This window comes from Balaenoptera musculus, chromosome 3, assembly GCF_009873245.2.
Source record: "Balaenoptera musculus isolate JJ_BM4_2016_0621 chromosome 3, mBalMus1.pri.v3, whole genome shotgun sequence".
NCBI lineage: Eukaryota > Metazoa > Chordata > Mammalia > Artiodactyla > Balaenopteridae > Balaenoptera > Balaenoptera musculus.
In genome coordinates, this window is record NC_045787.1 from 93,501,827 (window position 1) to 93,573,915 (window position 72,089).

The 72,089-nt window shown below is 39.4% G+C and overlaps 3 protein-coding genes and 1 long non-coding RNA gene across 6 annotated transcripts in view; 1 reads left to right on the plus strand and 3 right to left on the minus strand.

Annotated features, from left to right (window-relative positions):
- Positions 1-4,826: 4,826 nt before the first annotated feature.
- On the minus strand, positions 4,827-26,982 carry FEM1C (fem-1 homolog C). Of its 2 annotated transcripts, XM_036846557.1 has the most exons (4): positions 26,824-26,982; positions 25,259-25,976; positions 10,948-11,034; positions 4,827-9,493 (listed from the first exon to the last, which is right to left on the minus strand). In XM_036846557.1, exons 2-4 carry the CDS (start codon positions 25,800-25,802, stop codon positions 8,184-8,186), a joined length of 1,941 nt encoding a protein of 646 aa, XP_036702452.1. In that variant the 5' UTR covers positions 25,803-25,976; positions 26,824-26,982; the 3' UTR covers positions 4,827-8,183. The 2 variants fall into 2 exon arrangements, with proteins under 2 accessions (XP_036702452.1, XP_036702453.1); XM_036846558.1 differs by lacking the exon at positions 10,948-11,034 and having other exon boundaries at positions 6,449-9,493.
- Positions 26,596-33,003, minus strand: LOC118892220 (60S ribosomal protein L39-like). Its single transcript, XM_036846559.1, has 2 exons — positions 32,735-33,003; positions 26,596-26,606 (listed from the first exon to the last, which is right to left on the minus strand). Exon 1 carries the CDS (start codon positions 32,925-32,927, stop codon positions 32,772-32,774), a length of 156 nt encoding a protein of 51 aa, XP_036702454.1. The 5' UTR covers positions 32,928-33,003; the 3' UTR covers positions 26,596-26,606; positions 32,735-32,771.
- LOC118892221 lies at positions 27,267-45,208 on the plus strand. The gene is made up of 3 exons (XR_005019260.1): positions 27,267-27,646; positions 41,971-42,084; positions 44,483-45,208. It is a non-coding gene; the product is annotated as an uncharacterized LOC118892221 (long non-coding RNA).
- Positions 45,209-67,936: 22,728 nt separating this feature from the next.
- The window catches only part of TICAM2 (toll like receptor adaptor molecule 2), a 15,928-nt gene continuing 11,775 nt past the window's right edge, over positions 67,937-72,089 (minus strand). For both annotated transcript variants that reach the window (XM_036846304.1, XM_036846305.1), the window contains exon 2: positions 67,937-70,789. In XM_036846304.1, the coding sequence (XP_036702199.1) occupies positions 70,027-70,734 (708 nt within the window). In that variant the 5' untranslated portion in view covers positions 70,735-70,789 and the 3' untranslated portion in view covers positions 67,937-70,026. The remainder of the gene's footprint in view (positions 70,790-72,089) is intronic.

Consider the following 72,089-nt stretch of genomic DNA (forward strand, 5'->3'; position numbering starts at 1 on the left):
ATATACATAAGCACTGTACTTGTAGGTAAACTTCTCACAAGGATACCGGGTTTAGCAATTCTAAAACTACTTTATGTAATAGGGTTGAAAAAATAAGTAAATAAATTGTAGATAATGGGAGTTAGGTTTGTCACTGGCAGCAAAAGAAGTTACAAATAAACAAAGGGAGAAGGCTGTAATGAATCCTGTAGTGCTAGATTGGGAGTAGGAGATGTCAGCATGAACTCAGATTTATTTTAAATTTATACGGATACAGAAATAATTATAGGTATGTGTATTTACATGTGTTAATATACGTTCAACAAGTACATCCAAAATCAAATCTTGGATTCTAAATACCATTCTCCAACTAAAGCAACAGGGCTCTAGGGACTTCCCTGGTGGCGCAGTGGTTAAGAATCCGCCTGCCAATGCAGGGGACACAGGTTTGAGCCCTGGTCTGGGAAGATCCCACATGCCACAGAGCAACTAAGCCCATGTGCCACAACTACTGAGCCTGCGCTCTAGAGCCCGTGAGCCACAACTACTGAGCCCGCTTGCCGCAACTACTGAAGCCCACGTACCTAGAGCCCGTGCTCCACAACGAGAGAAGTCACCGCAATGAGAAGCTTGCGTACCGCAGAGTAGCTCCCGCTCGCCGCAACTAGAGAAAGCCTGTGTGTAGCAACGAAGACCCAATGCAGCCAAATAAATAAATAAATAAATTTATTTTTTTTTTTAAAAAAGCATGTTTAAAACTAAAAAAGCAACAGGGCTCTAGAGAAATGTATGATTCTAGGGCTGGGGCAGAGAAAATACAAGATGAGCCTAGAGTATATTTATTGAAAGTAAGGAAGGCTAAGGAGGAAAAGTGGGGTCATGTCAAAATACCATGGCTCCCAATGGCCAAAGCTGAAACAACCCGAGCAAGAAAACAAACAATTATAGTATTTAATTATAATACACAAAAGTAAAATATATATCCATGATCCTATACTGAAAAATGATTGAATGAGGGAGACGGGACAAATCTCCCTTCCATTAGAATTCCACGTGTATACCCCTGCCTAGGAAGAGGAGCTTAATTCCTCTCCTCTTTGAACAAGGGCTGGACTTAGCAACTCACTTGCAAAGAATAGCCTATGGAACAGAAAAATATAACTCTCGAATAGAGAAAGAAACCCACCAGATACCATCTCAACCAAGTGATCAAGGTTATTATCATCAGTGTTGTCCTGTTGGTATCATGTACCCCTGATGTGATGTAAGGAGAAGGGCACCTCACCTCTGGTGGTATTCCTCCCCAGAAACTCACAATCCCAATAAAATCACGAGAAGATATCAGATAGACCCGAACAGAGGAACATTCTACAAAATATCTGACCAGCACTCTTCAAAAACGTCAAGGTCTAGGAAAACAAGACTGAGAAACTGTTAACAGACTAAGGAAACACAATGACTATATGCAATGTGGTGGCTTAGATTTCAGGCAGGAACAGAAAAAGGACATTAGTGGAAAACTGTGAACTCCAAATAAAATCTATAGTTCGGTTAATTGTATTATACCAATGTTAATTTCTTGGTTTTGACAAACTAAGTTTTGATAAACAGGTACCGTGTATGTAAGACGTTAATATTAGGGGAAGCTAGATGAAGGGTATACAGGAACTCTCTGCACTATCTTTGCAACTTTTCTGTAAATCTAAAATTACTCCAAAATTTTTTAAAGTTTTGGAGTATTCATAGAAATAAAAATATTCTACAACTCTTACTAATTTGTATAATTCATCTGTAAAATAAAATTTTCATAATTCAAATATATCAAGACTTGTTCAAAGTCAGTGATGTAGAAAAAGAACTAAATATGAGAAATATCAGCTTATTTTTAAGATTATAGAAAAATCAGAAAGGTTTAAATGTATTTTATAAGCTCTTTATGTGTAACTAAAGCTTCCATAATTTCTTTAATAAGTTGTATTTAGAGGAATAGAAGCTATCCTAACATCAGCTATTTCAGAGATAAACAGGAAGGAATTGTTACCTACTGACAATGAATGTGGACTTAATTTGCTAACTGATTTTTTCGTGAAGATTACCCTGAAAGAGCATGGAGAATATGCCTAATTTTCCCTTAACACTCCATTATAAACAGGTCACACTCATCTAAATTCATTCTTGACCTAATTCTATTTTTCGAATTTTAGCTACCACCCATTGCTTTAAGAATGTGTCTTGAAAGGACTTAAGGTTTAAAACAGAACAAAAAAAAAGAAAACATACCTAAGCATTAACCGTGTATAACTGGGAGGTATGAGATAGGTGGTTTTCTTTTATTTTCGAAAATCTTCTACAGTGAATAGAATAATCATTTGACACAGTGTCTGTTACTGCAGGAATTCAATATTATTGACTGAATACTGAACTGGTATTACTCCTGCTATTAAAGAATCAAGGTGATCGATCGGAGCCGCCCTTAAAGGAGTGGGACGGACCCCAGCTGGGGCGCCGACAGCCTGTGGGCAAGAGGCTCCAGTAGGAGCTGGTGACCCCCAGGAAGTCTAGGGACAAGGGAATTTCTACCTACCCTGAGTCAGTCCTTTCCAAACGGGTGGGGAACATCCACGGAGCAGCGGGAACAGTCTGCGAAGACCCGAGGTCTCTGTCTCCGCGGTTCCGGGTGGCTTCCATCGCAGCGCGTGCGCAGTGAAGCTCCTCAGCCCTGTACCAGCGCCACGTGGAAGCCAGGCTCACGTCGGCCTGGACATCTCCGAGAACAAGTGGACCCACCTGTGTGACATCAGGACCACCTGTTCTCCGTGCAGAACCGACTAGAACCCAACCTCAACAGCTCTCTGAACACACATGTTCCTAAGTTCTAGAAATACCCACAACCTGTAAGTACCTGCAAGAAAGTCTAGTTAAAGCAGGTCTCCCTGTGAGAACCCTGACTCCAGCTGTCCAGCCTTTCACTGTTGCCTTGGTTTTTCCTTAGATGGTCTGTCCTTTCTTTGTTATCTTAAGCTGTGGTGTCATTTTAGCTTTGTTTTTCAATTGTCTTTAGTTAATCCCTTGTAATGAATATGTTAACTACATTTTGTTTAAAAAAAAAAGAATCAGGTGCCAAGTTTTAGAACTAGGTATTATCACAAGTATCCTTTATAACTTTATAATCTACAAACCCATTCGTTTATACGGATGAAAGGATTTTAGAAATAACTATCAATCCTAGGATCAATTAGTACTATTATGTAAACAAGAGGGGAACCTGCTATTAACACAATTTTCTTTTGGAAAAGGAAAAAATTAAATTAATAAATAAGGCTCAAATATGTCTAAAATAAATCAAGTATACCTCACTTTAGAAGAGACATTACTGGGAAGTTTTGTTAATGTTTTTATTATAGACTATCTTTTTTTATTCATCTTTGGCAATGTGAAATACTTTAAACCTCTCCACTCCCTGACTTACACCAAAGTATAGTTATTAATAAGCACCCAGTTGTTTTAGTGGGACTACTAATCAAATCCCTCTTTAATGGGAACGTATGTGTCTGAAGTGTATCCCTTTTTAAAGTTTAAATTTTCAATTATTTAAGGCATGGAACTGTATTGTTTTATTTTTTAAATCAGACATTCTATATTAGGAAACTAAACTAAATTGAGATAATTATTAAAAGCTGAGTTAATTTAGGGAGAGAAAATCTTATTTAAAAGAGCCTTATAATAAAATGTAACATGGCACACAGGAACCAATTCACAATTCCCACAACCCCATATTACTCAAGAAAGAACATTCTAAAAGTGCAGAGATGGAGGGGAAAAAAGGATATAATAACTTTTTTTTGGTTCAAATCCTTAAAAATATTCTTAGCCTTATACATTTGCTAAGATTTCCTTTTAAATATTGGTGGTGGTAGTTGGGAACAACCATAGCACCGAGGGTAAATTAGACTAACACTTAAAAGGGTCCTGTGAAAACTATGACAAAGCCTGTATTTGTTATGGATAAGTTAATGATTCAAAAGGGGAAAGCCCATACAAATGAATATTTCAATTTATGCCTGGAGTTTAGAAATTATGCATCTTCTGGATCTCTTAAAACTTTTTTTTTTTTTTAATTTATTTTTGTATGTGTTGGGTCTTCGTTTCTGTGCGAGGGCTTTCTCCAGTTGCGGCAAGCGGGGGCCACTCTTCATCGCGGTGCGCGGGTCTCCCACTATCGCGGCCTCTCTCGCTGCGGAGCACAGGCTCCAGATGCGCAGGCTCAGTAGCTGTGGCTCACAGGCCCAGTTGCTCCGCGGCATGTGGGATCTTCCCAGACCAGGGCTCGAACCCGTGTCCCCTGCACTAGCAGGCAGGCTCTCAACCACTGCGCCACCAGGGAAGCCCTAAAACGTCTTATATTAGGAAACTTACATATAAGGAAAAGACAAGGACTACTTACATTTTATAATTTAAAAGTGATGAAAATAAATTTATAAAACTTACCTTCATAGTAATATATTTATGATATACTTCTGATACTTAATATCAAACTCAGTTAAAAAACTGAGTTAAACCAGTTAAAAAACAAGAGTTAAAAGCAGTCCCTCTCCCATGCATCTCACAACAAAAATCCTCCTGTATCTTTAGTTTCTGTGCTCTTTACTGGAAAAAAACCCATTAGAATAAACTACATAAATCATCTTTGTTTTTTACATACTAGTATAATAATAAATGCTAACTCGTGAGTTCTAACTGACTATAAATTACCAGTAGGTGTTTTTGAGAAAGGAGTCCACTATCATATGCCTTAAGATAACATCAATCAAGTATTGAGTTAATAAGAATACACTAGTATTTGGCGCAAATTTAATTTTATTAAACCTTACAATGAATGTTGTGGCATATCATTTTCCATTGTGTGACAGTTTATTGGCTGGCATCTGAATACAGTACTTTTTGGAAAAATACACAATGGGAACTGACAAAAGGGAGAGAAACTAGTTGTTTAGTGATGTATGAGGGCAAAAAGAAAAAGATGACAACCAATTAATTTTAGTTTCTTTAGTACCTAACTCTAAAATGGTTAAAGTTCCAAGCAATAATGCTGCTGTTACAGTGCACAAGAATATGGTTATTATCTCATCCGGCCCCCACAATTCTGGGGAAATTACAAGGGTTATTACACCTGTAAAATTCAACCTAAGGCTTCTGCTGGGCAATATTATTTTAAAGAGCTACTTTTTCAAATATAACCTCAACAGTTTTCTCAAGTCACAGGAGATGGGGGTCTCGAAAACATTATACATTAAGTCACTTTACAAGTGAGCAATCACTTAACTGCAAAATCACAACGGGCACCAAATTACCTTTGGCTGATTTGGGCTAATGTCCCTGTCAGATTTATGGATAAGAAAATGACTATTTTTAAAATCTGTAATCCACTTGTCTTTATAATGTAGACTGGCATCTAATCTGAGTAAAATGACCATTTCTTTTACAGAAATGATCAAGAGTGGAACATCTAAAACTCAGCAGGCCTTAACAGGGGATTTTTATGGAAACGTAACCAAAACTTATACATTAGCTCCAGCCAACATTACCATGCTACAGTGTACAGCTGAGAGTACAATTAGCTCATTATTAAATTACTCATCTGTTGGTTAAAAAAATAACACAAACTTAAGTTTTTTTTAAAATTCATTCTCACAATTTTGTGAATACTTTCTGACAAAGGCCTTAAACAGTGTCTGAGGGCACATTTATGAAACAACCTCCTCTAAAATAAAATGGACAATTTTGAGCTTTTAAACTAACTGATTTTTCAAGAGCTCCTAACATCATTTGGGGAGATGGCAAACAGAGAACTGTATCTTAATTGAAATAAGGCATTTCAGTTATCAAGACTGAGGAATAGTTCTAAGTTATCTATATTCAGTGGTGGGAAAATGCTATGTAAAGAAATCCTTATTTTATACTAGAGTTGCACAATTCAAATTCACCTATAAAATAGTGTGAGATGTGCCTTACTATAAGAGCATGTAAGCCCTCCTACCCCCTCCCAAAAAAAGGAATATTAAATCACTTAAAATCCAATTGCTCACCGTTCACCCCAAAATTACTGAGATCAACTAATGTAGATTTGCTGTACTTGCAAAGTTTTCCTTTCCTTAAAAAAAAAAAGGTTGTTCACGCATATAATTCTTATACCAGAAGGTTAGAGGCAAATGATTTCAAAAATTGATGTCTGATATTTCTAGAATAATTATCTAAATCACAAACTATTCTTAATTTATGTGGCAGTTCAAATATTCCATCAAATTTTCCCATAGTAAACAAGATATTAAAATCTCTTCATCAAAAGGTTGCAGAGCAACCATTTATATCCAAATCACCTTTTTCAATGGTAAAATTAAATATACAACCTAGTAAAATGAGTAAGGATATCTTTTAAAAAATTAAACTTCAATTATTTAACCAGAAAGTAAGTCTAATGCTTTTTTGTTTATTTACCATTCTTCGTTAGAAGTTTTTTACTGAGTAAAGATGAAATAAACCTAATGTGACTGTTCGCAATGATGACTCCTTAAATACCCCTACATCAACCCTCAGAATAAAATGTCAACACAAAAATACAAGTGATCAGGCTCATTAAACTCACAGGTAAACTGAGTTTTTCTCAAACCAATAAGGAGCTTTTTATTCAGAACAATTTCATTAAGACATTTGCAGGGCAAATATGCCATCATAAATTTTATTCTGAATAACAATAAAGTGCTGAATGATAATTACCTGAATCTTTTTTAGTACTTTTCACTTATTTTTTCTTAAGTTAAAAGAGCCCTTTCTGTGGCATTAGCAAAGCTGTGAAAAAAAAAAATCCAAAAAAAAAACAAAGAAAGAAGGGAGGGAGGCAAGAAAGAAAAGAAAGGAAGAGAGAAAGAAAAAGAAAGAAAGAAAAGAAAAGCTAATTTTCAGTAAGGGAAGAGGAAGCACTGCAACCTTTTGTGTTTAATTAGGGTGACAAATAATTGAGACCAAAGTAATTCATGCAAGTTATCTTCAAAGGTATACTTAAGCTTGAAGAAAGAAGGAACACTGTTACTGACCTTTGATACTATGGCAGTAAATTGCATACTAAAAATACCTTAATTATCCTAGATGCCTAGATCTGGCTTGGCAAGCATCATGCCACTGACATGCTTCAGCTCTTTTTTGTAAATAAAAGTGATTTGCAGTTCCATTACTGAATATTTCAGTGTGACTCATTAAGCTGTGTGATAAACTTTGAGGTTAAATTTAAGCAAATTCTCTACACCTAATCACATCATCAGCACAAGCAGGACAATGCTGGCGCAGCATGAAAGGTGGGTCACTTTATAAAGATTCTTCCTTTTACCGCATGATATATTAAGACGACAGACCTAAATTTCAACTGGGTTAATGAGTTAGAATAGCTTTGTTTCCCAAATTTAGCACACAATAATTTCAGTGGATTAGAGAAAGAAACCTCAGATGTAAAGAAAAAAACAACAAAAAAGCTTGAGCTCTGGTAGCTAACCTGTAGCTCTAAAAATTGTCATGCTACAAGAGTACTTTCATAAAATGAACTTTGTAACATACTTAACAGTGTTTCAGAGTTGAAGTTGACCAACTGCTGCATAGAAAATATGCTAACATACAACAGTCAAGTTGAAGCCAGTGCATAGAGAAGATAAAGCACTTATGGTAACTGCAAATGGTAACAAGTCCATAGTTTGTACAACCTAACATGGATCCATAAGGGGAAAGAAATTGATAAGTAGAAATGGTTAAGTTAAAAATGAGGTGGGAACGGGAAAAGCTTGGAGAAGAGAAGGAAGAAGCACAAAAAGACCTTCAATTGTATAAAATTCACAAACCAGAAAAGTATAAAGACACCACTGAAAAATGGTTAACTCTGTCCCAAACACCCAACAGCAAACAAAACCAGAATGGATAAGCCTTTGGCAGACAATTTTAGAAATCTGAATATGAGATTACATTTCTCAATAATTCACAAACAATATATTATATGGTATATTTATATTAAATACTGGGAAACCAATCCTGTAAATTTGATGCTTACAATGCTTTAGCCAATGAGAGCACGATGAAATCAAGCTAAATGAATGCTGGTGTTACCACAACAGTGCTCATTTATGAAACAACTGTTACCAATTCGTGCTTCAACAGTCAAATTATCATCTATGAAGTGAAACGAAGGTCTCTAGCTTTTCTGGGATATGCCCTTTATAGTATATTCTATGATTCACTATGACACGAGCAGCAAGACACTGCAATGTGGTATGATTTATAGGCTGGATCAAATTTTTAGCTATTTCCTTCTCGTCCAGCAAGTCACTAGCAGTTTGTTTGTGCAAGTTTGTGGCATCAAAATGTGCACCTGATTTAATAAGGAGATTCATGATGTCTGGATGGTTGTTCAGAGCAGCAATATGGAGGGGACTGTTGTCATCTGAGTCTCTGACGTTCACATCAGCACCACATTCTATCAGTATCGCAGTAACTTGCAGAGATGGAAATTTACAAACAGGGTACCGCCCTACACAGGTAGTATTCTTGTCCACAGCCAGATGAAGAGGGCTGAAGTTATTCTTTCCCCTTGGATGCAGCTTAAGAAACCTGTATATGGTTTTCTTTTTGAAATGATCCTGTTCTAGAGTACAAGGAACTTTTTCTAATAAGCAAATCAAGTGCAAAATAATGGAAAGAGCCTTATTTAACTGTAATGGGTCTGCTGGACACTGAGTTTGTTTGATCGCTCGCTCTATTTCAAGGACACTTTTGCACAGTATGCCCATAAGATCATCAAATGTAACAGTGGTGCCCAGCAGACCTTTAGCCCTATCCTGTAGCATAAAAGAGAACAGTTCTGCAAAAGATAATAAGCTGCTGGCAGTCATCGGGCTTAGAGGGTCCAAATTGTTCTGCTGCATATCCAAAGCATACTTCCATAGGTTGATGCATCGTTTGAAATTTCCAGAGTCTGCATAGACAGCGCCTCTATATCTAATATAGTAAGAGGTGTCAGGATGAGAAGGACCGAGAATACGTTCTCTAATTAATAGTGCCTGCATTCTCATCTCATCAGGATCAGCAATAAGACCTTCTAGCTCTTCTGCACTGTTTACCTCCTTGGCATAATCATAAGCCATTATTAGTGTCTGTGGTACTGGTTTGCTAATTATATTAGTCCTATCACTGTACCTCATGTTCATTGCCTTTTTCCAGTATTTCAAAGCCCCAAGGAGATCTCTTTTTTTGTCTACAAATGTAGCTCCCAGAAGCTCTAGAGCATTGATCCTTTCTGTCTTGCTGGTCTGTGCATGGTGAGTCAGGAAATCCACAATATTTGTGTGACCAGTCACACTTGCTGAGAGAAGGGGAGTCATTCCATAACCATCCTTTTCCATCTTGGCACAATACATAAGAAGCATCTTCATGATGTCCAAACTTCCAGATTCTGCGCAATCATGCAATGCAGTATTACCTTAAGGAGGAGGAAAAAAAGAGATAACATATTTGAGGGACCAGGATACAATGTAATACATATGTATACTTTAGAATCTAAAGAAAAGCAGGCAGCTCCAAGCTGCCCTCAATGGGACATACTTTAATTTGATTACAAATAAGAAAAAATGATCCCCAGCACCTAAAACTAATGTCTGACACACAGCAGGGGGAAAAAAAATATTGGTTAAATTCTTTGAATAAACGAAATGACAAAATTAGGCATGAAAAGATATTCAAAGTCACTAAATGAAATTCAAAATTAATCCACGACCTCTTGATATTTTTCAATAATGTTTTCAAGTGTATATTCTACAACTAAAAACTGATGAAATGAAATTAACCAGCTATTTATAGTTTTGCTGACAGTCACTTAACTTTCTGGGTCAGACTCCACATTTATAAATAAGAAATCTAGTCTGTAATACCTAAGAGTCTCCAATTTGATTCTAAGAGTCAGAAATTATTTTTTCAGTATTTCTGATTGCCAAGTGAACCTCAGCTGTTTTAGTCAAAAATCTTGGTAACAAAGTACAATACTTTCTTCAAAAAACTCACATAAGAAAAACAAGTCCACTGAAACCTAAAAAACATGTGGGTGGTTCAACATGAACTTTAAAAGGAGACATCTGAGGTGTCCTTTCATAATGGATTATTTCCCACTGTAATTTAATTTTCTTAAACATTCTTTTTAGATGTACTAAATGTTCTAACACCGTCCGATTCTTCCCACACATGGATTAAAACTGACAATAGACACTGGCACATTAGTAAAAGCCTGTATGGATGGAACATACTAAGACATAGCCACTCAAGTTATTTTAGCTACCTAAATTTAATATAAACATTCTACTAATGATCAAAACAGAAATTATCATGCAGACCTTTGATATTTACATACAATGTTTACAGAAAATTTCAACAGTCTTTTTAGGCATGTGTGTGAAAAATAACTAATATAGCTGGCTGAGACAGCTATCTTTAGAAAGACCTGCTTGCAAGGATGGCCCTGGGCTGGCATCTGGAATGTTGTTGGGTAAACAGTTTCAAGATATAAAACTTTCCCTAAATGATAAGGGTGGCTTTTATGCTGACTACCTGCTTTCCTTCTGGGACTCTGGAATTTTGCATATGTGCTCAGCAGAGGGTGCCTATGTGACCAGTGCCCAATAAAAACCTGGACATTGAGTCTCTAACCATTCTCTAATCAACCAAAATGGGTTTCCCTGGGCAGGAATATTGCACACATGCATTTATGTTGCTAGGGGAAGACTGCTCTTTGCGACCTCTCACAGGAAGGAGAGAGCATAAAAAAGCCTGCACAAAGATTCCTCTAGACCCCAACTGTGCCTTTCCTCTCATGATCCAGGTACATGTCCTTATTATATCACTGTAATAAATCTTAGCCATGAGTACAACTGTATGCTAAGTTACCTGCAAACATGGGGGTGGCCTTGAGGACCCCTGACACAGGATGTGTACTAGAAAGTTGTTTAAACCTGAATACTTCACGTAACAGATCTACAGATAAAATTCAAAAAAGCACAAGTTGTAATACATTAGGACTTTAAATCTCTTCACAAGTTTATCCTGTTTATTAGTCTTCCATGATATCTATAGGGATTATATTAAAACATCTGGATATGTTAATTGTGACCCAGAATTCCAATGGTCTACAATGGAAGGGTGTCTGATAGAATGTTTTAGCAATGTGTATGGTAACCAACCACTAAGAGAGCCCAGAACTTCTGACTACTAATGTTCATTTGCTCAAAATAATTTCAATTAAACATGACTACTACTAAGTATATTTTTAAAACTCTTTTGAATTAAGGATCCCTAATATTCCCATTTTCTCTAAGAAATAGACAATATAATAGAAATATAAAGAGAAGGCTTAGATGGCATTCTTCTCTATTCAGAATAATAAATTAAGAAAAAGAATGCAGCAAAAGCCAGTCTTTTAAGTAACCGAATTGACGTATTGGAAAAATGCAGAATATATATATTTTGAATACATCATATACTGAAAAAATGTTCTGTTTTGTTTTTTAAAGGAATAAGAGACTCTCACATCTAGTATTGGCAGAGGTAACATGATCACCCTCCCACTAAGAACCAGAAAAGCTGAAAAATGCATTTTTAAAAAATCTGTATGACCACCTGTAAGAGCTCACAGGGAGACAACATCCAGGAGAATAAAGAAAATTAGTTAAGTAAAGTCCAGAATTTGGGGAAGCTTTCCCCAACAACCTCTACTGATTCTGGAATAGGCAGCTAAAAAACTGGGCAGAGCTTTTGACCTTTCAGGGCTAGAGGAGAAAACTGGAGTCCAAAGCCCATTAAGAAATCCCTATACACTTTAGGTTATAGCTCTGAAGGGCTGCTCTCTAGGAGTTAAGGTGAAGTGCAAAGAAACCAGCGTACACAGGCACTGAAATGCAAGTTAAAATCATCTTGATATTGAATTAAAGTAATCCAGAACTGCTAGTATATATGTAATCAAAAGCCAGAAGCAAATACAAATACTATTTAGATGAAGATATTATCATACTAGAGCTCAAATTATTTTTATATATTCTTCATATATAATGTTTGGTATCCAATCAAAAATAATGGACAGAAGAGAAAACAAGGAACCGCAACACAAAAACCAAGGATAAGAGCTAAGAGAAAAGCCCAATAGAAGATCTAGATAATACAGTTATCAGACACAGACTTTAAAGTAATAATTATGCTTAGAGTATTCAGATATTTAAAAAAAAATTTGAGAATTAGACAGAAAACTGTAAACTACAAAGAAGAACCAAACGGACATTCTAGAACTGAAAAGCTCAATGGGTGGCTTTAAAAGTAGACTACACACAGCTGAATAGAGAATTAGTGAACTAGAAAATTAAGTCAGATGAAAATACATAGAAAGAAGCATGAAAGTGAAAGGATGGAAAAACAGGAGACTGTAAGAGACAGAGGAAACGATGTCAGAAGGGATAACATGCTTAAAACCAGAATTATAGACTAAGAAAATAGGCCCAAAGCAATATTTAAAGAGATAAAGTTTGAGAATTTTCTGAAGCTGATGAAAGATTAACCATAAATTTAATAAGTTTTATAAACAACAAGGATAGACAAAAAGAAAGCCACACTGAGGCACTCTACAGCAGAACCGTTAAAAACTAAGGACAAAGAGAAAAATCTTAAAACGAAAGAATAGGTGGAAATGACCTGCAAAAGAACAACAATTAGACTGACAGCAAAGTTCTAATCAGAAACAAGAGAAGCCTTAAAGCACTAAAGGAAAATAAATGCCAGCTTAGAATTCTGTGAAGTAAAGGACCGTTTCAGGTGAGAAAGAAAAGATGAGCCGCATGGAAGCCTGTAAAGGACAGCATCAACATTGACAGAAAGGGTAAATTTGTGAGATATCTAAATAAATATTGATGTTAAAAATAATATCTTGTAACAGGGTTTGAAACACATATAGAAGAAAAATGCTTGACAGCAATAGCATAAAAGTAAGGAGGGTTAATTGGAGTTGAAGTATTCTAAGATTTCTGCCTTGCTTGGAAAGAGCTAAAATTAGAAATTTATGTTAGCCTTTGATAAGTCAAAGTAGTACTATCTAGAGTAACCACTAAAATAGAAGAGGGTATGCATGCATATAATTACTATATATTCTCTAATAAAGAGAAAAAATGAAAAATAATCCAAACAAAGACAGAAACAAAGCAAAACAGGTAGACAAATAAAAATCAGTAAATAGCTAAGAGATTAAAGCCCAAATATATAAGTAGTTACATTAAATACAAGCAAACTAAATGTTCCATTAAAAGACAAAAACTGTCAGACTGAAAATACAAACACATAGAACTCAACTACATGCTGCTTACAAGAGAAATACCTTAAATGTAAGGATAAAAAAAGGTTGAAGTGAAAAGATGAAAAAGTATATATACTTTATGCAAAAATTAACCATAAGAAAGCTGTCTGATATTAAAATATCAGATTAAGTAGACTTTAAAACAAAATGCATGATTACAGATAAACATTTTATAATGACATAAAATTCAAAACAGAAAGATATAATTCTAAATTTGTTTTCACCTAAAAACAGCAAAATAAAGCAAAAATCAACAGAACTACAAGGAAAATCAGATAAATCCACTCATAATACATTTGAACACACCTTTTTCAGTTTAGAAGACCAAAACCAATAAGGATATTGAAAATTAAATGAACACTATAGAATTTAACTTTTTTCTAAGGACACACGGAGCATATACAAATGCTGACTACATTCTGGGCCATAAAATGAGACTCACACAAATAAATGTCAAGGGACTGAAATCACTGAATATGTTCTAAGTCCACAATACAAGTTAGATTAAAAACAAGCGAAAAAAAAAAAAAAAAAAAACCCTAGAAAAATCTCCACATATTTGAAATTTGAAAATATACTTCTAAAATAGCCCACGGGTCAAAGAAGGAATTCCAATAGAAAGTAGAAAATATTTTTAGCTGGATGATAATAAAAACGTTAAATAAAAAATCTTGTGGGATATGGCTAAAACTATGCTTAAATGTACATTAGAAAAGAATGGCTTCTTGAAAAAACAGCTAAGTTTCCATCTCAAGAACTTATAGGGGAAAAACAATATATTAAACCTAGAGAGACTAGAAGCAAATAATAAAAAGCAGAAATAAATGAAGAAAAAAGGTACCAGTATGCTAGCACGGCATTTTTTCCCCTAAATTGTATTAACTATTGCAAACTTATATTAATAACTATGCAAAGTAGAGAAGATAAACTTGTTCTACAAATAGAAACCAGAGAAATTGGTAGTAAAATAAAAACCCATGTCTCCCAATTGCCATTTCAGTGTATTGCTCATTACTAAGGTCATATTTTAAATGCTAGTCATACTACACTCCAGTGAATAAGCTATTTCTAATATAAACCAAGCCTCATAATAAAACTTCCACCAATCATATTACTTTCCAGCTCAAAAGCTTTCATGCTTCCTCTAAAGAAATAGCTGAAAATCTTTAAGATTTCAAAATTCTACAGCATTGATTCTCAAAGCACTATCTGTGTGAGGATGAGAAAGCAACAAGGCAGAAATCTATAGTTTTAGAAGGCATGTCATGTGAAGTAAAGCTTAATCTTGGTAGTGGGAATACACATAAGAAGATATACTATGGGAAACAGATTTTTAAAAAGAGAAATATTTCCCTAACCTACCTCTCTAGCCTCATTTCTTGTCATCTCCAGTATGAATGCTGCTCTGTGAATCTAGCCCAGGAGCCAGCAAACTTCTTCTGTAAAGGGCTAGATAGTATTCCAGCTTTTGCAGTCCATAAGGTCTCTGTTGTAATCACTCAACTCTACCATATAACAAAAAGTATCCGTAGGCAATTGGTTAAATTAATGGACATGACTGTTTTCCAACAAAACTTTACTTATGGACATTGAAATGTGGCTTTTGTGTAATTTTCACATGTCATGCATGATATATCATTCTTCATTTGATTTTTTTTTTCAACCATTAAAAAATATAAAAAATATATCTTAGTTCTCAGGCAGTACAAAAACAGGGGGTGGGCAGGATTTGACCTCTGGGCCAGAGTTTGCCAACACCTTCTCTAACCCAAAAGACATCATCAATACCAGCCATACACAAGGCAAAGAAACTGCTTAGGCTTCCCATCACTGTATTCTAAGTTACCTCTCCCAGCCCCTGGAATAGTCCCGCTTACTTCCACCTCCATGCCTCTTCTCTTAATTTTCCTGTCAATATACTCTTTCTTCTTTACCTTTTTAACTTCTTTTCCTCCAAGTTTCACCAGAAATTTCAGCTGCTCAAAGAGGCCTTCTTGGTTATACTATGTCAATTTATCATTTTGAGAATGCCTGGTGAATAAATGTTTCATTCATCCTGGTAAGTACTCATGTTATATCTACTATTATAATCTTATGTAATACCTTACATAATATGTTAGTGCTTCACAAATAGGTTTTCTTACCTAAACTGTCTATTCCTAAAGTACACAGAGCCTATGTTATATTTCCTTTATATCCCAGATAGCAGTTAGCACAATATCAAAGCTAAGGTAGATTCTTAAATTTTTAATACTTGATATCACAAAAAATGAATCAAATAAGGACAAAATAACTTTAAAAAGTAAAATCTTAGGGCTTCCCTGGTGGCACAGTGGTTAAGAATCCACCTGCCAATGCAGGGGACACGGGTTCGAGCCCTGGTCCAGGAAGATCCCACATGCCATGGAGCAACTAAGCCCGTGCACCACAACTACTGAGCCTGCGCTCTAGAGCCCGCGAGCCACAACTACTGAAGCCTGCAAGCCTACAGCCCATGCTCCGCAACAAGAAAAGCCACTGCAATGAGAAGGCTGTGCACCTCAACGAAGAGTAGCCCCCGCTCGCCGCAACTAGAGAAAGCCTGTGCGCAGCAACGAAGACCCAACACAGCCAAAAATAAATAAATACATTAAAAAAAAAAAAAGTAAAATCTTAGCAGGAGGGGATCACCTTTATTATTCTGACAGGTTAAGTATATAACCGCCACACTTTCATGCCCTGGAAGCCCTAAAAAATTTCTGAATTATAACCTAGACCATTACTTAAAAGTTAAGAAAACAGAGGTCAAAAAAAAAAAAACCCAATACAAAACAAAAGCATCATCTTCCAGCAACTATGTCATGTGTCCAAGTGTCTTTACATAGTATATTTTGATAAAGTTGTAATCAGAAAATATACAACTGTTTCCTGCTTTTCACCTACATCTTAGTCATTTTGTCATGTTCCATGTATATAGTCTACATGAACTATTTACATAGATACTACATAATCACTCTTAATGGCGTTATGGTTAAAGTTCAAGTAAGGAGGCATGTCATAATTTACATAAACACTTCTCTCTTGATGGACATCTGCATTCCTTCAGAATTTTCACTATTAAAATTAATGCCTAAAAAACTATAAGGACAGATAACAGACCAGTGATTGCCAGAGGGGGGGTGCTGAGAGAATAGTTAACTGCAAAGGGGCATACAGGAAGTTTTCATTCCACCTCTATTGTAGTGGTGGTTAAATTATTACAGTTTATGTTTTTCAAAACTTAGAGAACTGGGCTTCCCTGATGGCAGAGTGGTTGAGAATCCGCCCGCCAATGCAGGGGACACGGGTTCAACCCCTGGTCCAGGAAGATCCCACATGCCGCAGAGCAACTAAGCCCACGCGCCACAACTACTGAGCCTGCGCTCTAGAGCCCGCGAGCCACAACTACTGAACCCGTGTGCCACAGTTACTGAAGCCCGCACGCCTAGACCCCATGCTCTGCAACAAGAGAAGCCACCGCAATGAGAAACCTGCACACCTCAACAAAGAGTATTTCCCACTCGCCGCAACTACAGAAAGCCCACGCGTAGCAAGCAAGACCCAACACAGCCAAAAAAAAAAAAAAAAAGTAATTGTGGTGATGGCTGCACAACTCTGTGACCATACAAATCTGTGACCATACTAAAAACCAACGACGGCTTCCCTGGTGGCGCAGTGGTTGAGAGTCTGCCTGCCAATGTAGGGGACACGGGTTCGAGCTCTGGTCTGGGAAGATCCCACATGCCACGTAGCAACAAAGCCCATGAGCCACAACTACTGAGCCTGCGCGTCTGGAGCCTGTGCTCCGCAACAAGAGAGGCCACGACAGTGAGAGGCCCGCGCACCGCGATGAAGAGTGGCCCCCGCTCACCGCAACTAGAGAAAGCCTGCGCACAGAAATGAAGACCCAACACAGCCAAAAATAAATTAATTAATTAATTAAAAACCAATGATGGGTGGTTTTTAAGTGCGTGAATGGTATGTGAATTATGTCTCAAAGCTGTTTTAAAATCAAAGTATTTGTTTTTAGTAAAGTATAAGTTTTGATTGATAGAAATAGCAATTAAAAGGTCTTTTATCATAACAGATTTGTCTGGAAATGCACAAAAACAGTTCTCATTGTAACAGGGAAGAGCCAATTTTGACTCCATGTTGGATCTGTTTCTTTGACTTTAGCCTTTGCTTTTCCTTGCTTTTGTTATCATAATCATACATAATTGCCTGCCTCAGGGAACCCTACCCACCTGTGAATGGCTGCAAGAAAAAAGAAATTAACACATCCCCTCCCAGAGGCTGGCCATTCCAGGAGAATTTCTCCAAGACTGATGGCCCTTTTTACTTTACTTCCTCCCCACCTCTCCCTCTCTATTCTGCCTTTTTACTTTACTTCCTCCCCACCTCTCCCTCTCTATTCTGCCTTTTTACTTTACTTCCCTCTGATTCTGTAAAAAAAACTGGCATCCAGACCCCATAAGGTGGTTTTTTGGGGACCCTAGTCTGCCATCTCCTCGGTCTGCCAGCTTTCCGAATAAAGTGGTACTCCTTGCCTCAACACCTCGTCTCCCGATTTATTGGCCTGTCGGCGGCAAGCAGAGCCAGCTTACACGACAGCTCCAGCTCGCTCATCATCTCTCCTCTTTAGCCTGCTGTGCTTGGCATCCATTCTTCTACCTTGCAGCTGGAGCTAAGCTGAGTCTTTAAGAGAGGTCCACCTATAAACATGGGGGCCGGGGGGAGGGGTGCAGTTCAACTGCATGACAAGGCTGATTCCAAGCATTTTACTCCTGGAATAGCTAATTGGTATGTGTTAAGGGAGCAGGCGGGAAGGGGTTAAGAGGAAAACTTTAGGATATCAAAGGAGCACTAGGAGGTTCCTCTGCTCAGAATATTTCCCTTCCCCATGTATGCTGTAACACCAGAGATACTCAAGGACAAGAGTTTGAAAAAAAAGAATCAAAAATAGGATAAAAAACTACTGGTATCAAGATTACCACGTGCCTTCCCTTCATTAATTCTTTATATAAGGCAGTGAGCTAGGAACACAGAGAAATTTAACAATACAGGTCCTTGAGCTCACTACAAAGTTATATGCTAAAAAATGCTCAAGATGCATTCACGTGACTCGAGGGGGACGAGGACTTGCCTTTGAAATGGGTCTTGACAGCAAGCAGAATTTTCGAAGCTAAGATCTGAGCTAAGGGATCAGGACTAAATTCAACTAATAATAGTATAATTTGATGAAAATTACACAACATAAGTTGATGAAAACATCAACTTTACAATTCAGACTTACATTCTAGTTCAGCCTCTCTATTCAACTGCAGCTCTACCCAAAGGGAGGGAAAAAAGAGGAAAAGAGATATTTTAATCAAATTTGCATCCATGTGACTTCCTTACCTGGGCCTCTCCCCAACTCTTCCACCTCTATCTTCCAACACATACACTCCCGATGTCTCAGTAGCATAAATCTTTAGAATGCCATGGGCTTCCTAAATTTTCTTTTAAACAAGTTTAATTAATCAATGTGATTAAAATCTCATAAAGATGAACTCAGTGAGGGAACTATATGCAGCTAAAAGATCAGTAAGTAAAACTTAACCTCTGCCTTAAGTTTGTGTTGCTGGGGATGACTCTGAAATAGCAGTAGTGTTCAGGATCTACTCATTTTCACCAGTTCAATTTTGTGAGGATTCACAGTTTACAATCCAATCTTCAGGGTTAGAGGAACACAATAGATATTTCCCTACTGCACTCAATAGACACATCATCTACAGCTTAGCTTCCCCAACTAGGATGCCAAGTTTCCCTGAAGACACAGAGAAAGTGTGCCAGGAGATACAGGAGGGAAAAGGATGAACAAGAAACAACTTGCAGGAGCAACTTGATCTGGGATTAAAATGTTAACGAATTCAACTAGTTAAACATTATTATTATATCAAAGTAAGTATGGAATGTTACAGAGCAGAAAGAAATTTTAAATCCCTCTTTCACTCTTCTCTGCTAGTGTGTTCTGAGGTAACCAAAAGCTGAGCTAGAGTTCTCAAAGAAGAAAAAGAGAATTTCAGCTTCCAACACTCTCAGTCCTGAAGTATACAAATAACCGACCTACGTGACAATAGTCATCTTTGTCCATTCTCTTAATACCAACGATTCTTAATTTACAGTGGAGATTTTCTTACATGAAATTCCTTTGGATTTACAGTGGATATGAGAAAAAAAGGATTTCTTTTTTTTAACATTCTCTTGACTGAAATACATCTATACCCTAAACTGCCTATACTATAGGAGAGAAAGAATGCCTGGGGTTTGCTTCGAACTACTTCAGAGAACAAAAGGAGGGAGAAATATATTTTTTAACATATATAGGCAAATGTGGATAAATGTTGAAGCAAGGTGATAAATACATAGTGGTTCAAAGTATTCTTCTCTCTACTTTCTCCACTTACATATAAGTCAGAAAATTTCCATAATAAAGAGGCAAATAGGGGCTTCCCTGGTGGCACAGTAGTTAAGAATCCGCCTGGTGGGCTTCCCTGGTGGCGCAGTGGTTGGCAATCCACCTGCCAATGCAGGGCACAGGGGTTCGAGCCCTGGTCTGGGAAGATCCCACATGCCGCAACTAAGCCCTGTGCGCCACAACTACTGAGCCCGTGTGCCTAGAGTCCGTGTTCTGCTACAAGAGAAGCCACCGAAAGGAGAAGCCCGCGCACCGCAACGAAGAGTAGCCCCTGCTCGCCGCAACTAGAGAAAGCCCGCACACAGCAATGAAGACCCAATGCAGCCAAAAATAAATATTTAAACTAAATTAATATAAATAAATAAATAAAACCAAGGTTTAAAAAAAAAAAAAGAATCCGCCTGCCAATGCAGGAGACATGGTTTCGAGTCCTGGTCCAGGAAGATCCCACATGCCGCGGAGCAACTAAGTCCATGTGCCACAACTAGTGAGGCTGCGCTCTAGAGCCTGCCAGCCACAACTACTGAGCCTGCGTGCCACAACTACTGAAGCCCGCACGCCTGGAGCCCGTGCTCGCAACAAGAGAAGCCACTGCACTGCAACAAAGAGTAGCCCCCGCTCGCCACAACTAGAGAAATCCTGTGTGCAGCAACGAAGACCCAGTGCAGCCACAAATAACTAAATAACTAAATTTATTTAGTTATTTATTTATTTTAAAAAAAGAGGCAAACAAACTGCCTGATCTAGCTCTCTCAAACCCTTTTAAAGCTAACCATACTTACGAGCCTACATGGTTTTCTCCCTTTTCTAAGCTCCCACAGAGTTCTACCTGTACCACTCACTTTTCACAGTCACTGTCTTAATGTCTTCATGTATGTATTTCTGTACTAAAAGGACCAGAAAACACAGTCCTTGCCATCAAAGAGCTTATAATCTTTCCTCTCTTAAATGCAACACATTCATTCAACAAACTCATTTACCAATTGCCCCCTGTAGGCCAGATTACTCTTTCTAACACATGGATACAAACACCAGGTCTCTAGCCTCAAAGAGCTCACAATGTAACAGAATTAGAATGTACTAAGATGGGTTTCTCTAAAAAAAAAAAAAAAAAAAAAACTCAGTCCTTCCTCTGCTGAAAACATTCACTGACTTACCTACCACTGCATAAAGAATAAAGTCAAACTCCTTTACCTGGAAGTCAATGTCCTTTTATAATCTAGCCCTGACTGCCCTTTGGTCCAAATATGCTACTTTCCAATTTCTGTACCCTCCAAGCATATTTCTCAATGTGCCTTTCCTTATGCCATTTCCTAAGCCTTAAAAACTGGATCAAATCCCTTCTGCAGATCTCAACTCCAACAATCCTTTCAAAGCCCAGTTAACTCCATGAGGCCTTTCCAGTCAGTACACTCTTCCAAAATCCTATATAATGAATTTACACCATTCCTTTAGCAGTGAACAAATGTGATGTGCTGTATCTTTTCATAGCCTCCACAATGTCCAACACAATATCTGGCCTACAGAAAATGCACAGGAATTATCCTATTACTAATTTACTTAATTACCTTGGGTATCTAAAATAATTGACCCATGCGTGAGGATAGCCTGTCCTCTGGGGCCAGTCTCCCCAATCCCAACTCAAAGAGCTGTTCTATATAGGTCTGTAGTACTCAACCAATCACTTTCAGGTGCTCAATTTCCAGTCGAATTTGGGTGTAAAAGCAGAATTGAGGGTTTAAGTAACTTTTCCATAGATCTGCAAAGTCCTATTCTGGGTCAAAACATAAACAAACAAACAAAAAAAACTCAAATAAAAAAGAACCAAAGAAAGCCAAAGACGACTATAACCGTCAAGTACTGAGATCAGTGTGATGGCCCTAAGATGGGCTTGTCTAATCACTCCTGATTTGAGCTCTATATTTAAATAGCAACCAACTTTCATGTCTCAAAAATCAACTGTTGTGTTAAACTGGAGCAGCATTTCTAAATATCTCAAGTTTTTCTCCCCCTTTTGAATGGCATGGGAAAAAAAGGAACCCACTGTCCCCTCAGGTAATGAGTTAGTTGGGGATAAAGTATTTCCAACAATCTAAGACAAGAAAGCACTACTGCTGCATTTACCATATTGTGGTTTAAGTATCTGCTTATGAACCTGTCTCTCCAAACAAGCCATGAGCTCCTGAAGTGCAGGGAATCAAGGACTGGATATCTTGTCTTACTCATCTTTGTATATCCTAAGTCAAACAGTCTGGCACACTCAAGGGACTCAATAAATGCTCTCTCAATTAATGAATGAATTCCACCTTAGGTTAAAACATGTTCAAAATGCCAACAGCCTGTTAAAAAGTAATGGAAAGAGGTTAGATAATATATTCAGATGCCAACTGCCTGTTAAAAAGTAATGGAAGGTAGAAGTCACATGCATTTTATATTTAAGCAAACCAAGCATAATCTACTGACATTTCCCTTCTTCAGAACCATTTCCAACAGTTGACATATAAAATTTCCTAAGAAATGATTCCATTTTATCCCTCATCTTATCAGTCTTTTCCATTTTTTGCATGGGGATAAAAATGTGGGGGAAAAAATCCTTTCTTGACACTCTACCAGATCCTTCTCCAGTGTTCCTGCCTCAGTTTCAAATGGTTCCTGTTTTTTTTATTACCCCCCAAACCAATAAAATAAAAAAAAATCTGAAAAGTCGATGAGGGAGTAATTATCAAAGAATGGAAGCTTCAGGACCAGAGTGGGGGAGGTACATACGTACTTTAATCTGCCCCCAATATTCTTTAAGACTCACTGTCAAATTTAAAAGGCACTATGCAAAAGTTAAAGTACTGCACACAAAGTGATATATTATATATACATATAACACACACGTATGTATTATGTGTATATATGTATGTATATAAAATTGAAGCTATATGAAAACAATTTTTTGTATAAAATTGTTTTCTCTTATGTGTACTTCTTTAAACAGCATAAATACTAGATATTGATACTGAGGTAAAAAAAGAAAAAACTCTAGAATTAGCCAGAAGAGGGAGTATACACATCCTCAAGTACAAAACTATATGATGATGGTGTTAAAAGGTTTTATTACCTCTGAAATAGCAAAGGTAATCAAGTTAAATATTGTTCACAGTTTACTAAGGGAAAATGCTCACTAAAATATGGGCTATTTACAATATAGTTCTCCCATACATTATATCTCTAGAAGTATAAACAACTTTGAAAAACAGAAGGGAAAATAGTACCAGTACTAATCTCTCCAATGACCTAAGTTTAAAACATGCCCCAATTTGATTTAAATACGTGAGTTTATCAACAATCTCTACATCATTAGGCTGATGAATAAAAAGCCCAAAACAAACTAAAAATTCAACAAGCCTAAACATGCAGCCATACCTTTTAACCCTTTCTCTTCTAGGTATGATTTCAAAGCATTCCCAATACTAACATGGTCAATTAAGCAGTAATTTGTTCTTTTAAAGCAAACATTCTTTAAAAGAATGGTGATTGTTTAAAAAAAAAAAAGTCATGCTGTCCTTTCACCCAACACTACATCAAAGATAATCAGAAACAATAAAACATTCATAAGAAAGAATGTTTACAGAAACATTTCTTATAGTGAGAAGGCAGAAGCAATATAAAACTCCATTAGTAGAAGAGTATGCAGCTACTGAAATTAAAAAGCTATAATTAATGACATTAAGGATAACATTTATTAAGCTAAAAAACAAGTACAGAAGAGCATATAAAATAAAATTGCATACATATATCTAAATGCAAAATTCAGTATCTTTGGGAGGATTATCTCTAAGTGCTGGAATTTTGTGAGATTTTTATATTTCCTCAGGAAAAAAATTTACAAAAAAATCACAATGAGGCTGTATCATTTTTATGACAAACCTTTTTAAAAAAGATTATACTAACTTCAGTAAATATGTCCAGTAACTATGTGGTGCCCCATAATTGTGTGGTTTAGCCACTCTGAGAGGCAATCAGTCATTATCACAATGATAAATGCACATTCACTTTGATTTAGCAATTCCACTTACAATTATTTATAATACAGCTATTTTCACACAAGTGTGCAAAGCTAGAGATTTGTTCAAGAATATTCACAGCAGCATTGTTTATTTTGGATGTGACCTAACTGTCTGTCAACAGGGACTAAATTATGCACACTCATACAATGAAATACTGTGTAGCCATGAAACAGAATGAGGTAGCCACGTGTGTTGGAGTTGAATGACATTCAAGATAAATTAAAGTTAAAAAAAAAGAACAGTATGTATCAATTAACAAAGAAGAAATAGGGAGAGATCTACAGACAAGTATACTTGTATCTGCATAGACTATCTTGAGGACACACAAAACACTGTAAACAATGGTAGCTGGTGGGTTGGAGGTCTAGAAATGAAGGGTGTTAAGACATATTTTTCCATACTAAACACTGTACACCAATTTGTATTGTGTGATTTTTTTTTTACCATGTATGTATGCTCCTTTAAGTTTTATAGTTTTTTAATATTACACAGTGAATTACTTTGCTGTTGTATAAACAAATAAGTTCAAGGAAAATAATGTTAACATTAAGTATTAATATTATACTATCAAAATACTTGTTTTTAAGGGTTAAAAAAATCCTAAACTATCATCTGAACAGTATACAGGACCATAAACCTGAACTCTTCTTCTGGACAAAGATGTTTACATTGTTGCTAGTCAGCAAATCCACATCTGCTTAACCTAGTCCTTGTTTTGCTCTGGGCATTGTAGCAGTTTAAAAAAATCTGTTGTCTCTCCTGCTATATTTAATGAAAGGATTTTCTATTGGCCACACAGTAAGTATGGAATAAGGGAACAGATTTTCTCCTTTTCATTGATATTAATCCTTCCAGGTCAGTATGGCCTAGCTGTCCCTGACAGAATAACAAATGAAATGCCTACCTAAGACAAACATGACAATGACTCACTAAATATAGTAGTTTCTACTCCAAGGGTATTCTAAAAAAATAAAACTAAGAAAAATATATTAAATCAAAGTATATTCTTAAGTAAACACAAGTCTAATGGCTCAGATCAACTGCCACTAACATGCTCTAAACTTTGGGGAACCCACTTCCCATGAATTGGAAGTTACTCCAAATAAAGAGAGAAAATGCTGCTTAACACAGTGATAGAGGTCTTTTTTTATCACATTTGTCCCACGTACTATCAAATACCAAAGAAACAATCAACAAGGTTATACTGGAAGGGATACCTAATCCAAACAGGTCTGTCAGTGTTGGCTTACTCAACACCACTGCTTATAATTAAGTATCAAACTTCCTGAAAATAAGTGGTAAACCCTTAAAAAATTAAAATGAAGATGAACTCACCTTTAACACTTTTTCTATTAACATCTGCCCCCTTTTCCAGTAAATACTGAGCAATCTCTTTGTGTCCTTTGTAACATGAGATCATCAAGCACGTATGCCCATGTCGGTTTGACACTTCCAAATCAGCTTTGTGTTCTACCAGGTACTTGACGATCTCCAAATGGCCATCGAAACAGGCAGCTCGAAGAGGAGTTGAATTGGTTAAAGTCGTGTTGTTGACAGACGCTCCATGATTTAACAAAGACTGAACCACCTTCAGATGTCCTGCTGCAGAAGCGGCCCACAAAGGGGGAGCCCCCTCAATGGTTTCGCCATCAAAACTGACCGAGCCCCCGACTTCTATGGAGGCACTGCACTGCTCCAGGAGAAATTCCACCATGTCAAGGTGCCCATACCTGGCGGCCATCAAGAGTGGGGTGGCCCCATTTGTCTTCTCAGAGATCAAGGAGGAAACCTCCTCTTTAGATTTGCTTGCCAACAATTTGGTGAGAAGCCGGAGTTTGCCATCTCGAGCTGCGTTAAATACTGCTGTCTTTAGATCCATTTATGTCCAGTTGAGAGGCTGTGCTTTATTTATCCTTCAAAGCAAAGCTCCAGCTTAACTCTGTTGACACAGGCAAGGGTTACAGGAACCAAAGTTCAATGTTAATCACGGCGCCCCAGGACGGATGTATGTTCTGTCTATTGCCGTCCAACATATGACAACCAGAGCACCAAACTAGAGAAAGAAAAAAAAAAAAGCAGCGGTTTTGAAATTTCCATAGGTAAGGGCGAAAACACTAGGTTTTCTTAATTTTTACTCCTGGGGGCGGGGGGAGCCACACTTTAGGGACTACTCCGCCTCCGCAAAAAAGGTGGGAAAGAAAAATACAAAAAGATACACATAGAGACCCAAATGTTATGGAGGGAGATAGTCTCTTCTCTATATACGGTAAATTTAAACACTACAGACAACCGCATTTCTCGCCTCCTAACCAGCCAAGCTTCGGGCTAGTTTTGCTTTGCACACGCCCAGAGAGAGTACAACCGAAAGAGGCAGGAGACGCGGGTGCAGAAATGTTTCCCCTTCTCACATCTGCAGAGGAGAGCGGGCCAAGGGCGCGAGGCTGCAAGGCCTCGCTGTGGCCAGGATGGCTTTCGAGAAGGAACAAAAAAGGTCGGAACCAACAAACCGCGGCCAGCTAACGCCAAAACCCTCACCCGAAAGGTTCTCTCTCCTTTAGAACTACTCGAGGCTCTCAGGAAATCCGGCTGCCTTTTAGCTAACTTCGCCCGCCCCATTCTGATTCCCCCCCCGCCCCGCAAAGGGGTCCGTACGTTCCCCAAACCACAGCCGCCCCTACACAACCTTCACCTCTACCTTTTCCCCATAGGGGCAGCCCCCTCCCCAAGCTCCTCCATCGACCACGACCCCCTCCCGCAAGCCGACCAGCCTGTGGCCTCCAGCCCGCTGCCCGCCTTCCGCTCCTGGGAGCGCCCTCCTTCCCCTTCCCGCCCAGGCCTCCCCGCGGGAGCCTCAGGCCGCTGCCCGGGCTCGGCCAGACCGCCGCCGCCGCCTCCACTACCTGCCAGGGGGCTAGTCCTCCCCGCCGCCGCCGGTCGCTCGGGCTCGGGCTGCCCCCTCAAAATGAGACCGCTGTCCGCGCCGCCGTCCGGGCCGCCCAGCTCCGCCTGCGGTCGCACAGCTCCTCCATACCCCGCGCCCCACAGGAATGAATCCGGCCGCGCCGCTCGCCCCACCCCACCCCGCCCCGCCGAACTGCCTCCCGCCCTCCCAGTCTGAGCGGGCTGCAGCGGCGGCAGCAGCAGCCGCGGCGAATGGTGTAATGGACTGCGGGCCGGGGGCCGGACAAGCCAGAGCACTGCTTCACGTCACCGACGCGGCAGCCTCGCCATTGGGCCGGGGGAGGGCGGCGGTGGCCGCGAGCAGCCGCCTAGGGGCGGGGCGGGGCGGGGCCACGCCGGAGGCGGCTGACGGAGAGGCTGCCGAGATCTCGGGGGCTGCTCTGCGCTCCACCTTTCGGGGCGCTGGTTTCGGGTACCTTAGGGTCCCAAGGCCATAACCCGCAAAGGGGTGGTAGCCATTATTTCTCTCTCGCAGACATCAACTCTCTCAAACTAGTCTCTTCTAAGGCTCCTTCCTTTGGTGGGCCCTGGAAGATACCGACCTCGCTGTGAGGCCTCAAAAAAGCAAAACAAGAAAAACGCAACAAACTTGAGAAAAAGATTAGTTTTGGAGGCTGCCAAACATGACTTAGTTTTTAAAAATATGAACTCTAAAAAAATATAAAGCTACAAGGAATGATAAAGCTTAACAGCAGTGTAAGTCAACAAGGTCGAGTTCTTCACTCTGAACAGTAAAACCACGAAATGAGAGGAAGCTAAAAAGTGAATATAAATGAAAAGAATTACTGCCTCGTACAACAGGAAATAAACTTGTGGAATTCATGACGTTAACACATGTGATGTTTTAAACTAGGTTGAGGAGGAGTTTAAATATGTTTGGAGACTTAACACCCATAGTGAATCATGATGAGAAAATAGTTTTGAAAAACGTAGTTTTCAATCTCTTGAACACTTTATTTTGGGGAACTTAAACTCACACACAGTTTTTTGGTACCGTTAAGAGAAAGATAATGTTAGATTAGACATTATCTGACCCCCAGCATCATAAGTGTAATTAGCATTATTACTTAAAAAGTAATGCAACATTAAAGACATTTTATTAAAAAAACACTAAATCTTTGCATATTTACTTATAGTATTATACAGAATTTTATGTAGTTTTGTATAATTGAAATAATAATTTTCATACAACTACATATTTTGCTTTTTTACCTTACTATACTCTAAAGATTTCTCATTTTTTATGGTCTTAATAATCATTTTTAAGTGGGGCATTATATTTGCCTCAGGCAGTCAGTATATAAGCTCAACATCAGTACTCCAAAATTGAAGTTAAGGTTACTACCACTGAGAAGAAAATATAGAAGGGCAGAATAGAAAGGATGAGGGCAGCAATCTATAAAAATCACCAAGAGGAATTGGCTGTTTTATCCCTAGTGTTAAAGGTCACTAGTTCTATACTCCCAAGGTGTAAACACCAGAGTACAGTTTCCCAACCAAGGCCTAATGTGAGCTGACCTATCTCTCTTATCAAATTCAATAAGATGATGTAAATATTTACATCAGTGGTCTTCAACCTGACAGGAGCATTCCCCAGGGGATTTTCAAGGGGTAGGTGTACACTTAGTTTTAAGGCCACCAGTTTCTGAATCTTCAGCTTGCATCTGTGTCATTTTCTAAAACTGATCTGCTGGTAAAGGACTGCAGTACGGCATCTCCCTGTTTCATTTCCCAACTCTTTTACAATAGCCATATATTTCCCAAATTGCAAAAAGAAAGGCCATAACTTTCACTCACTGAGAATCTTAAAATGGTGCAATGTTCCAGGGTATAAAGCCTCAGGCAACCTTTGTCAGTTCTTTATCAATTTAAAATATTGGACTGTACAGAGACAGTATACTTCTAATGACTAGATAACAAATTCTATTGCAAGCCAGGTGATTTCCAAATAATTGCTTTCAACAAAGTATGACCTCAAGATCACTAAGTGAGTTTATAAATTGGAAGGAGTTCAAAGAATTGAGTGAATTGATGTGACAACACTTCTTACAGCCCCATATACTTATTAATGTAAAAACCTTTTCTTAGAATTTGTAAAAATGAAAAACTGAGAAAAACATTGATGCTTAACTCTGTCTCATTCTTGTAAGATGTAGTATTTAACAACAAATGCATGCACTAATTGTAAAAAATTACATGTTTAGTAATTATAAACATTTGTAATATATTTTGCATTGTTTTGAATACCTGATCATTACTAATAAATATAATAATATCTTAATCTAGAAGAAAATGTTTTAGCACATAGTCTTTCAGTCATAGGAAATTTTAAAATTAAATATATTTATATTTTCATCACAGATAAATATAATAGGATGATCAATAAAATACATTCAAACATAAAAATACATTAAACTAGGATATGATCCTGAGTGATGGGAAAGTGGAATGGAGCTATAAGTGTGAAAAGAAAAATAAATTACAAAAAATATACTGCAGGTAAAGAAGAGCTTGTTCATATATTTTGTAAATAGCTGATAATAGGCATAATTGCTATGGTATTTAGATTTCATTGGATTCATTTAAAAGAGTGACTATTCTAGTTTCAAATGTCATTTTTACAGTATGCAGGAAATTGTATCCTTTGCAACTGCTTAAACTTGTGACGAAAAAATTTTAGATGTTAACCTAGAAATATGCAAGAGGGTAAATCATATTTCATGTATGTGAACAAAAATATTTGAAGACTACTGATTTACTCATTAACCTCCTATTGGAGGTTGTCTCCATTTCTAAAGATTTTGGCAGTATTTGTTCTTCCAATCTTTGTTTTTAGTTTTTTATTTTCTTAAATAGAAACTCTACTAAAATTCCGTTTTCTGTTTTGCTGAAAGATCTTACATTGTGTTTCTAAACACCCATCTCCTAGGGCACCTTTTATGATTGGGAAGGAAAAGCTTTTTGTTTGGCTTGCTTGGTTCGATTTGGATTGGTTTGGTTGCTAAGGCTTTGGACTCTGGTTTAATCAGCAATTACTGTGGTCCTGAAAGCCTCAGAATATTTTGGGGGATATAACAAGAAGAACCATGGACTCAAGGTCAAGGAGTCTGCAGGTGGTACAGGTGAGAACTAGAGAGGTAGAAAAGGGGGAAAGGACCAGAGGGAGCCTCTGAATAACCCCTTCTGTTAAGTGCCCAGGGGATGGCAGGCAAAAGACAAACCACTTTGAGGAGCCAAGGCAAACACCCAGTCTACCTCTGAGGGGAAGCCTTGTGTCACTGCATCCACAGCTCTGATTCATTGGCCTTGCCTGAGACCCAAGGCACTACAAGTCCCTAGGAGGGCACCTCCCTGCAAGGCCCCCAAGACTCTGTAAGCCCAGAGGGGACACTACCCCATACCTGAAAGGGTGGTGGGAAGGAACTGGACTAGCAGAGACGGGGCGCCCTTATTACTAGAACAACAAACATTTTCAAGTGGTCTAAGTTGTTTTCTTCTTTTCACGTATTGCTTTGGGATAAATTTCCAGGAGTTGGATTATGGAACATCTTTCTGGCTTCTCATACATATTGTATCACTTTCCCAAAGAGTTACGCCAATCTGCTACACTAGTGGCAAGAGAGTGTGCTGAATTCGCCGAAACTTGTACCCACTAGATATTATATTTTTAAAATTCTTGCTACTTTGGTATGTGTAAAATAGTACATCAAAATTTCCCAAATTTGCCTGACCACCTTGTGATTTTTTTTGGGTCCATATAATCTCCTATAATTAGTAAACTATTCCTTCTTAAGTTTTCCTTCCAGGGATTTTTCAAATGTTTCATTCTTGCTGGTCTCTGCTTAAACCAGAAACCTCAATGAAAGATTCTGCTTGCACAGTTTTGGTAAACTTTGTTAACTTCGTCTAGTTTCAGGAAAGGATAGGATAAATGAAAAAATACTTCTTGTTTTTAGTAACTAACTGAGCATTGGTTTAATTTAGAAAAGTGTGAAAGGAACCTACTTTAATGACTATAACACAAAAATAGTATAGCAATGTGGATGCTTCCCAAGCTATTTAGAAATGCCTTTCTTATAAAAGAAATCTATTTTATTAACACTGATAATTTGTTTCGCCAAAGTAGTTTTTCATAAATTCATTCATCATGTCAATAGTTACTGAATCCTATTGTGTACTATGTTAGATGCTAAATGGATATGATCCCTGCTTTCAAGGAATTCATGGTCTGTGGGAGAAATGTAGCAATAAACAGATCAAAGTGAAATATATATATAAACAATTGTGAGAGCTCAAAGGATAGAGCCACTAACTCTCCTTGGGCAAGCCGGGAAAGGAGGTGATGTTTAAACTGGATCTTCAAGGATTAGTGGAAGGACACCCAGCCAAAAGGCAATGGGAGAGAGCAGAAGCCCCATCGAGAAACAGGGAGCTGAAAAAACACAAGAGGTGGCCCTTCCTTTCTTTCTTCCCCACTTCCCACCCAGGTACAGAGTGGAAAACTAGGCGACCTTCTGAATGTACAAAGTCTCCACTCCCCTCCCTCAAAGTGCATCATAATTCACAATTTCCTGTTTCTGCAGCTCAACCAGAATTTACTATCTCTCAGTGCAACTATTCTCCTAGAGGCTTTTGGAGGAGTGCAGCCTGGTGAAAGTAACCTACTTCAAGCAAGAATACATCCTTGGGGTACTAGCATTTTGAAAAGGAAACTTGTAAGCTCAAATGAATCTTAAAATTGTAGAAGTATGCAGGGCAGAATTCTTTTTTCTGAGAGATTTCCAGATCCCCCTTGTGTATTTTGGTCTAGCCTCCCTTTACTTCCCTGAACAATATAAGATGAGGTGGCAGCAACTCAGCCACCAAATTCTGAGAGTTTTCTCTGGGCACAGTCTCCCTCTTCGGTATGATGCTGTCACACTATCACAAGCTAGAAATCTTGTGTCGTTGTAAAAGTATCTGTTTCTTTCTTTGTTATCTCTTTTCCTGAACTTGTCAGGGCTCTGACTCTAGCTTTCCAGGAGCAATGGATGAGAAAGATTCTGAAGATTCTTAAGAATCAGCTTCCACTCACTGGTAGTCTCCCCTCTCACATCCCAACCCACCCCACCCAAGTATTGTTTAGCAGTTCTGGCATAGAAGCCCAAGTTTCTTGGAGAGATGAGGGTGTAGTTGGTAACTCAGAGCAGGGAATCTCTTCTCAGGATTTTTTTTTTTATATATAGCTGAAAAGAGACTCCCAGGTGTGGGACAGATGAAGGAAGCCAGAGTCACCCCAGATATGAGGCCACTGTCAGCAGCACACTCCTGTCAGCACATGAAGAGCAAATGGAAATGATCCCTATGTGTTGATGACCTTGGCTGCAGCTTCAGTCTGAGTCCTTCCTGCTCCAGCTTCTGTCCCTGCCCCTGACTAGTGGCCCATGTCCGTGTGGATGTCCATCCAATTAACCAGGAATAGCTTCAATCTCACCAGTAATTCCTTAGCCTCAGTCCCAGTCAGCCTGACGAGTCGAGAAATTACCCAGGATCGACACCTATCCATCTTATCTCATCTTTATCAGTTATAACACAGTCCGATGACCACATCTCCTCCAAACTCCTTACAACCACATCTAGGCCATCATGAATGAACAGAATCGGGCCAGATTTCACCCAATCCCCATAAGATGAAAAATCCATCTCCACTTGCTGCAGCAGAATGAGCCTCTACATTATTGTTTCTTTTTTTTTTTTCCAACAAAAGGTTCACATGTTTATTACTGAGTTACACAGTGAGCAGTGGTGAGGAAAGATCAAGAAAAGAGGAGAGAGCATCAAACACAGGCAGCTGTTCCAGACACTAGTGACGTTCTGATTATGCGTGCCACTTCATATGTGAGGTTCCTTATAGACCCAGCTTGGTTCTTTTCCAATGTCTTCTCTTAGAGTTGTACCTGATTTTATTACCAGTTTTCATTCGAATCCATTGGGGAATGGGACGATTCTGCTTTTGTTTCTTGGCCGGGAATCGCTTGATCCTGAAAGTCTTGTGAGAAGACATGGCGAGGAGCAAATCCAACCGCACATAGGATGGCGGACAAGAGAAAAAGAGGAGGAATCGAGCGGAAGGACGTGTTTAGAACTACATTATTGTTTCTTATAATGTGGCCCACAAATCTCAGGAATAAGAATCACTTAGGAAACTTGTTTAAACTGAGGATTTCTGGGACACACTCTCAGAAATTCAGATTCACTAAGTTTTAATGTGAAGCACAAGAGTCTGCATTTTAAACAAATCCTAGAAATCATTCTTATGCCCATAAAGCTTGAGAACCAGTCTTATAAGTCCTTGTCATCCAACTTTCTAAAGAGAAGGTGATGGAGATTGGTTCAAGATGGCAGAGTAGAGGAATGTGCGCTCACTCCCTCTTGTGATAGCACAGGAATCACAACTAACTGCTGAACAATCATAGACAGGAAGACACTGGAACTCACCAAAAAAGATACCACACATCCAAAGACAAAGGAGAAGCTGCAATGAGACGGTAGGAGGGGCACAATCACAATAAAATCAAATGCCATAAGCGCTGGGTGGGTGACTCACAAACTGGAGAACACTTATACCACAGAAGTCCACCCACTGGAGTGAAGGTTCTGAGCCCCACGTCAGGCTTCCCAACCTGGGGATCCGGCAACGGGAGGAGGAATTCCCAGAGAATCAGACTTTGAAGGCTAGTGGGATTTGATTGCAGGACTTAGACAGGACTGAGGGTAACAAAGACTCCACTCTTGGAGGGCACACACAAAGTGGTATGTGCATCAGGACCCAGGGGAAAGGTGCAGTGACCCCATAGGAGACTGAACCAGACGTACCTGCTAGCGTTGGAGGGTCCCCTGCAGAGGCGGGGGGTAGCTGTGGCTCACCTCAGGGACAAGGACACTGGCAGCAGAAGTTCTGGGAAGTACTCCTTGGCATGAGCCCTCCCGGAGTCCAACCATTAGCCCCACCAAAGAGCCTGTAGCCTCCAGTGCTGGGTCGCCTCAGGCCAAAAAAACAACAGGGAGGGAACTCACCCCCACCCATCAGCAGAAAAGCAGATTAAAGTTTTACTGAGCTCTGCCCACCAGAGCAACACCCAGCTCTACCCACCACCAGTCCCTCCTATCAGGAAGCCTGCACAGCCTCTTAGATAGCCTCATCCACTAGAAGGCAAAGAGCAGAAGCAAGAAGAATGACAATCCTGCAGACTGTGGAATGAAAACCACATTCACAGAAAAATAGACAAAATAAAAAAGGCAGAGGACTATGTACCAGATGAAGGAACAAGATAAAACCCTAGAAAATCAACTAAATGAAGTAGAGATAGGCAACCTTCCAAAAAAGAATTCAGAATAATGATAGTGAAGATGATCCAGGACCTCAGGAAAAAAATGGAGGCAAAGATCGAGAAGATGCAAGGAATGTTTACTAAAGGCCTAGAAGAATTAAAGAACAAACAGAGATGAACAATACAATAACTGAAATGAAAAATACACTAGAAGGAATCAATAGCAGAATAACTGAGGCAGAAGAACGGATAAGTGACCTGGAAGACAGAATGGTGGAATTCACTACCACGGAACAGAATAAAGAAAAAAGAATGAAAAGAAATGAATACAGCCTAAGAGACCTCTGGGACAACATTAAACGCAACAACATTTGTATGATAGGGGTCCCAGAAGGAGAAGACAGAGAGAAAGGACCTGAGAAAATATTTGAAGAGATTATAGTTGAAAACTTCCCTAACATGGGAAAGGAAATAGCCACCCAAGTCCAGGAAGCGCAGAGAGTTCCAGGCAGGATAAACCCAAGGAGAAACATGCCGAGACACATAGTAATCAAAGTGCCAAAAATTAAAGACAAAGAAAAACTATTAAAAGCAACAAGGGAAGAACGACAAATAACATACAAGGGAACTCCCATAAGGTTAACCGCTGATTTCTCAACAGAAACTCTACAAGCCAGAAGGGAGTGGCACGATATATTTACAGTGATGAAAGGGTAGAACCTACAACCAAGATTACTCTAACAGGCAAGTATCTCATTTAGATTAGACAGAGAAATCAAAAGCTTTACAGACAAGCAAAACCTAACAGAATTCAGCACCACCAAACCAGCTCTAAGACAAATGCTAAAGGAGCTTCTTTAAGTCGGAAACAGAAGAGAAGAAAAGGACCTACAAAAACAAACCCAAAACAATTAAGAAAATGGTAATAGGAACATACATATCTATAATTACTTTAAATGTGAATGGATTAAATGCTCTGTCCAAAAGACACAGGCTGGCTGAGTGGATACAAAAACAAGACCCATATATATGTTGTCTACAAGAGACCCACTTCAGACCTAGGGACACATATAGACTGAAAGTGAGGGGATGGAAAAAGATATTCCATGCAAATGGAAATTAAAAGAAAGCTGGAGTAGCAATACTCATATCAGATAAAATAGACTTTAAAATAAGGAATGTTACAAGAGACAAAGAAGGACACTACGTAATGATCAAGGGATCAATCCAAGAAGAAGATATAACAATTATAAATATATATGCACCCAACAGGAGCACCTTAATATATAAGGCAAATGCTAACAGCTGTAAAAGAGGAAATAGACAGTGACACAATAATAGTGGGGGACTTTAACACCTCCCACCAATGGACAGATCATCCAGACAGAAAATTAATAAGGAAATACAAGCTTTAAATGACACCATAGACCAGATAGATTTAACTAATACTTATAGGACATTCCATCTGAAAACAGCAGATTACCCTTCTTCTCAAGTGCACACGAAACATTCTCCAGGATAGATCACATCCTGGGTAACAAATCAAGCCTTGGTAAATTTAAGAAAATTGAAATCATATCAAGCATCTTTTCTTACCACAACACTATGAGATTAGAAATAAATTACAGGGAAAAAAATGAAACCCAAACACATGGAGGCTAAACAATACGTTACTAAATAACTAAGAGATCACTGAAGAAGTTAAAGAGGAAATCAGAAAATACCTAAAGACAAATGACAAAGAAAACACGACAATTTAAAACCTATGGGAGGCAGCAAAAGCAGTTCTAAGAGGGAAGTTTATAGCAATACAATCCTACCTCAAGAAACAAGAAAAAACTCAAATAAACAATCTAACCTTACACCTAAAGGACCTAGAGAAAGAAGAACAAACAAAACCCAAAGTTTGTAAAAGGAAAGAAATCATAAAGATCAGAGCAGAAATAAATGAAATAGAAACAAAGAAAACAACAGCAAAGATCAATGAAACTAAAAGCTGGTTCTTTGAGAAGATAAACAAAACTGATAAGCCTTTAGCCAGGCTCATCAAGAAAAAGAGGGAGAGTACTCAAATCAATAAAGTTAGAAATGAAAGGGAGAAGTTACAATGGACACTGCAGAAATACAAGCATCATAAAAGACTACTACAAGCAACTCTATGCCAATAAAATGGACAACCTGGAAGAAATGGGCAAATTCTTAGAAAGGTTTAGCCTTCCAAGACTGAACCAGGAAGAAATAGAAAACGTGAACAGACCAATCACCAGTAATGAAATTGAAACTGTGATTAAAAATCTTCCAACAAACAGAAGTCCAGGACCAGATGGCTTCACAGGTGAATTCTATCAAACATTTAGAGAAGAGCTAACACCCATCCTTCTCAAACTCTTCCAAAAAATTGCAGAGGAAGGAACACTCCCAAACTCATTCTATGAGGCCACCGTCACCCTGATACCAAAACCAGACAAAGATACTACAAAAAAAGAAAATTACAGACCAATATCACTGATGAATATAGATGCAAAAATCCTCAACAAAATACTAGCAAACAGAATCCAACAACACATTAAAAGGATCATACACCATGATCAAGTGGGATTTATCCCAGGGATGCAAGGATTCTTCAATATACACAAATCAATCAATGTGATACACCATATTAACAAATTGAAGAAGAAAAACAATATGATCATCTCAATAGATGCGGAAAAAGCTTCTGACAAAATTCAACACCTATTTAGGATAAAAACTCTCCAGAAAGTGGGCAAAGAGGGAACCTACCTCAACATAATAAAGGCCATATATGACAAACCCACAGCAAACATCATTCTCAATGGTGAAAAACTGAAAGCATTTCCTCTAAGATCAGGAACAAGACAAGGATGTCCACTCTCACCGCTATTATTCAACATAGTTTTGGAAGTCCTAGCCTCGGCAATCAGAGAAGAAAAAGAAATAAAAGGAATACAAATTGGAAAAGAAGAAGTCAAACTGTCACTATTTGCAGATGACATGATACACTATACATAGAAAATCCTAATGATGTCACCAGAAAACTACTAGAGCTAATCAGTGAATTTCGTAAAGTTGCAGGATACAAAATTAAAGCACAGAAATCTCTTGCATTCCTATACACTAAGAACAAAAGATCAGAAAGAGAAATTAAGGAAACAATCTCATTCACCACTGCAAAAAAAAAAGAATAAAATACCTAGGAATAAACCTACCTAAGGAGGTAAAAGACCTGTACTCAGAAAACTATAAGACACTGATGAAAGAAATCAAAGATAACACAAACAGACGGAGAGATATACCATGTTCTTGGACTGGAAGAATCAATATTGTGAAAATGACTACACTACCCAAAGCAATCCACAGATTCAATGCAATCCCTATCAAATTACCAATGGCATTTTTTACAGAACTAGAACAAAAAGTCTTAAAATTTGTACAGAAGCAGAAAAAACCTGGAACAGCCAAAGCAATCTTGAGGGAAAAAAACAGAGCTGGAGGAATCAGGCGCCCTTACTTCAGACTATACTACAAAGTTACAGTAATCAATACAGTATGGTACTGGCACAAAAACAGAAATATAGATCAATGCAACAGGATAGAAAGGCCAGAGATAAACCCATGCACCTAAGGTCAACTAATCTATGCCAAAGGAGGCAAGGATATACAATGGAGAAAAGACAGTCTCTTCAATTAATGGTGCTGGGAAAACTGGACAGCTACATGTAAAAGAATGAAATTAGAACACTCCCTAACACCATACACTGTAAAACTCTTAGAGGAAAACATAGGAAGAACACTCTTTGATGTAAATCACAGCAAGATCTTTTTTGACTGACCTCCTAGAGTAATGGAAACAAAAACAAAAATAAACAAATGGGACCTAATGAAACTTAAAAGCTTTTGCACAACAAAGGAAACTATAAACAGGACGAAAAGACAACCCTCAGAATGGGAGAAAATATCTGCAAACAAATCAATGGACAAAGGATTAATCTCCAAAATATACAACCAGCTCATGCAGCTCAATATTAAAAAAACAAACAACCCAATCCAAAAATGGGCAGAAGACCTAAATAGACATTTCTCCAAAGAAGACATACAGATGGCCAAGAAGCACATGAAAAGCTGCTCAACATCCCTAATTATTAGAGAAATGCAAATGAAAACTACAATGAGGTATCACCTCATACCGGTTAGAATGGGCATCATCAGAAAGTCTACAAACAAATGTTGGAGAGGGTGTGGAGAAAAGGGAACCCTCTTGCACTGTTGGTGGGAATGTAAACTGATGCAGCCCCTATGGAGAACAGTATGGAGGTTCCTTAAAAAACTAAAAATAGAACTACCATATGATCCAGCAATCCCACTACTGGGCATATACCCAGAGAAAACCATAATTCAAAAAGACACATGCACCCCAGTGTTCACTGCATCACTATTTACAATAGCCAGGTCAGGGAAGCAACATAAATGCCCATCGACAGACGAATGGATAAAGAAGATGTTGTATATATATATACAATGGAATATTACTCGGCCATAAAAAGGAATGAAATTGGGTCATTTGTAGACACATGGATGAAACAAGAGACTGTCATGCAGAGTGAAGTAAGTCAGAAAGAGAAAAACAAATGTCGTATATTAACGCATATATGTAGAATCTAGAAAAATGGTACAGATGAACCGGTTTGCAAGGCAGAAACACAGGCACAGATGTAGAGAACAAACGTATGGACACCAAGGGGGGAAAGTGTGTGTGGTGGGTGGTGGTAGTGGGATGAATTGGGAGATTGGGATTGACATGTATACACTAATATGTATAAAATAGATAACTGATAAGAAAAAGAAAAATAAAAAGGAATCTTTTCTTAACCAGAAAATTCAGAAAAAATAAAAATAAAAAATAAAATAAAGAGGTGACATCACAGGTGTGGCTCCCAGCCATGTTTCCTCCAATTACAGCAGTGTCTTCTCAGTAGGACCCATTGGGCAGAAAACCCAAAACTGCTATAGAATTCTTTAGCCCTGGCCCAAGGATATGGCTTTATGGCTGATGGATTACCCCAGCAGTGTTTCGAGAATGGCTTATTGGGGAATTTTCCAACCTGGTTTACAGCCCGATGAGCCCCACCCTAGGTGAAGAACCCCATTGTTGAGTTCTCTGTCATCACCCAGACTGATATCAGACAGGCCAGGTTCTTGTCAGTTTCAAGCATATGAGACCCCACCCAAGTCTTAGGAGCCACACTTTATTGGAGAGGGAGGAATCAGATGGCTTCTAACCCAGTAGTCCCCCTAGGTCCCCTGTTGCCACACAACCTGAGTCTAGGGCACTCCTGCCCTCTCTCCCAGCCCTGGGAACAGTGCCTCAGACACCACTCCAAAGTCCCTGTTAGCCAGGCCCTAAACACCCAAATGATCTTCTGGTGCCTTACTTCTCACAGAGCCCAGGAAATGAATTTTGCTTTCACAACCCTCACTCCTTTGGTGTTTTCACATCCTGCATCAGTTCCAGACTCTTACTTCAAAGCTGCCTTCTTTCACGCCCACCTTCCCCACTCAGGAGCTCCCAGCCACCTCCTTGGATGCTCAGCTTAAAGGACCTTTTTGCTCCATTGGTTGGGATAAATCATTACTGATGATTCTACCTCTGCCAAGGTGATGACCCCAAATTCCAGAGCTCCTTCAACACCTCCCTGGTATTTACAGTCCTAGGAACTTCATGCCATCAGCCCTCCCAGTGGAATCCACTATGTCCTGGTGTAGAATTCTGTAAGGTGATTCTGCCCTAGGTTCAGCTCCACCTCACTTCCTTTCCTTCTGACTTCCTGTGCAGATAGTGACTGTGTCCACTGATTCTGTGCCTCCCACTTCCCCTTTAGGTCCTTTCTACTTGGGCCCAGCGTGTTCTACTGCCGACCCTCTCTGCAGAGGCCAGTGCCACAGCAGAATCACTTTCCCTGTCCTCAATCCTACCTGTTTCTGTCTTCTTTTTCCTGCCACCAACTGGCATACCCACCATGTTTGGGGCCTGCCCCAGCCCTGAACTCAACCCTGTTGGTGAGGACCCTGTCACTTTGACTCTTTCTTGCTAAAACCACTCAACACACCTTCAACCTTTCAATACTTCTGATTGGAAACCCCCTTGCAAGTCGCTGCCCCAGTTGTGACTGAGGCCGAGCTATTTCTTGGTAATAGTGGCTCCTGTCTGGTTCTTCTACAGGCATTATTCTCCACAGCTAAATTGGTTCTTCAAAGCCAGTCCCACGCTAGTAGGTAGGTCTCATGCTAAGTCTCAGCCTCTCTTCCTGCCCCGTAAGGCCAGAGTAGCCCACCACACTTACAATCCAATCTTGAGTTATGATTCCTAGTCAGAAAGGGACAAGGCCCTTAGCATCAGTTTTGTAAGTTCAGTACTCTTGTGGAGCGCCCCTGAGAAACTGTCTGAAGACTCACATTGGTGGTAGATCTGTGTTACAGACATAAGGTCCTCCCCTTGAGAAATATAGATGCAATCCTCAGGAGCAGGCTGGCAGCTGTGTCCTTGAAGCTGAGTACTGCTGTGCATCCATTCTACTGAGGCTCAGTACAATCAGTCAGTTGACCATGATTTATTTTATTTTGGCTAAGTCAATTTACTATTTTATTTATTTTATTATTTTACTTAAGTGTTTTCCCATGCCTTGGGACAGGTTTCAATTCCTTATTCTACCATACCCAATCCAAGAACACCAAAAGCATCCCTCGCCTTCTAGGTCCCTATTCAAAACAGCCCTCTGTTGGTCATTTGCGGAGGACAGGCATATTTTGTCCATCCATTCATTCACTGATTCACTCAGTCACTCATTCTTTTTTTTTTAATTTATTTTTTTAAATTTATTTATTTTTGGCTTCATTGGGTCTTCGTTGTTGCGTGCAGGCTTTCTCTAGTTGTGGCGAGCAGGGGCTACTCTTTGTTGCGGTGCACGGGCTTCTCAATGCGGTGGCTTCTCTTGTTGCGGAGCATGGGCTCTAGGCGTGCGGGCTTCAGTAGTTGTGGCATGCGGGCTTCGGTAGTTGTGGATCACAGGCTCTAGAGTGCAGGCTCAGTAGTTGTGGCGCACGGGCTTAGTTGCTCTGCGGCATGTGGGATCTTCCCGGACTTGGGATCATACCAGTGTCCCCCGCATTGGCAGGCAGATTCTTAACCACTGCGCCACCAGGGAAGCCCCAGTCACTCATTCTTTCAACACCTATTTTTTGGTGACTCTGTGCTATGCCCGGTAATGAGCCTGGGAGCACAGTGAACGTGAGCAAGGTCATGTCTCATGTGTCCTCCTGGAGCATTGGAAGCACCTAATTTGGGCTGGGGAGACAGGCTGCAGTGGAAGGGGGCCCACCAGAGGCAGAGATGATTAAGCAGAAGTCTGCGGGGTGGGTTGGAATTTTCACAGATGAAGAAGTGATAACGAAGGAAATTTCAGGCAGAGTGGAAACACTCAGAGGCAGCCTGGCTGCTGAAGAGCTGAAAGAAGTTCCAGATGGCTGGGAACCAACCTGCAACAGGGACTGGTGAGAGATGAAGGCAAGGCGTTATGGAGGAGTCAGGTCATGGAGCATCTTAGGAAGCCACATAAAATAACTTGAACTTGATGGCGTGGCCATATAACTTCCCTCAGGTAGAACGCGAATTTAAACAAATGGGGCAGAGCCAGGTCCAGCTTCTGCTAGCCTAAAGGGTGCCAAGTAAAAATCAACTTCCACTTTTTTTTTTTTTTCCAGAGCAAGCTGGACACAATGCTGAAAACTGTCTGGTTAAGTCACTGGCTCCGTAGCCAAGAAGCTATCCTGAGAACAAGCCTTTTGCTTAGATTTCAAGGTCTGCCTTCTGGATCAGTGAGTAAAAACAGCAATTTGTCCATGTTCTACCTCCCTCTCAAAAAACAACAAGCACACATCCAAACTCTAGTCCAGTGCATCTATTCAGTAGGTTTCAGTGCTAGAATCCCATATTTTTCCTGCTCAGAAGAGCCCCACCAGTTAGAGTTCTGCCTCATCTGACCTCACAACACACAATAACATCCACAGTGTGTTTTTTCATAAAATCACCAGCCTGGGTCCCTTAGTTACAATAATGTAATTTATCTCTAAGTCTATGCCAGTACCAAGTTGGACCTTGGGCAGGAAGACTCTGCCCTAGTTCCCAGACCAAACCAGATACAGAGCAGACAAATCCAAATGTTCTTAGTCTACTCATCAGAAAAGCAGGAGCCTCTGACCTGGGGGTAGGTATATGTGAGCTGAGACCTGAAGGAGATGGAAGCTGTAGCCAGTGGTAGAGGAGGGAGAAGTGGTTCCAGGCATCTGGAGCATCTTATGCAAAGCGCGGCCCTTGAAAGCTAGCACTGAGGGTTCAAGTGCTGACCATGGGTTTCCAATTTGTTCCTCAGTTTCCTTTGTTGATAATTAGTACTATAATTTGCTGCTACTGACAATACACTAAGCCTTTATTTAGTGTGTCTGTGTGTAAGGGGCTGTGCAAAAAAGCTTTAGGATTGTTGCTTTATTGAAGTTTTATAACAAACACAGTGAGTACTATTACACAGATGGAGAAACAGAGGGATTGAGAGGTTGAGTAACTCAAGCAAAATCACATGGTCAGTCAGCAGCAGGTGGAATTGGTATCCAGACAATCTGACTCCAGAACTCAAGTTCTAAACAATGGTGCTACATGCCTCTGCCATGTACTTCCTCAGTAATGGGTGTTTGCTTTCCAAGTTGCTGCCCTCCTTGCCCCCTGGGTCTCTGGGTCCTGGGGCTGAGCTTCTGCTTTATAGTTGGCTCCTATAAGGACTCTGCCTCTCTGGGACCTGTCCCACAGCCTTTAGCTAGCAGGCCTGTCCCTCCACCACTGGGGAAACACCCATGAGAGCAGGCCTCCACCTGGGTCCTGCTCACGGTTTGCATCCCTTAATTGCTTCCCATCCACCTTCTCACCACTCCTGGCTCCTCCAGGACTCCTGCTTCTGGATTTACTGCCCATTTGCAGACTGATTTGCCCTGCAGATCTGACATGTGACCATGTCCCACTGGAACACCTGTGGCTGGCTCATATGGATTATGGTTTGCACTTACCCCTTTCCTTTTGCTGTTTCTGGCTTCTTTGAGTAAATACCACACCCAGGAAATTCCACTCTCTGAAACTTGCCCCTTGTGATAGGTCTCCATGGAGTGTCCACGCTAGTGCAGGGCCTAGATGTCAGGCCTTGGTTGGTGGTCAGTGTACATCCGGAATATTTTTTGCCCAGGTCACTTCACCCACAAGGTAAAAAGGGCCTAGGGGCCAGATGGCAGACATCATGGTAGAGGTACTTGACCTATTCTGTGCTTTGTTACCCATTCACCAAATCTGTGCAGAGAACACAGTGACAGGAACACAGAAAACATGCAAAAAACTATTTGTCCAATTTCTGTTATTATTCTTTGTGCTCTGGGAGGGGGCACGGGGGAGGAAATTAGGGGAAGAGAATTTCTACAACAATTTTCTATGTGGTATCCATGGAGTTAGCTTCTTATCAAAAAGAATTTGCATGAATGAAGAATTTTGAGAATGAATTCTTCTGAAGAGGACATAGGTCCTTTCTAGAAGGTCTTCTAATGCTAAAACTCTGCACTCTCTCTGTCTCCAGGCCCTAATAATGTCCCTGCCACATTTTTATAATGTTTCACGGCTACTAAGCTTAGGAAGTTAGCACATCATGCCAGATACGAGCACAGGTTTTAGAGGCCACCAATTCAGTTCAACACACATGTATTGCCTGCACTAGGTTCGAAATAAGATAGAATCCCTCTCCTTGTGACTTTATAGTCTGGTGTGGGCAACAGACACTCAAACAGGTAATTTCAATTTAATGGGCAAGCTGTGAGAAAAGTATGCAGAGTACTACAGAGGCAACCATCACTGACTAATTGTGTGTCCTTGGGCAAATAGCAACCTCTCTCAGAGCCCCAGTTTCTACAACTATAAAATGGGGTCAAAGTTCCTACTGCCTAAGGATTGCTTTGAGAACTAAATGAGACATTTGTAAAACACATAACACGGTGTTTTACACACAGGAGGCACTCAATAAACGGTGTCCATTAGATTATCTAGTAGGCCAGAACCCAGAGTTCTTGTTCTATCTGTGCTTGCTAAGTGTGTCTGATTCTCCCACTACAAACTGAGTTTTCACACAACCCTCTCACTGTAGTAATTATAACAATAACCCACTGTAATACTTGCCCTTGTTCACAGGAGAGACTAGACAAGAAATGATGACTGTATTGGCCCAAATCTACAACTGCAACTTGAAAAACGCCTCAAAGAACATTCTGTGCTCACAGTGGGCTTGGACCATTGTTTTAACATGTGAAGAATGAAACTGTCTACATTATCACTATAACTTCTTCCTCACCTTGCCTCTGTCTGCTACAAATCATTAGACTAAAGATCTTTTCTCTCTTTTGCCCATATCAGCCTTCTCATGACTTTGTCTAAGGGTCACACTCAGGACAGCCTTGTGTGGAAGAGGTCTCTGAGGTTGTATGATTTAAATGCCACTGCCAAAATAACCCCAAAGAGTCATCCATGTGCTGGACACTGGGCCTATATTAGGTCTTAGGGAGCTCTTATTTTATATTAACTATTTGACTACCCAATTACATGACATTTGGTTGGCTTTTTCTTATTGGTGACATTTGACTCTTTTAGAGAAAACTTGGCTTAAGGAAATGCTAGTAGGCTTTGTTTAAAGCATTTATTGTAAACTTTTTTTTTCTCAGTTCTTTGATTTCCTCATATTTCATCACTGAGATAATCGTCTATCAGATGACCACTCCTAATAGATGCTCCTTACTCCTAGAAGTCATCATCTCATGAGTATGAGCTCACTGCTTGGGAAATGACTCATAATCTAACATAGGGTGGTTAATATCATTGTGCTTAAAAATTGGGGTGCCATTTTATTCACTTCATAAACATTTGGGGACTTACCTGGTGGCACAGTGGTTAAGAATCCACCTGCCAATGCAGGGGACATGGGGTCGAGCCCTGGTCTGGGAAGATCCCACCTGCCGCAGAGCAACTAAGCCCGCGAGCTACAACTACTGAGCCCACGTGCCGCATCTACCAAAGCCCGTGTGCCTAGAGCCTGTGCTCCGCAATAAGAGAAACCACCGCGGTGAGAAGCCCACACACTGCAACGAAGAGTAGCCCCTGCTTGCCACAACTAGAGGAAGCCTGCATGCAGCAACGAAGACCCAGTACAGCCAAAAATAAATAAATAAATAAATAAATAAATAAATAAAATAAAATAAAATAAAATAAACATTTGGGTTATGCTTACTAATATATCATGTATCCCCGTGTATCAGCCATGAATTCCTCAAGATACTTGAAATGCAGTCTACACAAAAAATCAAATCATTGTTACAGTAGCATTAGTCTAAGAATGATACTCAGTGACCCTCAGTCAGAGGCCAGAACCAAGAGCCAAGAGAGTAAAGCAAAGAGTCAAGCAGAATTATTCTCAGGCTTTCAAACCTAATTAGTTGGTCCAGCTGGATGTTAAAACTGCTTTGAACTGATAACTCCTTTGTGCCTTCCATTTACACCCTTCTTGAGTGAAATGCCTATAACAGTTATCATGCCTGTCCCACCATTGTTTGTTGGGAGTGTGGGGACAAATAACTTGTCTCTGTAGTTCTACAGGCCCACAGATAGAGAGGATTGTGCTCCAAATGAATTACACCCAGGAGCCTCATCAGCACCTGATTTAGATGATGGTATTTTGGGCTTTTGAGCTGATGATATTTAGATGAGATTTTGGACTTTGAACTGATGCTGAAAAGGGATAAGGCCCTTAGGAACCTTTGGAGGAGGTGCATGTATCTTGCATATGGAACAGATGTGGACCATTGAGGGTGACAGGGTAGATTGCAGTAGTCAGAATTCTACCCCAATGCCTTTCAATCTTATATATATAACCAAATTCTCTCCCCTTTCAATGTGGATGTGATGAGATATCATTCCCATGATTATGTTATGTTAAATGCCAAAAGGGAGATTACTCAGCTGGGCCTAATCATGTAATTACATGAGCTGCACAAAAGCAGAGAGTTTCCTCTGGCTGATAGAAGTCAGAGAGACTCAGAGCATGACAGGATTCAATGGATGACTGGAGATTCTCCTGTTGGCCTTGAAAAATTCTGCTGCTGCGATGTTTGAAGAGAGCCGGTGAAGGGAGACCTTCAAGATGGTGGAGGAGTAAGATGTGGAGATCACCTTCCTCCCCACAAATACATCAGAAATACATCTACATGTGGAACAACTCCTACAGAACACCTACTGCATGCTGGCAGAAGACCTCAGACTTCCCAAAAGCCGTGTGGCTGACAGGGTCTTGGTGCTCTGGCTGGGTGTCAGGCCTGTGCCTCTGAGGTGGGAGAGCCGAGTTCAGGACATTGGTCCACCAGAGACCTCCCAGCTCCACGTAATCAAACAGCGAAAGCTCTCCCAGAGATCTCCATCTCAACACTAAGACCCAGCTCCACTCAACGACCAGCAAGCTACAGTGCTGGACACCCTACGCCAAACAACTAGCAAGACAAGAACACAACACCACCCATTACCAGAGAGGTTGCCTAAAATCATAATAAGGTCACAGACACCCCAAAACACACCACAGGACACAGTCCTGCCCACCAGAAAGACAAGATCCAGCTTCATCCACCAGAACACAGGCACCAGTCCCCTCCACCCGGAAGCCTACACAACCCACTGAACCAAACTTACCCACTGGGGGCAGACACCAAAAACAACAGGAACTACGAACCTGCAGCCTGCGAAAAGGAGACCCCAAACACAGGAAGTTAAGCAAAATGAGAAGACAGAGAAACACACAGCAGATGAAGGAGCAAGGTAAAAATCCACCAGATGAAACAAATGAAGAGGAAATAGGCAGTCTACCTGGAAAAGAATTCAGAGTAATGATAGTAAAGATGATCCAAAATCTTGGAAATAGAATGGAGAAAATACAAGAAACGTTTAACAAGGACCTAGAAGAACTAAAGAGCAAACAAACAGTGATGAACAACACAATAGATGAAATCAAAAATTCTCTAGAAGGAATCAATAGCAGAATAACTGAGGCAGAAGATCGGAGAAGTGATCTGGAAGATAAAATAGTGGAAATAACTACTGCAGAGCAGAATAGAGAAAAAAGAATGAAAAGAATTGAGGACAGTCTCAGAGACCTCTGGGACAACATTAAACACACCAACATTCGAATTATAAGGGTCCCAGAAGAAGAAGAGAAAAAGAAAGGGACTGAGAAAATATTTGAAGAGATTATAGTTGAAAACTTCCCTAATGTGGGAAAGGAAATAGTTAATCAAGTCCAGGAAGCACAGAGAGTCCTATACAGGATAAATCCAAGGAGAAACACGCCAAGACACATATTAATCAAACTATCAAAAATTAAATACAAAGAACAAATATTAAAAGCAGCAAGGGAAAAACAACAAATAACATACAAGGGAATCTCCAGAAGGTTAACAGCTGATCTTTCAGCAGAAACTCTGCAAGCCAGAAGGGAGTGGCAGGACATATTTAAAGTGATGAAACGGAAAAACCTACAACCAAGATTACTCTACTCAGCACGGATCTCATTCAGATTCAACGGAGAAATTAAAACCTTTACAGACAAGCAAAAGTTAAGAGAATTCAGCACCACCAAACCAGCTTTACAACAAATGCTAAAGGAACTTCTCTAGGCAGGAAACACAAGAGAAGGAAAAGACCTACAATAACAAACCCAAAACAATTAAGAAAATGGTAATAGGAACATACATATCAATAACTACCTTAAATGTAAATGGATTAAATGCTCCAACCAAAAGACACAGACTGGCTGAATGGATACAGAAACAAGACCCGTATATATGCTGTCTACAAGAGACCCACTTCAGACCTAGGGACACATACAGACTGAAAGTGAGGGGATGGAAAAAGATATTCCATGCAAATGGAAATCAAAAGAAAGCTGGAGTAGCAATTCTCATATCAGACAAAATGGACTTTAAAACAAAGACTACTACAAGAGACAAAGAAGGACACTACATAATGATCTAGGGATCAAACCAAGAAGAAGATATAACAATTGTAAATATTTATGCACCCAACATAGGAGCATCTCAATACGTAAGGCAAATGCTAACAGCTATAAAAGAGGAAATCGACAGTAACACAATCATAGTAGGGGACTTTAACACCCCACTTTCACCAATGGACAGATCATCCAAAATGAAAATAAATAAGGAAACACAAGCTTTAAATGATACATTAAACAAGATGGACTTAATTGATATATATAGGACATTCCATCCAAAAAACAACAGAATACGCTTTCTTCTTAAGTGCTCATGGAACATTCTCCAGGATAGATCATATCTTGGGTGACAAATCAAGCCTTGGTAAATTTAAGGAAACTGAAATTGTATCAAGTATCTTTTCCGACCACAATGCTATGAGACTAAATATCAATTACAGGAAAATAACTGTAAAAAATACAAACATATGGAGGGTAAACAATACGCTACTAAATACCCAAGAGATCACTGAAGAAATCAAAGGGGAAATCAAAAAATACCTGGAAACAAATGACAATGAAAACACGATGACCCAAAACCTATGGGATGCAGCAAAAGCAGTTCTAAGAGGGAAGTTTATAGCAATAAAATCCTACCTCAAGAAACAAGAAAAATCTTTCTTAGGTCAGTCTCCCAAGACAATAGAAATAAAACCAAAAATAAACAAATGGGACCTAATCAAACTTACAAGCTTTTGCACAGCAAAGGAAACCATAAACGAAATGAAAAGACAAACTACAGAATGGGAGAAAATATTTGCAAATGACACAACTGACAAGGGCTTAATTTCCAATATATATAAATAGCTCATACAACTCAACAACAAAAAAACAAACAACCCAATCAAAAAATGGGCAGAAGACCTAAATAGACATTTCTCCAAAGAAGACATACAGATGGCTAAGAGGCACATGAAAAGCTGCTCAACATCACTAATTATTAGAGAAATGCAAATCAAAACTACAATGAGGTATCACCTCACACTAGTTAGAATGGGCATCATCAGAAAGTCTACAAACAAGAAATGCTGGAGAGGGTGTGGAGAAAAGGGAACCCTCTTGCACTGTTGGTGGGAATGTAAATTGACACAGCCACTATGCAGAACAGTATGGAGGTTCCTTAAAAAACTAAAAACAGAACTACCATATGATCCAGCAATCCCACTACTGGGCATATACCCTGAGAAAACCATAATTCAAAAAGAGTCATGTACCACAGTGTTCATTGCAGCTCTATTTACAATAGCCAGGACATGGAAGCAACCTAAGTGTCCATTGACAGATGAATGGATAAAGAAGATGTGGCACATATATACAATGGAATATTACTCAGCCATAAAAAGAAACTAAATTGAGTTATTTGTCGTGAGGTGGATGGATCTAGAGTCTGTCATACAGAGCGAAGTAAGTCAGAAAGAGAAAACCAAATACCGTATGCTAACACATATATATGGAATCTAAAAAAAAAAAAGGTCCTGAAGAACCTAGGGGCAGGACAGGAATAAAGACACAGATGAAGAGAATGGACCTGAGGACATGGGGAGGGGGAAGGATAAGCTGGGATGAAGGGAGACAGTGGCATTGACATATATACACTACCAAATGTAAAACAGATAGCTAGTGGGAAGCAGCCGCATAGCACAGGGAGATCAGCTTGGTGCTTGGTGACCACCTAGAGGGGTGGGATAGGGAGGGTGGGAGGGAGAGGGAAGGGGGAGGGGATATGGGGATATATGTATACGTATAACTGATTCACTTTGTTATATAGCAGAAGCTAACACAACAATGTAAAGCAATCATATTCCAATAAAGATGTTAAAAAAAAAAAAAAGAGAGCCTGTGAAGAGGAATGCAAGTGGCCTCTGGGAGTGGAGAGTGGTCCCTGGCTGACAGTCAGCAAGAAAAGGAGGACCCCTGTCCTATAACCACAAGGAACTGACTTCTGCCAATAACCCATATGAACTTGGAAGCAGGTTCTTCCTTGGTCAAGTCTCCAGAGGAGAATTCAGCCAGTTGACACTTTGATTTCAGCTCTGTGCAGCTCCCAGAAGTGGACTAGCTCTGCTTTCCAGACTTCTGACAGACAGAACGGTCAGCTAATAAATGGGTGTTACTTGAAGACACTAAGTTTGTGGTAATTTACCGCACAGCAAGAGAAAACGAACACAATTTCTAAGTGTGTATTGACTATGTACAATGTTAAGTATGCCTTTCTATAATTGAAGTCAATTATTATTCATACCATCAATTTCTCATTGTCCTATTAGCTATGATGACAACAGCTAACAACCACATACTCCTGCTTTCAAACTCAATCAAATCACACAGTTCTGTGTCCTTCGAATTCCCAAGGAAACTCTAATTCATTATGGTCATCACAGCAATGGAACTGAGTGAAATCAGAGTTCTGTAGGTGGTAAGTTCCACAAGGGACTTAGGTGATAACAGAACAAGGCAGGCCAAGAATGGCTGATGCAGACAAACAAAGGCTGGCAGGCACCGTAAGCCACGTGGGTGTGGGAGGCAGGCTGGAGGGAAGGCAAAGAGAAGATGCTTCAAGGGTCCAGAGTCCAGGCTAAGATACTAGAGAAACAAAGGGTCAGGGACATGAGCAAAGAACCTGCCAAACTAGTCAGGATCCAGCCTAAGAAGACGCCAAGCCTCAGGCTCTAGACAAGAGGTCCAGGAAACAGAAGCTAGCAACAAGAGGGGACGTGAGATTAGGTCACCCCCAACTTATCTCAGCGTGTTGAAAGGTTAGATGGGAAAGGAGGAACCTATAACCCATACAGCTGGGGGTTCAACAGATAGAAATTTATCAAGAAAAGTCAAGGTTTTTTAAAATGTGGTTCCTCCCTCCTACACTGTTGGTGGGAAAGTAAACTGGTGCAGCCGCTATGGAAAGCAGTATGGCGGTTCCTCAAAAAACTAAAAATAGAACTGCCGTATGATCCAGCAATCCCACTCCTGAGCATATATCCAGACAAAACTGTAATTCAAAAAGATACATGCACCCCGATGTTCATAGCAGCACTATTCACCATAGCCAAGACATGGAAGCCACCTAAATGTCCATCGACAGAGGAATGGATAAAGATGTGATACATACAATATATAAAATGGAATATTAGCCACAAAAAAGAATGAAATAATGCCATTTGCAGCAACATGGATGGACCTAGAGATGATCATACTAAGTGAAGGAAGTCAGAAAGAGAAAGACAAATACCGTATGATATCACTTATATGTGGAATCTAAAATATGACACAAAGGAACTTATCTATGAAACAGAAACAGACTCACGGAAATAGAGAACAGACTTATGGTTGCCAAGGGGTACGGAGGATAGGGGAGGGATGGATTGGGAGTTTGGGATTAGCAGATGCAAACTGCTGTTTTATATAGAATGGATAAACAACAAGGTCCTACTGTATAGCACAGGGGAACTATATTCAGTATCCTGTGATAAACCATAATGGAAAAGAATATGAAAAAGAGTATATATATATATGTATATATACATATATATATAAAACTGAATCACTTTGTTGCACAGCAGAAATTAACACAACATTGTAAATCAACTATACTTCAATAAAACAAATTTTTAAAATATAATAAAATGTGGTTCCTGTATCAGCAGTATCAGCATCACCTGGGAATTCACTGGAATTGCAATTTCTCCAGCCCTACCTGAGACCTAAGGAAACAGAAACTTTTGGGTGTAAGGCTCAGCAACTGATGTTTTAACACACCCTCTGGTCATTTTGATGCACAGTGAAGTCTGAGAAGCCCAGCAATAGTGTCTTCACTCTTACCTTCCACTGACAAGCATCTTGAGAGCCGTAGAACCAAACCACTAGCCTAGCTTCCTCTTCCCTCATTAGCCAGCTTCCTCTATTCTCACACTAGATCCTCTCTGTCAGGACATGTGGAAGGGCAGCAACAGTCAAATGCTGTTCATTTCCCTTTTCATCTCGGGTATATCAGAAAGCAGATTATTGCTGAGCTGCATGTATGCATATTAATTCAAGACAGGTTTCTAATAGATTACAAATTATTATTGTGGAAACAAATCTGAATTAAATATATTCCAGAAGAGAAGGGGAAAAAACAATCAGTAACTTACTATTGCCAGGCACAAAAGAAGGAAAACAAAGCAATGAGAAAGCTTGCAGGTAATCCTCACCCTCGAGATCTCTCACATGAACAAAATTTTAGAATACGAGTGTTTAAACAGTTTTTCTGAATGAAGAAAATTGTTTTTGCAATGTAAACAAAATAAGAAAATCCTAAGTTAAAAATCACGTATATTAGGAGTGCTGCCTGTGAGAGAGAGTTTTGTGCTTATTTTGGGGCAGTAGTTGAACATCTATTCTCTTTATCATCCAAGCACTATTTACTTTTATTTTTTTCAGAAACGACACTTACTAAAATGCTTTCATTAAGTGTCTCCTTGACTTTTCCCTGTATTTTCCAACTTTTAATCCAGAATCTAACTGCAGCTTTTATCATTATTCCTACCCCTATGTCTTCATGGTTTATTTTCAGTTTGTAACTGGCCACATGGCATTAAAATATTTCTAGAACTGGAACACATCAACTGAAGCTCATCTTTACTTATAATACCATTTCCTGTACATTGCTTAACAAGTTATTATCATTATCATGGTCTTTTGTAACCATTTGTTAAATATATAAACAAGAATAGATAGAAAGGGAGAAACCAAGGACAAAGGTCTTTTTAAAAGTAAACACCAGGGACTTCCCTGGTGGCACAGTGGTTAAGACTCTGTACTCCCAGTGCAGGGGGCCTGGGTTCGATCCCTGGTCAGGGAACTAGATCCCACATGCACGCCGCAACTAAGAGTTCACATGCCACAGCTAAGCAGCCAGTAAGCCGCAACTAAGGAGCAGGCGAGCCGCAACTAAGGAGCCCTCGAGCCGCAACTAAGGATCTGGTAAGCCTCAACTAAGGAGCCCGTGAGCCGCAACTAAGGAAGCACGCCTGCTGCAACTAAGATCTGGGGCAAATAAATAAATAAATATTAAACAAAAAAAAGTAAGTACCACATTTAAAAGAAAAATAAGAATGATAGCTGGGATTTGATTGCCAAAAAATAAATGTGAATGAATAAAACATAAAGTAGAAATTCCTCTTCTATCTTTTGTCTTAGGATGAAGGAAGATGTGGCCAGTCTGAGACTACACCCCTTCTGAGGAAGTATTTTCCTGCTATTATTGGGGTATTCCTAGTCTAACTTCCTTACAGCAGCCAAAAAGAATTACAGAATTTTCCCACCATGGACCATTAATAGCAACAACAGTATTTTGCTTCCTTTATATTAAAGTACCATCTCCATATTGTTTTTGGTCCTGGATTTCAAAATACAGCATTACATATAGAAAAGCGTGTGTGCGTCTAATACTGTTGCATTCTGAATTGAGAAAAAAACAAAAATGACAGCCCCTGACATCTAAAAACTTGCCTTATACTCACAGGGAGGCCATGTTATTCTCCTGTTAGACATGAATCATCTCACAGAACATCAACTTCAGGCAAGGTTACTCTAAGACCATAATAAAATGAGATCAAATAATGTCCCTTCATAATTTTGTCTAAGCACAGACGGCAACAAAGGCATTGTGTTACCTGCAAAATGCCATACATCTCCTTACTTGGCCAAGATGATTGACTGCTACTTATTAGCAAATTACAACTCTATCCTCCATCTAATCTCCTCTCTCTATAGATAAGATTTATTGATGCTCAGTCATAGAATTGCTCCTCTTTTCTTGCAGCCTCTGATCTGGAACAAACCCCCACCTCCTTAGAGCCTCCCCTAAATTAACTAACCAAAGCCCCAATCCTGTAATACATTCTTTCTAATATCCTTTTACTGAGATGCTCCATCATTCCCCATGATGTATGTTCTCCCTCTCTGCAGTGAGTAATAAAACCTACCTTGTCTAACTACAGGTGTGTTCTTATTTTTGCTCATAAACAACAGAAATGTATTTCTCACCATTCTGGAGGCTGGAAGTTTGAGATCTGGGTGCCGGCATGGTCAAGTTCAGGTGAGGGCCCTCTTCCAAGGTCGCAGACTGATGACTTCTCCTAGTATCCTCACGTGGTGGAAAGTGGAGCTCCAGGTGCATTCTTGATGGTCAATTGTACGTTATTTTAATTTAAAAAGACAAAAGCCTCTTCATGAGGATGCCTATAATCCTTTAATGCAAGTTTTAGAATGGACATGGAAAGCAATTAATGATTGACCCAGCAGCTCATCTAATAGTTCAATGCTCTGTGCCAACTCACCTAGTTGTTACTTTGCACTATGCTTAATCCCTTGAGAAGTCAAACAGTATCAATGATTTTGTTTATATATTACTTATAAGCTTAGATTTGGTCAATCTAGAAATGGTCATTAAAAAAGAGAGAAAACTCCATATCTTACTAATGATCAAAAGCGACAAACTTTTAAGATAACTTTGACCAAGAAGATTATAAGACCCTCTATCTTGAGCACTTACTCTATGCAGGTATTATACTCAGTGCTTTATACAGCTTAGCTCATCTAAAACTCAATAAATTTGGAGTCACAGAATGCCCAATTAAAAGTGGTTTAAATAAGGAAGAAAATGCACTGTCCACATAGCTCCATGATGTTAACACAGACTTCTCTGCTTACCGCCTTCCAGAAGCTATCCTCAGTGCGTCCATGGCGGCTCTTTTGGATTGCAAGTTGGCTAGAGTAGTACTGGGCTTCACACCGCAGGAAATGAAAGTAGATTCCTAGCATTAATTTTTATTAGAGATGAAATGTTCCTCCCATTGATTTCCCCCTCAGGTCCCATAGGCCAGGACTCGGTCATGTGTCCAGGCCGTGGTTACAAGGGCAACTGAGAACATAAGCATCTGGAATTTTCAGGCTTAATAATTAGAGGTGAGCTCTATCGGCATGGAAGGAAGGAAGGAGAGGTAGCTGTCAGGTAGGAGGCAGACAGCATTGTTCACAGGTGTTATTATTATCGCCATTTTACAAAGGAGGAAAGGAAGCTTAAAGAGGTGAAGTAATTTACCAATTAGTACTCAGCTAGAAGGTTTAGTGCAGAATTCAAATCCAGTATGCAGAATTTCAAAGCCCAAACTTTTTTAAGGGCTTGAACTCTAAATCAGATGGACCCAGGTTTGTATCTAGACTCTGCATCCTGTTTCCTCATTTGTAAAAGGAAATTATTGTATCACCTACTTCTTTGAACTATGGCAAAGCCTAAACAGATAATGTATATATAAAGCGTTGAGCACAATGTCTGGCCCTGTTATCACTGTTGTCTTTGCTATCAATCAGCAGCAGCATTATTACCCTATTCTACTGAGAATGCCACTCACTGGGTGAAATTTCTAGGTGGTTGTTCAGTCCAAGTGCTCTTCTTCCGTCGTTCACAATACCCAGTAAACGGAGTTTACTCTGTTACTACGACCATACTCTTAACTGGCTTGTGCCTTTCACTCATCTGAACCGTCCTGGGAGCAGGGATCATGTCTTATTTATCTTTATATCTTTAGCCTCTTGCACAATGTGTAATGCATAGTATGTGCTCAATAAAAGATTCTGAATGAAGGTGTAGGTGAGGGTGGAAATAATTCTATACTTCAACAATTGAGAACTATGAGTCCTATTTCTCAACCTCAGAAAAATCATCATTTCCTAGAAGAACATTTGATTACAAAAATCTCATGTGGGGGCTTTCCTGGTGGCGCAGTGGTTGAGAGTCTGCCTGCCAATGCAGGGCACACGGGTTCGAGCCCTGGTCCGGGAAGATCCCACATGCCGCGGAGCAACTGGGCCCATGAGCCACAATTACTGAGCCTGCGCGCCTGGAGCCTGTGCTCCGCAACAAGAGAGGCCGCGATAGTGAGAGGCCTGCGCACCGCGATGAAGAGTGGCCCCCGCTCGCCACAACTAGAGAAAGCCCTCGCACAGAAACGAAGACCCAACACACCCAAAAATAAATAAATAAATTAATTAATTAAAAAAAAAAATCTCATGTGGGAAGGCCTAAATGACAAGGCTCAGCACTGAATAAAAACCACATATATGTAAAGAAAATGTTTATTTTCCCCAACCCCCAAAGGGGTGCTACTGTAAATCTTCTCTCATTTTAAACCTTGATGTTCTTTCATTGATTAAAATTTACACTAATGTGTTAACAAAATTTCAGCTCACAGTAGTTAATTACCCAAGACTCCAGAAAAAAATCTATGTGTCTTATAAGGTGAAGTTCTTAGAAAATTCAGGAATAACATTTAAAAACTCAGCAATAAAATACTTTTGGGATAAAAGGAAAATGCATTCCATAAATATTTTGAATAGAACCAACTGAAAAGAAATGTTCATTTCTTAGGATTGAGTTCAAGTAAGTTACCATGTTTACTTGTGTCTGAGGATAGTAAACGAAGCACAGGATTAGCAGCAGACAGTTGACAACACTCACCCTGAGAGCATATAAACACGCTATGGGAAGCAGGTGTTGCGCTACATGAAATAGGTATTTCAGCGGCAGCAAAAACAAGGCAAACATATATTGGCGTCCTCACCTGTTCATGATCCACATCACAATCATGTAATTAGCCTCTTTTCTCGCTAATTTATAAATGGTTAAGACTTTTTTTTGACAGTAAAATTGTAACAGTGGTTGATTTCTCTATCATTGTTATTTTGTTTTGTTTTACAAAAAGTGTGCAGTCAAGCTACTGGCAAATAATAAAATTGTCCAATGATTCCTCTTCATTCTAATTTTGCACATTTAATTTTACTATTGTGTTTCTTAAACATTTTTTTCTACAAGCCACCATTTTTTAAAATAAATTTATTTATCTATTTATTTATTTTTGGCTGCACTGTCTTCGTTGCTGCGCGAGCTTTCTCTAGTTGCGGTGAGTGGGGGCTTCTCTTGTTGCAGAGCACAGGTTCTAGGCGTGCGGGCTTCAGTAGTCATGGCATGAAGGCTCAGTAGTTGTGGCTCCCGGGCTCAAGAGCGCAGGCTCAGTAGTTGTGGCGCACGGGCTTAGCTGCTCCGTGGCATGCGGGATTTTCCCGGACCTGGGCTCGAACCAGTGTCCCCCGTGTTGGCAGGCAGATTCTTAACCACTGTGCCACGAGGGAAGCCCTAAGCCACCATTTTTAAAGCTATATTTTTATATATCAGCTATTCAATAGTGGAACCATGATTCCAGTAAGAGTTCTTTCAGGAAGGCGACTATGTCATAAATAAAGTGGAGGATCATTCAGCATTTATAGGCTGCTCTGATTTCAGAAAATATTTTTCAACCACTGATACACTTCCTATGCCTGTTATTCAAACACAACCTTGTTATTAAAGCTAATTGTTAAGGATTTCATTAAGAATTACATTATTATAAAATAATACTGCTTCTTGTAGAAAAGGGGGAAATACAAGAAAACACAAAAAAATTAAAATTATGCACAATCCAACCCTGTAGCTGGCTAATGCTAACATTTTGGTTTACTGCCTTCTTGTCTTTTTTCAAAGAATACATAATATATACACATTCAACTTTTAAAAACAAATTAGGGGGCTTCCCTGGTGGCACAGCGGTTAAGAATCCGCCTGCCAACGCAGGGGACACGGGTTCGAGCTTTGGTCAGGGAAGATGCCACAGAGCAACTAAGCCCATGTGCCACAACTACTGAGCCTGCGCTCTTGAGCCCGTGAGCCACAACTACGGAAGCCTGCGCGCCTAGAGCCTGTGCTCTGCAACAAGAGAAGCCACCGCAAGGAGAAGCCCGCGCACCACAACAAAGAGTACCTACCGCTCGCCACAACTAGAGAAAGCCCGCATGCAGCAACGAAGACCCAACGCAGCCAAAAATAATTTATTAAAAAAAAAAACAAATTAGAAACATGCTAATTATACTTTGGTTTCTTGCTTTTTCATTTAAAATTATAATTTTTTATGGTAATAAATATTTATGAAAAGAAAAATTTTGACTCAGTGAATGGTATTTTTTTTTTTTTTTTTTTTTTTTTTTGGCTGTGTTGGGTCTTCGGTTCGTGCGAGGGCTTTCTCCAGTTGCGGCAAGCGGGGGCCACTCTTCATCGCGGTGCGGGGACCGCTCTTCATCGCGGTGCGCGGGCCTCTCACTATCGCGGCCCCTCCCGTTGCGGGGCACAGGCTCCAGACGCGCAGGCTCAGTAGTTGTGGCTCACGGGCCCAGCCACTCCGTGGCATGTGGGATCTTCCCAGACCAGGGCTCGAACCCGTGTCCCCTGCATTAGCAGGCAGATTCTCAACCACTGCGCCACCAGGGAAGCCCGTGAATGGTATTTTAAGATAAAGATTTCCATAATTTAATCAAGCCTCCACTGGTATACATTTACATCATTTTCAATTTTTGTTGTTATAAAAAATATTATAGTAAGCATTCTTGTACGTAACATTTCTACATATCTCTACTTTCTTGCTTTGGAACACTACTAGAATATGAATTTTTAAGGTTCTTAATAAATATATTTAAATTTAAAATGCTTACTATTAATTTTAGAGATATAACCATAACACAGAGAGTCAAAATGTCCTAAAGTAAAAATTACTGGTGCACTTGTACAAGGTCTACTTTAAAACCTTGGCACATAATGCATACAAAAGCTTGTCATTTTTGTTAAAAGCTCCCAGAACAGTACATCCATGTTGCTCTTTGGCATAAGATATTGCTAGACAGGAAGACACACATGATATCTTTATCATCAACATACCAAATCTTCTTATCATACTAAGTGAAGTAAGTCAGACAAACATCATGTGATATCACTTGTATGTGGAATCTAAAAAAATGATACAAATAAACTTATTTACAAAATAGAAATAGACTCACAGATATAGAAAACAAACTTATGCTTGCTAAAGTGGGAGTAGAGGGATAAATTGATAGTTTGGGGTTACCTGATACACACTACCATATAGAAAATAGATAAATAACAAGGACCTACTGTATAGCATGGGGAATTATATTTAATATCTTATAATAATCTATAATGGAAAAGAATATAAAAAAGAATGTATATAAATATATCTGAATCACTTTGCTGTACACATGAAACTAACACATCATTGTAAATCAGCAATACATCAAAAAAAAGACATCAAACCTTCTTAAACTAAGCCATAATGTGAAAGTACAAAAGGATTTTTGAAGCAATATAAACATATTTTAATAGTAATATGTTAAAATTAATATTTCATACTCATGAAATATAGGAAAAGAAAATTCTGAAAATGAAAAGTAATAAGCATGGATTAGCTTTCTCAGATATTAAAGCATATTATAAGGTACCAATAATTAAAACAGTATGATAAGTATGCATGAACAGATTGACAGATGAACGGGAAATACTATGAAGTCCAGGAATAGACCCAAAATTCGTACATGAACCTTTATTATATGATAAAGGTGGAATTTAAAACTATTGGGTAAAGATAGATTATCACAAAAAGGTGTTAGAGCAACTAGAAAAAAAGTAATTACCCCAACATCTCACACTTTACACCAAAATAAATTCCATAGTGGTCAAAGACTTTAATGTGAACAACAAAACCATAGAGGTATTAGAAGAAACCAGAGGATAATTTTTAATAATCTTCACATGGGGAAATCCTCCCTAAGCCTGAAAAAAAAGAAAAGAAAAAATAAAAAGCCCAGATAAAAGAAAAAATTGATAAATTCTATTATTTTCAAATAAAAAAGTTTCTATGGGAAAAAATAAGCAAAGTCAAAACCTACACTCAGAAAAATATTTGCAGCTTAAATCATAGACAAAGGCTAATTTATCCCACACATAAAGAACTCATATGAAATCCATATGAAAAGACCAATAACCCAATAGAAACTTGGGCAAAGGGTGTACGCTGATAGTTCACAGAAAAGGGAACACCAAAGCCTCTTAAACATATGAAAAGATGTTCAGCCTCACTTTTTTCAAAAATGCCAACTTAAACTTGGACAATACTATTTTTTTGAGATGCTATTTTTTACCTATTAGATTGGCAAAGATAGACACATTTGGTGACACATTCTTGGAAGGATCTGGGGAAACAGGCCCTCTCACATAATCTTGGTGGCAGTATAAATTGATGCAACCTTTGTGAAGAGCACTTTGGCAGTACAAAATCTACAAAAAATGTTCATTAACCCAGCAAGTCAACCACTAGGCTTTTATCTTACTGATATATTAATTCATACATGTACAAAATTTCATATATACAAGGTTGTTATAAGAACATTGTAACGGAAAAGATTGAAAACAACCTAAAAGCCCATCAACAGGGGCTAAAAGAAATGATACAACAAAGCAATGAAATATTAGACAGTCAATATGAATAACGAAATGAGGAAGCTCCTCATGTATTGAAATGGGATGACTGCTGAGATTGATTGGTAGGTATGATAGATAGATGTAAAATCATGTACATATGCACATGTGTTATTGATTGCATATGCATCGAGTATCTTTGGAAGAGAACACAAAGAGGTGATGATATTAACTGGCTTTGAGAATGGAAACTGGAGTGCTTCATTGTACCCTTTGAATTTTCAAGTATTTGAACATATTATGTATTTTAAAAATTAAATAGAACTACATTAAATTTTTAAAGTTGAGTAGGTTGTTGTAATCACAGAAAACAGCTTGGGTCCTAATGAGTTAGCACAAAGAAAAATAAAAGAAATATCTTAGCAAAAGGATAGTAACCAGGATCTATTGTTCCTCTAAGTCCCCGATTGTTGGGTAGTCTGAAATATCTACTCCCCAAGCCAACCATGTAGCAGAGCACTAACCAATGCCAGAAGCTCCCCAGTGGTTCCAATCAGGCCTAGAGCTGCCCTCACGTTCCTCTCTTTGCTTGAAGAGAAGAATGAAGAAGCTACTACAGCACACACTTAGATTGACCAATGAATGAATGGCTGGGAGCCTTCCCTTTCTTTAGCCAACATAAAACATAGGGAAGCAAAGAAAGTATTAGAGTCACTGGGTCAGTGACTACTGATCCTTTTGTTACCTCCCCTTTAGAGCACAGCCTCTGAGTCTGACAGCCACCCAGGCAGGGCTAGAAGGAGGCATGTAGATGAGGCCCACAAAGATGGAGTTCATCTTTACAGACATTTTTTGTTTTTTAAGTTAAAAGCAATAAATCTGTTCTTGTTTAAGTGGCAGATGGATTGTTCCTTGGCTTTAGGCAAACTTATCAAAGGAAAGTGAACCCATATGGTCTGGAAGGGAAAAAATAGAGCAACTATCAAGATTTGGATCTAATTGCTTAGCTAATAGCTTAGCAGTCAGCCTTGACTAATGGGCTAAGTCAGGATGAAAGGGTTATTCCCCCTTTCTTAAGCACTTTACCTGTATTAACCCATTTACTTTTTACAACAAATCTAAGATGTAGTCTTTACTATGATCTCCATTTAACAAATGAGGCAACTGAAGCATGGAGAGTTTAACTAATTTGCCCAGTTACCCAAGGAGTAAATAGTAGAACCAGGATTGAGCCCAGGTAATGTGGCTCCATAGGGTGCACTCTCATCAAAACATACGGCATTCTATGTCATAGTAATTTTACCTATAGTATGATCCAAGCATTACAAAAATAATTTTTGTTGGAACTAGGCCCTTCTGAAACTCATAGACCAGAGTGTATGTGAACGTCCTGTATTTGTTTCCTTTAGTCAATATTCCATACATTGCTGAACAACCTTTTTGTTTTAAAGACCCAAAAAACCACATAGTAACATGTATCCAGGAGCTTTGCAACACTAATTTTCCTGAAATAAAAGTGATCCCCACTTATCAGTCCCTCTAATTTTTTCTTCTTCCCTTTAAATCAAAGCAGTGTTTCATTTACCATATTTAACACCTAGCATGAGCAAAGAAAGCAAACAAAACAAAGCAAAACAAAACAACAGTCCAAAGCAAAACTTAGGTCAAAACTTCCATCCTGAAGACTGAAGACTGGAAACATTAGCTAGACAGCAGCACAGTAGAGTTAGGACATGTATCTCCTGACTCCCAGTCATGAGTTATTCATACCAGGCAAAGAAGACTAAAAATAGGGCCACCTCACCATGTCATTTCTTATTTTTACTTAGAAATTGCCATGGTTTTCTCTTTGTACTACAGACCTCTCCTAAGATTCTCCACTTTGAGAAAACAGATCCATTGAGAAGCTGCATTATGGAGCCTAAGAACAACCAAGACTTGGAGCCAGACCACTTGATATTCCAATAACTTCATTAACTATCAGCCCCTGATCTTGGCTTATGACTTATGTCTCCAGCTTCAGTTTCCTGTCACTCATATTGGACATAATAAGACCAACCATACAGAAACTGGGGAATATTGGAGATAATGGAAGTAAAGTGCCTGACACAGTAGGTGATAAAAAATGAAACCTATTAGTACCAGCATGTGATTGATTGATTTCTCTGTTGAGTCTTCCTCTTTTCCTCACTCCTCAAATCATTGCATGTGTAAGGAAATTCTCCAGGACTTGACATGACCATCAGTGTGTGTGAACTTAAAAAATGATTATTAACTATTTCAAACATACAGAAAAGCATGGAAATAATATACCACCACCTATGTGTGTCTCCATTAAAAAAATGCCATCTTGTATTTCATAACTTTATATAAATGGTATCTGTTTGTCCATATTATTCTACAACTTGCTGTACCCTCTCCAGCATTATGCTTTTGAGATTTACCCATGTTGATATACGTAGCTGTTATTTATTTTAAAAGCTCTATAGTATTCAACTGTATGAACATTCCACCGTGTATTTCTGATAGAGACACAGATGTAGAGGACAAATGTACGGACACCAAGGGAGGAAAGTGGCGGGGGTGGAGATGGTGGGATGAATTGGGAGACTGGGATTGACATGTATACACTAATATGTATAAAATGGATAACTAATGAGAACCTGCTGTATAAAAAAATAAATAAATTAAACTAAATTTTAAAAAATTACCATATGATCCATCATGTATTTCTTGAGTTCTCCTACTGATGGACATTTAGATTGTTTCCAGTTTTTTACTATTACAAAGAATATTGCAGTAGACATCCTCCTTACATGTGCTTCTTTGGGTACCTGTGAGAGAGTTTCTCTAGGGTACAAATCCAGAGGAGGGACTGCTAGATTCACAAGATATTGTCACTTTCAACATCACTAGCTATTGCCAAATTGTTTTCCAAATCACTACAGCATTTTGTTGTTGCACCTTGTGGGGTTTTGTTTGTTCATTCTTTACTGAGCAATATTTTATAGACCATAAAATTTACCCATTTAATGTGTACAGTTCAACAGTTTTTAGCATGTTTGCGCAACCATCAGCCCAATATAATTTTAGATTCATGTGATAGTGTTTTTATTTATAAAATATACTTAAGCAATCTGGAAAGCGGGTTACATGTCCTATCCAATGTAACCACGGAAATCCCCTGGGAGAAGCTAGTTTGTAGAGATTTCCTTGTTTGAACCCTGTTGTTTGAGGCGGTAGCTGGAAGGCACATTCCCAATTAGTTACGAAACTGATTAAACTCAAGTTATTTGCTAACAAAGGCATTCCTATTTATTCACCTCAGAGTAAAATGACTCAGAATTGACTCTATTTGGAGAGAAGGGAGGCATGCTATACCAAATAAAGGAGCTCTTTTCCCCCAGAACTATTCTGGCTCCTGCCAGAAAGGGAGGGAGATGTGAACCAGGGTAGAGGATGGAGTAAACAGTTGTGGAAGCCAGGGCACTGGCAAAGGGGAGGGGGGGGCCACCACCGTCTTTTATTTTCCTCTGCAGGTTAACTTGTTGTGCTTTTCATCAAATCATTTTTGTACTCTGAGTTATTAATTAATGGCACTTTCAAGTATTATTTACCCCATCTCATACCTAATGTGTTAATTGTCAACGCAGGTTGCCAACTATGACTTGGAATACAAATTTAGGTAAGAATATTGTTCCCATCTAGCCACTAGGTGTTCAAAATCGAACACATTTCTTTCTACTTGGAATCTCCTGAGAAACATCAGTTTCATGGACAAAAACACTGGTCTCTTGTATTCATTCATTCCTTTCAGTCATTGCTTTAAGGACGTCAATTTTCAGATACTATGGTTTCATTTCATCAGGTGCCTGGCAGCTTTCTGAACTCTCCTCCTCACCCTTCAGCCCTTCCCACAAGGACAGAGTACACAGTCATGTTCCGTGACAGCTCATCAGGTGACACAGACCGGGCAATGTTAGAGTGTGATGTGGAGGAGAGGCACAGACACGGGGTTGACACCCAGGGCAGATGTGTTAGATCTCACCTCACCAGCTATGCAGGCCTGTGACTTAGGAATGAGCTGCATGGGTTGGGAGGACCCAAGGAAGTTGTTTCTGTAACTAGTTCCCTTGATCCTTACATGAGGAGGCCTGAGGCTCTGACAGGTTTTGGGTCCACTCCAAGGCTCGACTAAGGCTTTAGGACCTGCAAAACTGAACGACATGGGACTGAAGTGGAAAACAGCCCTGACTTGCACTGGAAGGGATTAAGCCCAGCAAGCAACCTTGAACTCAGGGTAGAAATCCAGTTCGTCAGGATAGGAAGGAGCAAAGCAGATGAGCGCTTCTCTCACTACCCCTCCACCCACCCCGAGGGGAAACGGTCTAACCAGGCTTCACCCAGCCTGTATTCCCAGCCAAAACAAAATTATCTGGCACTGCCTGAGCCCCAGCAGAGGGCTGAGTTAAATGGGTTACCCTGCTCAAATGCAAATATATGCAAAATGTATCTACCTCTTCTGAGCATCAAGAACAAAAAAACACAGCTGAAGTCATCCGCACCCGGGCCACTCCCCTGAACCGGCTTCAGAGCTGGCACTTCTAGACTCCACTTTCCCGCTTTTCTAGTCTATGGCCCAACTTCCTTAACTTGTTAGTCACGGGGCCCCGCTGTCGCGTTTACCCTGCCCCCAGCTTCCTCCACGCCAACAGCTATAGCTCACACATCCCCTGCAGATCAGGGCGCTCCTCTCAATGTTCAGTGCCTGGACGGGAACTGTCCTGCACACGGAAACAAGGCCCAGCATCTCGTTTCCTCTTTGTTTAAAAATCTATTGCTTACAAGCTACAATGGTTCCAAGAACAAGGTTGTGGGTAATTATATTTTCCCTCTGCCCCACCCCATGTCGCAGAGTCAATGCGTGTAGGCCACAACGATAGTTCTAGTAGGATAGAACTGGTATGGTAGTTACGCGTGAGGTACTATGTGAGTACCTCATAGGTATTATTTCATCTAATCCTCAAAATAACCCTACCAGGGAGGCATTATTATCTTCATTTTTGGATGAGAACACTGAGACCCAGGAAGATTATGTGTCTTGTGTAACATCACAATTTATAGAGGACGCAGGTGGGATTCAAACCCCAATGTTCACTGCAGGACTATTTACAATAGCCAAGACATGGAAGCAACCTAAATGCTCATCAACAGAGGAATGGATAAAGAAGATGTGGTACATACATACAATGGAATACTACTCAGCCATAAAAAAGAATGAAATAATGCCATTTGCAGCAACATGGATGGGCCTAGATATTATCATATTAAGTAAGCCGGACAGAGAAAGATAAATATCATATAATATCAGTTATATGTGGAATCTAAAAAAAAAAAAAAAAAAAGATACAAGTGAACTTATTTCCAAAACAGAAAAAAAAATCATAGACATAGAAAACAAACTAATGGTTTGTTTTCAAACAGGAAAGGGGGATGGGGGGAGGGATAAATTAGGAGGTTGGGATTAACATATACACACTACTATATATAAAATAACCAACAAGGACCTATGGTATAGCACAGGGAACTCTACTCAATATTCTGTAGTAACCAATATGGGAAAAGAATCTGAAAAAGAATGGATATATGTATATATATAACAATCTCTTTGCTGTACACCTGAAACTAACACATTGTAAATCAACTATACTTCAATATAAAATTTAAAAAATTTAAAAAAGATATCTGTAAAGATGAAAATGTAAATACTCAAATACCATAGGACTGAGAATAGAGATACACGGTGAACATCAAAGAAAAAAAAACCAGGGCGTCTGACTCCACAACAGTGTGAGGGAGGGGGGAGGTGATGGGAGTAGTCCACCTGGATGCAGGTGGAGAGAATTTAAAAATAATAATAAAACCAATTAGAAGTCAGATGGCTTTTTATTATCACCATAAGCAATTTTCAACAATGCAGTGAAGAAATATTTTTCCTCACTTGGGTGAACCACTCCCACTGTCTTATTAGGCTGGATGCTTCAATACCTGTGCCTAACATTGGTGCAGCCATAGTACAACTCTAAGGAACGCCCAGCTGGGACACTGAGGATGGCAGAGCAAAGAGACGGAAAGACCATGTGGGTTTTAAAAAAATTACTGTGGTAAAATATACATAAAATTTACCATTTTAACCATACAACTCAGGGGCATTAAGTACATTCGCAATGTCATACAACCACCACCACTACCCTTTTCCAGAACTTTTTCATCATCCCAAACAGAAACTTTGTACCCGTGAAACATGACTCCCTATTCTTCCCTCCCCCCAGCCCCTGGTCACCTCTCTTTTTTTTCTCTCTGAATTTGCCTACTCTAGGTAACTCATATAAATGGAACCATACAATATGTGTCATTTTGTGTCTGTCTTTTTTCACTTAGCATTGTGTTCTCAAGGTTCATCCACGTTATAGCATGTAACAGAATTTTCTTTCTTTTTAAGGTGGCACAATATTCCACTGTATATAAGAACTGTTGTTTTTTAAAAATAATTAATTAATTTATTTATTTTGGCTGTGTTGGGTCTTCGTTTCTGTGCGAAGGCTTTCTCTAGTTGCGGCAAGCGGGGGCCACTCCTCATCGCGGTGCGCGGGCCTCTCACTATCGCGGCCTCTCTTGTTGCGGAGCACAGGCTCCAGAGGCGCAGGCTCAGTAGTTGTGGCTCACGGGCCTAGTTGCTCCGCGGCATGTGGGATCCTCCCAGACCAGGGCTCGAACCCGTGTCCCCTGCATTGGCAGGCAGACTCTCAACCACTGCGCCACGAGGGAAGCCCAAGAACTGGGTTTTTAATGACACCTTTGAGATACCATACCTTAGGGGACCTCTTGTTAGGTTAGATAGTAAGTTTTCCTTATAGTGCAAAAGTCACATGGCATTGGCTTTTCTGTTTCTTACAGCTGAAAGAATCCTGACACACAAGGCACAACTCAGGTTCTTCTGTGAAGCTCCAGGGTGGGCAATGAGACCCGCAGACAATCAAAATGGATGCTCTTCAGCATGTGGCAATATTTTACAGAATTTCCCTGTAAGTCTGAATCTATACACGTGTACATGCGTATACACACACTCACACGACCAGGGCCACACCTTTACCTCTTCTCATCCTCAGTTTAGCTATTCTGATAATCCCTTATTACGACAGTTAATTTCAGCATAGACAGTTACTCAGTACTTAACATTTTTATTCATCATAAAAATATATATATGTAACTCCAAATCGAGTGAGACATTGCGCCTGGTGCTCTGTGGAGGAGTACAGATTGATGCCTCTTTTCAAAACACTTTTCCACAATCTTCACTGGACTTGGAAATAATCAAGCTTATTAGTCAAAGGTAAAAAATAAAAACACTTACTTAAAAATTACCATCCAGCATTAATTGCTCCAACTTTGGCAGGCAGGCAGGGCAGGTGGTTAATGTTTTATTTGTATATGAAATTGGAGATACAGGAAGCAGTGTGGCAAAAAAAAAAAAAAATGAATGCTTATCATTAGAACTGAAAAAAAAAGTGAGTAGTACGCTAATATGATAGAAGGGAACTTTAAATCACCACACAATGAGAAGAATCTCATCTTTGATAAGTACTAGTAGTGGGGGAAGTTTGACTTATTTGTAGGATTATGAAACGTGTTGATTCATGACTATGAAGAGGCGGACTGTAGAAAGCTGTGAGCTGACCCTAGTGTTAGTAGGGGATATGGAGAAGTGGGAATAAAGAGAAAGAAAAACAGGGCAGAATGTTTTTCCTCAAGGGTCCCTAGAAAAAATTTTAAAAATGAAAAAATCTGAGTAAGCACGTATTGTAATATTTTTCTGTGACTATAAAAGTGTAATGGGAAGCATTAGAAATCAATTACACTGTAAACATATACAATAGCCTTTCATTGTGAGCATATATATGAAGCCTCCTGCATCTATTATATTATAAAATCACGTTATACAATTCTACCTTTTTTTTTGCTTGTTCCCTTTTCTGGTTCCTAGTTATTCACATTCTGGGAGAGGACAAAGGCCTTTACAGATTCATCAATCCAATCCTTTCTTTTCACAGATAAAGGAGGGTAAATAGCTTGCCCACGGTCCCATTCATCCTCAGTGAAAGAGACTGGGCTAGAACCACCAGGTCTCCTGATCCCCATCTGCTGCTTTTCTCATTACAACGTGACCTGATTCACACTCCGCCTCGTCCCTGGTCTGTATCTGATGGTTCTCCCTCAACCTCAGCTGGGGCAGAAGGGTTGTGAAAGACAGGACCCGGTCCTCTTGGGGCCCCTGGTTTGCTATGAGTGTGGGGCACTAGAAGAGGATGCCAGAAAACGCATCTCCCACTTCTATCCCAAGTCTGAAAGTGACCTACAACATCCCCCCCCCCCCACACACACACAGAGTCAGGCTCTGTGATCACCTAGCTGAGAAATATTTCCTTGATAGGGCATTGTGTGAGAGAGGAATGTTTAACAGCTGCCATAGGAGAGGTTATTGATTTTAAAGGAGAACATCTGACCAAGGATACATACACCTTTCAGAAGCTCCTGGTCACACACAATGACCAACAATGGAGAGCTTCCAGCTCCAGGGGTCATGTCAACACCAGGCACGAAGTCCCTGACCACAATACCATCAAATGGGCCACTTTTCAGTGGTGGCAACTGCCTCCAAATATACAAATTCCAAGAGAAAGGAAACACGTTTGATTGGCTTCTTTTAAAGAGCCCTACCATTCTCACATCTATTTTGGGTTTCATATTTTTCCGCACTCAACATTCTAAATGTTCTAGTCTGGCTATCCCTATTTCTGGGTGACAACACCGGGAACGCTTTATTGCAACATTCATGAGAGGTGCCTCGAAAGTGAGGGCGGTCGGATCTCTCGAGGCCATTTTTTTCCTGCGGTTCCTTTGAGAACAAAATCAAAGTGTTATTGTATTTTTTAAATGTCTATCATAAAAGGTTTTGATCAAGTTCAATATGAGGAATATGAATTTAAAATATCTTTTGTTGTAATCATGAACTAGGAAAACTGTGAGAAGAAACAGAGTTATTGAAACTCTGACAATTTCAAGTTTATGGAAACATCGAAAAGTACCACAGTCTATAGACTGTCCTGCAGAAATTTATCTTTCTTGGGCTCCGTAAGTTTCTGTAAGAGTAAGGTTCTCTTTCATCTAAACTTTTCCTAGAAATTTGCTTTCTCAAGTGAAGATAAATCATTTGTTTCACAAAACAAGAGCCTGCTGTGTGTCGTGTGTTCCATCTCAGGCAATAAATTGCCTTTGTACCATATTTCTGGTCTCTTTCCATATAGCTTGCTGTATCCTATATACAGAATCCTGAAAAATCCTTTCCACTTGTGTAGGAAAGCCACGACTTTCTTCCTCCAGGGCGTTGATGGTTCGCAGAGCAAAGGGAGTCCTTTCTCGGGGCAGGGGGTTGTTCAGGGGCCGCATGGGGATGACGGAGTTGTACTTGTGCTGCCGGTTAACAGAGTTCATGAGGGACGTATAGAACTGGAACTTACACCAGGTATCTCTTAAAAAGTTTTCGGTCAATAATAAGATTGTCCAGGCAGACCCATTGACAGCATCATCCAAATTCTGTAAATGCTGCCTGCCACATGGCATCTCAGCAAAGATTATTCCAGGTTTGATGCCGAAGTCATTTTCCAGCAGATTCTGGACTCGGAGGGCTTCGTCTGTGTCTTCTTCAGCATGCAGTATCACAAATTTGAGGAACACCTCTTCTTCTTCTTCCTCTTCTGGCATCTCCTCCACTCCCTTGGCTCCCTCCTGCTCCCCTGTTGGCATCTCCGCTGTATTGCTATGAGCAGCAGCATTACTCAGGGAGATTTCTTCAGATTTCTTGGAATCTGACTTGTGATGTCTTTGACTCATATCCACACTGTGGCTTCTACCCCAAGAGAGAGAAAGAGGGCAGGGATCCGTTTTAGACTTTCCGATACCCATTATAAAGATCCAAATCAGAATAGGAAAGCTTTATTTCTCAGCATTTCATTTCATTCTAAAAGGAGAAATAACAAAGCAGAATACCGTAAACTTAATCAAAACATTAAAAATGGAAAATTTCATTCACCCCGAAAACCTCAAAAAGATTATAATATAAAGTTCTCTAAGAAAGAATTGCCAAACAGATCATTGGGAAATGAAATCACTGGTCTTTTTTGAGCTTCACAAGGGCTACCACAGGTAGTCAAGGGTAAGTTAAACAGAGGGTCCAGTTTAATATAACAGGAGATATGTGGAAATTTTAAATGGTATTATAATCACACTATAAACCTCCAAGTTAAAATAAATTACTTTGGTATTTTAGAGAAAAGGTACCATATCAACTCTACCCATATGGAGTTTAAATCCAACTTCTCCATAACCAAATTACTGTGTAAGCTAGAAACACGAAAACCTAAAGAAACAGAATATTCCAACATTAAATACAAAATTTATTTTTGTATCAAACACAAATACAAAACAGAATACAGATATCCTAAAGATGGCTAGCAGGCAGCTCTACTGACTCAGAAGAGAAGATCTGAAATGTCAAACGACTTGTTGCCCAGAATTCACGGGTTCAGAGCTTTTTTGTTTGTCTAGGATCAGGCCGTGTTGTAGTGGGGCTGGTGGAGAAACTATAATAAGGATTGTGAAAAGTAAGGAATATCTCTTCCAGCTAATCTTGGGAATACTTAACGAAAACATTTATTCACCTAGGGAGAAATTAACATCTTGGTTTGGAAGTGAAATCTGGAAACAAAGCCTTGTGATTTTCTCCAGTGAAATTAACAAATAATCATTGTAGTCTATACTCGTTCTTTTATTTTAAAACTCCTAAATTCAGAGTGGAAGAATTAGATAGCTGTGAAAGAAACACACTCCATGTGAATCTAATTTAAATAAATCTTCAGATAATGTCGGCAGTGTTGTTAATATAACCCCCAAACAGGCAGTTTCAAGGGGGGGGGGGGTTCTTTTTTTATCAAAAGACAGAAAATTTAGAATAATTAGAAATTCCATGTTTTCAAACTATGGGCCCATAGGCTATATTCTAAAGCATTTTTATTTATTGTTCGTTGGCAAAGACCAGAGTTCAAGAAGAAATTAGAATTTTATCCATTATGACCTAAGTAACATAGCTACGTATGCCAAGATATGTCAGGTTTCGAAGCAACCATTCAGCAAAAATGGTGAAAAACTGTTACGGGAAGAAAAAACAAGGAAAAACACAGAGAATTGTTTTCTAATGCATATAAGGAGTGAAAGGGTTTGCTACTGCCTCTGAATAGTGAAGGGATTGCTGGTCATTGCCT

What these genes read in the sequence shown, in the direction of transcription:
- FEM1C (XM_036846557.1), bottom strand. Translation starts at nt 25,802, where the DNA reads ATGGATCTAAAGACAGCAGTATTTAACGCAGCTCGAGATGGCAAACTC. An exon ending in TAATAGAAAAAGTGTTAAAG is followed by an intron (nt 11,035 to 25,258) that starts GTGAGTTCATCT and finishes TTTTATCTGTAG; the next exon opens with ATCTGTTACGTGAAGTATTC. An exon ending in GGCCACCCCCATGTTTGCAG is followed by an intron (nt 9,494 to 10,947) that starts GTAACTTAGCAT and finishes CTCCTCCTTAAG; the next exon opens with GTAATACTGCATTGCATGAT.
- LOC118892220 (XM_036846559.1), bottom strand. Translation starts at nt 32,927, where the DNA reads ATGTCTTCTCACAAGACTTTCAGGATCAAGCGATTCCCGGCCAAGAAA.